Source organism: Thermobia domestica, chromosome 1 (genome assembly GCF_964235325.1).
Source record: "Thermobia domestica chromosome 1, izTheDome1.hap1.1, whole genome shotgun sequence".
Lineage (NCBI taxonomy): Eukaryota > Metazoa > Arthropoda > Insecta > Zygentoma > Lepismatidae > Thermobia > Thermobia domestica.
Window position 1 is genome coordinate 191,873,195 of NC_137454.1, and position 72,089 is coordinate 191,945,283.

At 36.0% G+C, this 72,089-nt stretch overlaps 2 protein-coding genes across 2 annotated transcripts in view; both read left to right on the forward strand.

The window, feature by feature from the left end:
• Positions 1-15,011: 15,011 nt before the first annotated feature.
• Positions 15,012-40,670, forward strand: Slu7 (Pre-mRNA-splicing factor Slu7). Its single transcript, XM_081767619.1, has 11 exons — positions 15,012-15,265; positions 17,321-17,475; positions 18,633-18,821; positions 23,230-23,341; positions 25,968-26,167; positions 26,998-27,224; positions 28,495-28,801; positions 30,258-30,386; positions 32,316-32,420; positions 35,522-35,701; positions 40,275-40,670. Exons 2-11 carry the CDS (start codon positions 17,350-17,352, stop codon positions 40,449-40,451), a joined length of 1,752 nt encoding a protein of 583 aa, XP_081623745.1. The 5' UTR covers positions 15,012-15,265; positions 17,321-17,349; the 3' UTR covers positions 40,452-40,670.
• Positions 40,671-70,609: 29,939 nt separating this feature from the next.
• The window catches only part of LOC145692325 (cytosol aminopeptidase-like), a gene marked incomplete in the record, with an annotated part of 77,431 nt that continues 75,951 nt past the window's right edge, over positions 70,610-72,089 (forward strand). The window contains 1 exon segment of the mRNA XM_081767626.1: positions 70,610-70,765. Coding sequence (XP_081623752.1) covers positions 70,664-70,765 — 102 coding nt within the window.

Here is a 72,089-nt window from a genome sequence, read left to right on the forward strand (position 1 = left end):
CAGTTTGCTTTCATTTGTTTTCATAGTTTGTCACTTGTTTCGGACTGCCTCCTATCAACAAGTATATAAAAGATATTCAATACCTCCATGATAGTGTAAAAGTTGTTTTAAGTTCATTCGAGACTATTGTTCAAGTGTCTTGAACAATACTTTTTTGAACGTGTAAGTTTGAGGTATTCAATGGTCTTATTCAAGCTTTCTTTGATCGTCTATAAACAGCATAAGGATTAAAGTTCGTTATATTTGATGGCGGAGTTGTTCAGCCGGGACAGGATTGGCATGTATGTACTTTATTTCTCGGTAACAAGTGGTTGGATTTGAATAAAATATTGTGGGCAAGTAGCCTATCGTCTAATTTGGTGGCCGAGTTCGGCCAGGGACAGGCTTGGCTAGACTTTTATGTGGTACTGTATATCTCCGCAACTATTGTCCGAATCTGAACGAATTTGGCGTAAAGGATAGTTGTATAAAGCGGAGACGGTGGTTCAAATGGGAACATGCTGTTTCGACATAATTGGGGTTGCTTACAGCGACAAGGCTATATACTATTGTTCAAGACCACAATTGAACCATTTTGAGCAGGAATATAAACATCACTGTACATTCAGTGTGGATGTTATTGTTTTGAAGTTTCTTGCGAAATATTTTTCGATGTGTTGCCTTACTATTATTTGACTTACTGCCTGATTACTAGTAGAAATAAATTTTTAAGTACACTAATGGATTCACTAGATTTAAGCCATTGTTTGCATGTTGCATTTGTTGGATTATCAAACACATGAGCATAGGGAAGCATGTTTTTCATGTATGTCACATTCCGCCAAAATGGGGACATAGAAGGTAGTACAAATTGGGGATGCCCCAATTTTAGACGATATGTAACATCATTATAGTTTACTTATAGTTCAAATATTACAGTCCGCTCGTGACCGAGTGCGCGGCACATTATAGGCCAGTGCTTAGGCAATGGCTGAAGAAGCAACCCGGTTAAAATTAACAACAAACGACAGTAGGACATAAATCCATAAAATGTCTTCCTTAATTAATGTCCTTTTGTTAGCTGTACCTGATTCTATAGTTTTCCTTGATGATAACCGAACCCAAGCCTAAACCTATTGCTTTCTTATATTCATGCACTTTTACACACACATTTCTTTACCGCATTTACTTATTATCTTATCTTCTATAAATTTCAACGAAGGCAAAAGTAGAGAAAATCGTAATATAGTATTCGCATAGTATATACCGTAAAAGTCAGATATGGTATATACTATAAAATATATAGTACAGACAGATACTTCTATTTTAAAACTATTCCGTATCTGTACATAATGTGTATGACTCATGGCTATGCCAGCGTTCGTTTCTGGTCTTATCGTTGCAGATTCCGAGGTGGGGTGGTATCAAAGGAAATCGAACAAAGTTGCTGAAGCAAACATGGTTGGAGCGATCAAAGCTGTTCTGTAAGGTGATTGAATTACAGAAGAGCTTCTGCAGCATTCAACGTCCATTAGAGGACACTAGAAAGAAAAGTAGAGAAGGCACGAGAGAAAGGCCTGTGTTCTGCAGAGGCTGCAGTGAAACGTCTAGGGAGATTTGAAAGCGTTTTCAGGAAGAATCAGGAACAAGAACTAGTCGTGCACATACTGACACTAGAAGAAAAACATTTTGGCCTGACACTAACCGATTTATGTTCAATTTGGCTGAAGCGAACCGTATTTCCCACTCGTGTAACAGGGACAAGAAGCTTGCTGGAAAAGACTGTCTGTATGGTGTTCTCTCTAGGTACCCTAACCTTTCTTTGCCTGATCCTGAGAAGACATCTATGGCTAGGGCAAAGGAGTTTAATCGTGAGGCTGTCAAAAAGTTTTTTGATCTATTGGAATCTCTTGATGAACAATATCATTTCTCTCCAAATGATATTTATAGTGTTGATGAGACAGACATCATGATGGTACCCAATAAGCCGTCTAAAGTGCTTGCTCTTCATGGAGGAAAAAGAAGTAGATGTTTTGACATAATCTGAAAAAGGGGTTTCAGTGATTGCAGAAATATGTATTAATACAGCTCGTAATTTTGTGCCTACCATGTTGTTTGTTTTTCCCAGGAAAAGGGAAAATCCTATTATGTTGATGGATGATGCACCTCTTGGTTTATTTCCTGTGTATCACGAGAGTGGCTGGATAAATAACGTTTTTTTTTTTTTTTAAAGTTTGGTTTAATAAATTTTTAGAGTTCGTAAACCCTAGTTCTGAGAAATCTGTACTTCTGTATTAGACGGTCACAATTCACATGTCAAGAGCTTAGAACTTCCCACTTAGAGCAAATAAAAAGAATGTAATTTTGCTTTGCTTTCCACCACACACAACCCACAGATTACAATCTCTGGATGTTAATTTCATGGTATCTCTAAATAACTACTATTTTGAAGAAGTGGGGAAATGGTTGATAAACCATCCTGACCGGATAGTAGCCATTTATCAAGTGGGAAAACTCTTCAATGCAGCTTTTGTTTAAGCAGCTTTAGTGCAAACTGAAGTAAGTGGCTTTAGGAAAAGGAATATACTCCTTGAACAGATATGTATTCGCTGATCATTTATTCACTCCATCTGAGACGTCCGATAGACCATGCGGATCGACAACTACTGCTGAGTTTCCTCAACTTTCAAATTCTGTGCCCACTTGTATCCCATCACCAGCTGCTGAGCCATCTCAATTCTCAGTATGTGTAGCTACAACTTCTCCAACAAATGCTGCTGAGATTTCTCAATCTTTAATATCTGTGCCACGTTATGTCCTGCCCCCAGCTGCTGAATCATCTCAACACCCCACATCTGCGGCTGTCACTTCTCCGATATCAAATGTTGAATCTTCTCAACCTTCAATATGTGGAATTAATTGGGAACCGGCGGAAACTTTTTCAGGTTTTCGCATTTCACCAAAATTGCTCATGTCTCCACCTAAAGAGTGGAGCAGGATTAAGAAAAATAAAAATGATAAAAAAAAGGTAGTTCTCACTTCCTCACCATACAATGCTGAATTAGACGCAGATGAAACACGAAAAGAAGAAAAGAAGAGAACATCTACAAAAAGGTTCTTTAATAAGGCTACTCCCGGAGAGGCAAATATTCAAAGATCTACTAGTAAAGAACGAAACGTGAGCAAACGTATTGAAATAAAAAAAAAAAAAAAGAGAGAGAGAGATTTCGTCTAATAAGGGTTGCACTCTTAGAGATCCAAAGTTTAAAAAAAAAGAAAAGAAAAGAAAGACGGAAACAATACTAACTTCATCCTTGAAAGAGGAAGATAATTCTGATGTTGCTTGCATTTATTGCAACGAACTCTATAGCAATTCGAAAACAAAAAAAGGATGGTTTAGGTGTTCTGGATGCAATGAGTGGGCACACGATGCCTACTCTAACGCGGTGAAGACGATGTTTGTGACGTTTGTAGCGCATAAAGTTTAAAATGTTGCCTATTAGATAAAATAATTTTATTTTTAATTAGTTTTGATTATTTAGTACGAAAAACTCATTTTTATTTCCTTTTTTTTATTAATTATAAACAAAATATTTGTAAACAAGATATGTGTATAAGGTAGAAACAAATTGCAAACAAGAATTTAAAAGTTTTAAGCAAGATATTTGTAAGTTTTGTAGGTATTTTGTTAAATTTTTAGAAGAAACCCCGTTTTACCCGACTAGTAGTATAAAACGGGGACTTTTGACTTTTGCTTTTATCAGTTCCCCTCATTCTTTGTTAAAATAAACATTCTTATGACACAAAAAGGCCTCTTTTATGGTAACCAACATTCCACTGAAGGTTTTGATTTACATCTAGCGATTTTATCATTAATAGTTTTGGTTTTATGTACTAAAAGATATAAGGGTCCCCATTTTGTACAACTTTCTCCTACAAGTGGCCCATCGTCTAAGGAATAAAGATCGCTACATTTGGTGGCCGAGCTCGGCCAGAGATAAGCTAGACTTGGCCTGTATGCAACACTTTATATATCGATAACTACTGGCCGGATCTGAATTAAATTTGGTGGGCAAGTAGACCATCGTTTGAGAGATAAAGCTTGTCATATTTGGTGGCCCAACTCGGTCAGGATAGGCTGTGGTCCACAGCTTTGCGCGCTGGAAGCTTCTGAATTCGGTTCAGCCCGGCTTCTTAAAATTATGAATTCAATGATAGTTGTAAATACTAACTTGGAAATTTACTATATAGGGGACAGGGGGGGCATTGGTACACGGGGCACATACGTACAAGGTAGATATTTTTCCTCTGTGAAGGGGTAAATGGACAACAGTTTGGTGTAGGCAACATTGGTGACAAACGAACATCGTGAGGCACAGTTGATAGATGGACGAAGCGTTCTTTTCTCGGGAGTTCTTAAGTTGACACAACCAGAGCAACAGGACATGACGTCACTTAATATCGTCACTACCCTGGAGCACTTCATGCGCAGTGTATCCATAAGCAAGGCAGCTCTGTTGACAGCATTAAGGCTGACATAATATGCCAAGGTGGATTATATATTAAGACATACCTGAAATTTGTTCGTGTACTGGTGGACAATAAAAAAAACATTATGTTGTTACAGCGGTTGTGTGAGTTGCGTTTTAAATTCAAAAAAACGAACAACACAAACAATGCACTGAATAATGCGTAAATGCGTAAATAATTGCGGCTCGTCCCATCAAAGGCGGGAAGAACGCCAGGATTTTTAAAAAAATCTCATTTCGTGCTGCGCACTGATACGTGTATCAAGATTGAAATTTCAGGTTTCCTCAGTTATGTTCTATTTTATAACTGTACTGGCATTGATGATTTATCAATTTCTTTTAGCACCAAATGAACTCTTGTAGGTTTAGTAAGTGTTTTGGAGTGGCAGCAATGGGATTAAGAATACGTGGACATTTTTAAAATTACAATTTACAGGTAAAAGGTGTTAATTCAGAACAAAAGACAAATGTTTAGGGAGTTTATTTATGAAGGCGCAGAATATGTAAGTCATGTGTGAACATAGATACAGCAATAAGATGTTGCTTTCATTTCTATGAAACTCTCCGTAAGGGCGTTATTCCAGGGCTGCAAACTAATGTACAAGGGACTTGTAATATGACTATTTCGCTGCCTGAGCCTACCCTAACCTAACCCGAACTACTGTTACTCTACTACTACTAGTATACTATTATTACTACTACTACTCAACTACTACCATTACTGCCTTACTATACTACTACTACTACTGCTACTAGCCTATTATTATACTATCATTGCTACTACCAGGGCCGAAACCAGCTACAAAGGTTTGGGAGGGTCGTGAATATGTTACGGGGAGCCAAGTCATTAAAATTATCTTATAAATATCTAAACTGTGTTTCTTGTATTAATAATAAAATTTTGTATTGAAGTCTGGAGGAGCCACAAAAAGTTTAGGGGAACCTTCCCCCTAGCCCCTCACTGGTTGCGGGCCTGGCTACTACTAAACTACTACCCTACTACTACTGCCTTACTACTACTATACTATATTACTACTATTACTACTACTAAGTGTGCACCCATAAATTTTTTAAAAAATGTAATTTTTGAACAATTATCTCTTGTAGCGCCCCTGAATTTTACCTGTTCCTGGTGGATCACTGACATGCGCCAACACATGTACAGTCTAGAAGGCGTGATGACACTATTTTCATCAAGAAATGTGAGTTTCAAAGTAATATGAATTTGTCCACGTATTGTTGATCTGAACTGCGGGAACTGCTCTATCCCAATTTAAGGATGCATATTAACACTGATGTAATAAAGTAATTATGCAGCCTATACCTAAGCTACACGAGGTTTACGTTTACGCACCCACTGCTCAACTTTTGAAGTATTTCGTTTTATTAGCTTATCGACGTCGACCATACCCTAGACGCCGCATGGACAAAGTCACACATAGTACGAACTATTCGCAAAATCAAAGTAGGCGAATCACTTATCGACAATTTTCGCATTTATTACTGCCTTAAAATGGGAAGGTCATTAAGTGACATGAATTCCCGCCTATATATGTGTTCCCGCCTATATCTGTGTGCGTTGTGGATTACACGTACAACATTTAATGGATTTATCAATAAATACTGAACCCACAGGTTCAGCACCCACATAACTGCATTACTTATGAACAAGGGGTCCCATCAGGGGAGGAAGGTTGGGCGTTCGCCCCCTAAGAGGAAATTGTACTTGGGAGTATTGAAAACCCAATAGAAATTTACATTACTTACAGCAAATTTTGAAACTATATTTGAAACGTCGCTTATACTTGCCCCCCCCCTTGGAAACCACAACATGGGCGCCCTTGCTTATGAACTGCACACTAAGAAAAATCCGTTCTCCGGACAGTGGTATATTGTACAAATATACGAAATCCTCTTGCTCACTACAGAAATCAGTATGGAGCATATGCTACATACGCACTGCCCTTAGATGTTACATCATGCCGTTGCAGGATGTCTGACATCTAACAGTTTTCCGTATATCACCTATGTTACATTCTGCAGCTATATTCTATTCTACTATGGACATTCTGCGTCGATTTGTATGTGAGATCCTGACCGCCTATATATTGTTTCATACGGAAAGTACGTATAGATGGAACACATACGGAAAGTATTATAAAACATGCGATTTCAGTTATACGTTTGCTGTACGTTAAGTCCAAAAACTAGAGGAATTACGCATATAACCTACCGTTTTAAGTACGCTACCTACAATTTTTTTCTCAGTATGTGCTTTGAAAACTAGCGATATGTCGGATTACGGGGAGAATGCATTTTTTGTTGAAAATCATTGCTGTTTTCTTAAAATGTTTTTGAGGTCAATCTACCTAAAGCCAAATATACCACTAACTAAAGAGTTTCAGACAGTATTGCTGAACAGGAGTAGTCGCTATTGCTCTCGCCTTTGGTCCGTGGCTCGATTTCCGGCAGGGTCAGTCGGTCGAAAAGGTGTAACAGTTTTTTCAGGCTAGCTATCCTAAATGAGGTTTTCTATGGGATTTCCTCATTCACACCAGGTAAATGCCGGGATGGTATCTAATTTACAGGCCTCAGACCGCTTCTTCCCTTACCCGTTCCTTATATCCCTCCCCCGTACCGTGATTGTATTCTCGCCGAGGATGTGATCCCTCCAACGTGACTTGTTTAAGGCCATAGATGCCGGTAATGGCCATGACTTGATCAATAAATAAATATTGACGAGCGAGCGCTAGCAAGCGAAGTCGGATTAGAACGCCGCAGTGCACGTTGTATTCGTCCATTCCTATTAATAGCAAATAGTAATTGCAAAATTTTCCATTCCGCACACGACATTTCCAGTCTACTGAGTTCACAAATTACTCACATATCAATAGCAATTATCTTTCCGCAACATGAACTCATTCCACCTATCAACATTGTGTTTTTACATAGTTTTGGTCCCCCGTAATCCTACAGAACCCGAGAAATACATTATATACTTCTTTCTTAAATTTTGCAAATTCAAACTCATAAAATAGGACTGCACCATCGTTTTCCACATACAGTAAACGTTATATAATTTTTAAAAATTAGTAGTACAGTTCTCTTTCACACGCAGTCATTCATTTTAATCATAAATTACTGTTTTATTTTCATGTATTCTACACCTGCATCAATTTATCCAGCGCCGTAACTTAATTTTTTTTTCTTGGGAGGGAGGTAAGCATTAATACGCGTATTTGATGCTCCTAGAAAAAAGTTGTTTCTCTAATTCTTGGGCTCCCTCTTTCCATCATTCTCTTACTCTTTATGGGCCCGGGTCGTTAGTTACACCTTTGGGCCCTTTCCATACATGACAAATGAATTAAGGGAACATGGGTCCCTAATAGTAAATTTTTTATTGAAATGGGCCTACGACTCATTTTTGTTTTATTTACCTTTTATGTGTTGTTTTGTTTATGTAATATAGTGGACATATTTGATGCTTCATTAATAATTTCATGTTCGTATCGTATACGGAGTAAGAAAATTTTGTCTTAAAATGGGTCCCTTCGAACGGCGGGGATCTTCCTTGGTGAAGCATTTGACCCCTCACTCCTTAAGTTACGGCCCTATCACTTATCACATACTAGGCTGGTAGCCAGCCCAAAAATCTAGGGGAAGCCCGGTAGAAGTTTGGGAGGGGGTCCCGATCCAAACGTATTATAGTTAATCATCATATTATAGCTCAGCGCACAAATTTTCCGGTCGCCAAGTCGCCATTGGCGACTAGAAATTTAGAGCTTGCAACCAGTGTTCAGTAGGAATGGTTTCTGCCTGAACTCACAGGGCAGCGCATTTTCTGTTTCGTAAGAAAATAATTGTCACTGAGTGAGAGAAAACACGAAATGTGAAGTCTTTCTTTGTCAAACCAAATTTCTTTGGGGGGGCATCTCAATTTGTACGTGAGAGATACTGGCGACCATTATTTTTGGATTGGCGAGTGCGTCTGACTTCGAAATTTTGCACCCTGTTATAGTTCATTTGCAAGCGTACTGTGAAAAGTTTAGGGGACCAGTAAAAATTTAGAGGAGGCCCGCCTCCTAGACCCCATGGATACGGGCCTGTCACATACTAATATGATGTAGACCTATCATTAATTTTTATGTCAATTGTATATTGTGGATCTCCAAATTTTTTGTGACAACAAATCTTTCGCGGAGCACATCATCAAATTTCGCGTGTGGAGATGCTATGTTTTCACACAAATAAACAAATACCTCTTTAAGTATATTACTTCATTAGCAGATAATCATTTTTAAACATATTTTCTTTACCGGTCTGTTACTCTAGTATGAAATTAATAAGTTGACACCAAATCAGTTGCAAACACTGCTCAACTTACTATCACATTTAGTGACGTCATATTGTGTGGTGCTCTGGTTTTGTCAACTTAAGATCTCCCTTCTTTTCTCTGTGCCTCACTTAGAAACAAACTTGATTTCTCAGAGTAAAAGTAAGTTTTCACTTATGTCTTTGTGAGTTTATATTTGTAATAAGCACAATTTTGAAAAACTTATGTATGTTGTATGAAAATGTAATACTTTACAAATAATTTCATTTGTGTTCAATTGTCCTACGTGGAGTAATTTTTCAGTTATAGGAATTAATGATCCTGAAGTTCGGTTGGGGCACATTAGTACACATGCATGTTGGGTGGATTGGTACTGACCAATGTGCCCCCACTGCTTTGTACAAAAACTACCCCTTCCGTTTGTAATTATCAGAGTAGACTACTCTTTGTGCACTTCCCATGTATCAGTTTTCATTGTGATTAACATGAAGTAAAAAAAAAAGTTACTAATAATATAGGCTATCTCTTGTCTGATCGCTTGATTTCCGTAATCAAAGCATAAAGATAACTTAACCAAAATAATATGGAAACCTTTCCTATTTTTATATTTCCGACTTTCCGGAACTATAGGTATAGACGATAGGTACAAACACTTTCGAATTGAAAATTGTTTAACCATTTAGGAGCCTTGATAGCAAAAATGTAAAGATTCTTTCCCCCAGGTCATAACATGCGAGTGATTTTAATATACACATATCTAAAAAAAAAAAAAAAAAAAAAAAAAAAAATCAACCTCAAATATATATTTGTACATGGACGCTAAAAGCCAGCGTCATATTTATTCGGCTTTCAGCAACTTATTTGAAGGTTATTCGGCGAAGTACTTGAAACTATAATATTATAAAGGTAACCAAGAAAGTTCTGTCGCTTTTTGTGGAGGTCTGTGTTCAAGTGGCCCTCACACCGTGGGTTGAATGCGAATGGAGATAAGGCGTAGGTCAGTTGTTGGTGTGTATATACCGAACATACTACCTGATTGTGGCAGATCAGTTACACAGTGAACTTGCGTAAGGACAGAGTAAACATGGGACCTCCACAGAGAGTCCTAAGGATGAGTTTGTTGTACGAGTTCAAACTGGGGTCAAACGCAAGGGAGAAGATATGCCAGGCCTTTGTGAGAATGTCGTGACTACGCGGACAGTGCAACGGCCGTTTAACAAGTTTAAAAACGGTAACGAAATACTGGAAGACGCACCGCGTGCCGGAAGACCAGCACATGTACAAAATTAAGATCTTCAGGCAGCAATTAAGTCGAACAGTGGTCAGAAAAGTGAGGAACTGAGATTACAATTCAGAATGGGTGAAGAAAACGTTCGGCAGCGCCTCCATCAACTTGGGAAGCACTACAAGTTTGGTCAATGATTGGATCCGAGCCAGAATGCAATGCGAGGAGATATCTGCGTTTCTTTACTGTCTTGTCTGAGGAAGGAGAAATTTCTGGAAGCGTGCTGACATATGATGAGAGGTGGGGCCTGTACGAAGCTCCACGGCACCGTCATCATTGGTTAGTATCCCATGAACCGGTTCAAAAACAGCCGAAACTAGCACTGCACTAAAAGAAGGTCCTCCTGTGTGTTTGATGGAGTACTCATGGCATTGTACATCGGGAACTGCTACCAGCTTCTGAGAGCATCAATGCAACTGTGTACTTTGAGCAGTTTGTTTGTATTCAAGAACAACTCAAAACTCTAGAGCCAACACATCTGAATCGCAAAGGGGTTCTCCTGTTACAGGACAACGCTAAGCCCCACGTGGCTAGAATGACCCGGGGCACCATTCTATGCCTTTCATGGGAAACGCTACTTCATCTGCCATACTCCCCGGACATTGCACCATCCAATTACCACCTGTTCTACCACGATGGAATCCATAGCCTTCCAGAGCGTTGACAGAAGATCGTCGATGCTAATGGGACTATTTTTGATCTTCCAGGTACGTCTTAGGTGACATATCGATGTTCAAAGGTTGTGGGTGAGAAAGCGACAGAACTTTCTTAGTTACCTTTATAATAACAAAACTCCGCCTCCTTTGGAGACAAGGGGACGCTCGAACATCTTTTCCAGTTAGTACTTGAGGTATGAAAGATTTCAAAATTGTGTAAACTGTAAGTATCCATTAGATTATTTACTTCTATTTTTTATAGAGACAGAACCTCATTTATAGTAAGTTTTTATCTTTGCAAATAACTTGCGGAACTTTTAAATTTTGATGAGAACACAGCAAGCATTGGACTTTTTATTTTATTTTATTTATTTTTTTGGTAACAGGTTGAACTAGATCTATTGAATCACTAAAGATTCTAACAAATCTTTTTTTACTTTCTTTTTATGAAAGATGTTTTTATTTTGCATTTTTGCTGCTGTACCTAGATCCTTAAATCTATTGTTAAAATACTTGAGTTTCTGGAGGTTTAATAGAATATTATATATCAAAATGTTTCATGGAAAATTAAAACAAAAAAATTACGTTATCTCTATTATTTAAAAAATCAGTGTGATATTTCACTTTGCTCGTACCAATCTGCTCCGACATGGGGAAGATTGGTACAGATTGCAGACCTTTCGTAAAATGTAATTTACTCCAGGTAGGACATTCGTAGAAACAATATTGTACATTGTAAATATAGCTAAAGAATCACAGTTTAAGTAGGAAAAAAATAATGTTTTTCAAGCTGACGATATGTTCTGAAATCTCGGATAAGTAAAAATCGTACCAATGTCCCCCCTCTCCCCTACAGGAATATCGGCGAGTGTGATACAGATATGAGCAGTAAGTCTAGTAGTAGAGTAAATTAATATTGTCATTGCTATCATATTCTTCACTTCGTTTCCTGTATTTTTTATACTTTCTCCTTTAAAATTGTTTTCGATGTTTTAGCATAAATAACATCAAAAGGCACTCACTCATTGCTTCATAATAATGAGCCACATTTTTTGGAAACTCTTCGAGAATTTTTTCTTGAATGTAATTCTGTTATCTGTCCGCCATAAGAAGAATACAATAAAATATCGGAGTACAAGAGACGATTTTATACCTAACTTGCACTACTCTTCTTAACCCACACTAACCTAACCTACATTCGATATACAATGGCCAAAGTACTTAGTGAAAATGTGTTGGCATATCTACAAAATTAATTGACACGAATTCTAAAACATTTAAGGGGACAAACTACTAAATATTTTTCAAAAGCTAACAATTTTTCTTTTGCCACTTTCTCGTGAGTGAAAAGAGATAATGAAATGTAACTTACCTCAGTAATAGATAATGTTATTCTACACCCGAAAATACGAATCGGAAGAATTTTGCAGTGTTGCCATTCATAGAAATTACAGTATGATCAGAATTTGAATTACCCAAAAATCTAGGTTATGGTAGCGACTAGAAAAATGAACTCAACGGCAAGTGGTTACTTATCATATTGTCTGTGTTCCTTGTTAATTACTTTTTAAATAATGTTTGTATTTTAATTCTACTGTTTATTAAGAAGTATTTATCTTGCACTCTTTATTACAAAATAGATACAAACATTATCTAAAAAGTAGTTAACAATTAACAGACAGCAATTGCCGTTGAGTTCATTTTTCTAGTCGCTGCCATAACCTAGATTTTGGGGTAATTCAAATTCTGGTCACACTGTAATTTCTATGGATGGCAAAATGAAAATTCTTCCGATTCGTATTTTAGGGTTAAAATAACATTATCTATTACTGAGGTAAGTTACATTTCATTATCTCTTTTCACTTACAAAAAACTGGTAACAGAAAATTTGTTAGCTTTTAAAAAAATATTTAGTAGTCTGCCTCCTTAAAATAATTTATTAAATTCAAAACATGTAGAAAGACGACAGAAACGCTAATATTGTAGTCCTATTCAACCAGGGCATTATATCATTAGAGTCGCAGTTAGAGAACTACGTATGTTGACTTTATCACTGAAATTGTTGTTGGATTATAATGGATTCAACAACTACAGTAGAAGCTGTAATCAAAATGGCCCGGCTATTAAACCGAATATCCTGTTGTAAGTTGCACTGTTTACCAGTGTCGGACTGGCCTAGTTGAGGGCCTTGGCGCGAGTCCTTAAAGCCCCCCATATATATGAAAACTTAACACGTCAGTGGTAAAACGTGATAAGTGCCAAAATAATATTTTCTGTATTGAATAAATATATAGTCAAAACAGATCGCAAAAAGTTACAACAATAGTGCACTGAGACAATCAAACGTAATCATGAACTTACTTAAGTTACCTTGACAGTTTATTACGCAGTTTTTCACTTGGCGAGGTAATCAAACCAATTACTTCTTCTTTGTCTACATCTTGAAATAAATCTTTTTCTGTAAACATAAAGAAGTAAATGAGACTAATAGTTTTGACTTATCGTAGATCTTAGTCTAGTTTTAACAATTTTCAATTTAGAAAATGCCCTCTCACATGTGACTTTAGTACATGGGAGGGGAAGAACAAATTAGAAAGCAGCGTACAAATTCCTAAGAGAAAGGAGGGCCGAGGGGGGCACGAGGTGTCTTTTTTCGGAAAGACGAACTTATGCTTCCACAACGCTTTTTCGTAGGAAGACTCTAGAAAGCATTTGCGATCGCTAAAATTTGACAAAGACCTACAGATCCTGGCCTCGTGATCCCTGGGGGGCCGGCCCATCGGGCCCTTGGCGATCGCCAAGTAATTAACGTGACTGGTCCGGCACTGCTGTTTACACTAAAATTCTAGTAAATAACACTTGTTAATGGCGCCAGGCATATTGTTCTAGGACACTTAAAGTTTTTAATACACTAAAAATTGTTAAAAATTTCAAAAAATAAAAAGTAAGAACTTAAAAATTCATCTGGCAGCCTTTGTAATCATGATTCCCCAGCTGCAATACTGTATTTCTTCGCACATGAATTTGAACAAAATCAATATACAGTTTAGATTTTACATGATTGCATTTAGTCTGTTTTGGACTATAACCTATCAACAAGTATATAAAGCACGATTAAATATTACTATGATCGTGTAAAGTTCTCTCATAAATATTTTCACCCCTGATCGCTACAACTCAATTGGGTCAATTCAATGGATGGCCAATGCATAAATTGAATTTTTTCCACAATTTACCTAGAGATTTCTGATATCTCATATAAACAATGGCGTTATAAACCAACACGAGAGTAAGAAGTGGTGCCCTCGCGAAGCGAGGGGTTTGTAAGGGATAGTTGGGAGGAACGATAAACATAAAAAGTTATTTACTTACGTTACGAAATATAGCTAAGCGACCGAAGGGGGTTAGAAGCCCCGCAGGGCTCCGCTTATTCCAACATTGCTTCTATGATAATACAACGTGTCATTACGTCACAGTTGGATGGTGCAAGTTCGATGTAAATCTAACCTCAGCCGTTTCCATGTGACCAACATACAAAGAGTTGGCTAGGGTAGCGCTGCGAACTGAACCGGAATTAGAATCGAGAAACAGTGATGCCAACCAGTGGGAAAAATCCCATATCGTGGGAGTTTTGACATTATTTTCTTGGAAAGGGATAAAAAAAAAAGGAGCATATATGGGATTTTCCGAGAAGATCGAAATTTACAGCTTATTCATTTAGATACTGTAAAAAGTGACTAACACAGAAAAAATTAATTTTTAATATTATAGCATACTTTTAATTACTATAACTTGGGGAATTCATACGTAAAATGGGATTTCATAATGTTTCAGGTTGGCTTCACTGCCAAGAAGCAGGATTTTGTCCCACAATTACTACGAAGTAGTTCTCATTTAGGTGCACATTCCTTAAAGCCTTTGCAAAATTTTACGGACTGCAAAGCAACGTAAAATTTGGTACAAGCTTTTCTATGTAAATCACAGCTTGTCGCTAACTAAAATATATTTTGCTTTGCGTTACGCTATTTAGTACCCAAGGAGGCCCTGGGAAGGTATTATGTACCAGCCTTCCCCAAAATTACGAAACGTAACACAATGGAATGCATAACATGCATAAATCAATCTCAAACGCAAAGTACTATGGAATTGTTCCTTAATCCTTAATTTTGAATCTTTTTTTTTTTTTTTTGTTGTTGTTGTTGTTGTTTACTTACATTCCCCCCTTTTCCAGATCTGCTCAAAGGCAAATTGTTTGTGTAGAGTAATCTTTGGGAGAAAGCTCCACAGAAGAAGAGAACAATAATAAAAATAAACAAGACGAGTAGTTGTAGAGTTAAGTTTATAATGTTGTGAAATTAATTTAACATGTGTACTATGTACTTGGATAGCAATTTGCTGTGTGTAAACTCAAGTGATTTATTTCGATTGATATTTTAGTGTGTGTGTTTAGCGTGTTGTCATGCACTAGGACTGAAGTTCAGACGTAAGTGTGTATATAATGTTTACTATTATTTATCTCATACGTTAGCCAACTAAAGCGGAGCGGATGTTGTGTGATATTTAGGTGTAGTTATGCCATTACATTTGTAAACTTTACAATACACGCTCCAGTTGCACATCGATAAGAAGGACCACGGATATATAGCAGAAGGGGTCCAGCAATTGTTTCAAAAAAACTATTAAAATTTCGATAATTTGTGGGCTTGTGTATAGCCCGCTCCTCGCAGTTTTTTGTCACTACTACTACTACTACTACTACTACTAAAGCTTCCTTACCGCAAGATTTACATCTTAAATCTTTATAACATGCGATTCCGATTCATTATGAACTAGTATGAATCGTTAAAATCACTATGATTCGTTAAAAATCACTGGGGGGGGGGGGGAGCGGGCTATACTCAATCCAATTTCTGTTCACATTAGGTTAGGTTAGGGTCCATGTTCCGTTAAGGGACTCCAAAACTAACATAACCTAATATAACGTTACATTATGTAGTCAAACGAAAATCAATGGAAAGAAGTAGAAAAATTGCAAATTTCGTGTGGTTAGATATGATTAAGCCTACTTTATTTTATCTTTTAGTACTTGCATCATCCATTTCTCCTGTAAATTTTGTATTTTTTATGTGCTTCTGGACCCCTTCTGCTGAACATAACCCCTTTTCCACTAGTTAATGTGAATTCACCCGTCTCTGACGCGCCTGTTCCCTACGGACGTACCCCCTTGCTGCCACTCGGGTTCTCCTACTGCGTTCCTATTCTGACTCGGTTAGATATCATTGGTGCTGTTTAGTGGCCTCCTAGCACTAGTTGGATCGTGTTTTATACACGATAATTTTTGCGCCATTCGTTCATACTATTTATACTGAGACCTCCTGAAGTCAATCTGCAAGTAATAATGGAGCTCATTATTTAATGCATGCTCTGCTAAAAGAAGTACCTTACCTGAAAATGTAAGAAATGTGTCTGCTCGAAGTGTTTGGTAGAACCGTCTGCTCGAGTAATGGGACTAGCTGAATCGGACATTACAAAATTGGGTGATAGTTTAGGAATGGAAGGGGGGGGGTCAATGTTAGCGAAAAACAGAAAAATGTAAAATAAGAACCAACTTGAACACACCAATGAACCTATGCTAGGTGGCCGCTAAAATATCTGACTCCTATCTAACAGAACTAGAGCAGGAGCGTAGTAGGGGGGCCCGTGTGGGGTGTGGCCCTAGAGAACAGGCACGTCAGCGGCGATGAGTATACACATAAATGAGGAGCGTGTATATGGCATAAAAACATAGTTTGCGTGTGGCACAGCTTTGCGACATTTCTATGATCACTTTTATAGTTCAGATACATAGCACTTCACTTACCATATTTTCATCATGGAGTACTGTGTGGTAAAGAGCACACTTTACAATTCATATTTCTACCTTATTATACATGTGAGAGGTAAGAGGCCGATATTGTTTGACTACTCCTATGTGCTACATATAGAGCATTGGACTGTATGGCTCAGAGTTTAAAATTATGGAAGTTAGAGTAAAAATATTTAGAGAGTTTCGAAATGTGGTGTTGGAAAAAGGTAGAGAAGACAAAATGGGCAGAGAGAGAGAGAGTAACAAACGATGATGTTTTAAAACGGATAGGAGAGAAAAGGACACTTTTAGCCAGCATCCTTCGTAGGAAAGCCAGTCGAATTGGACACATCTCACGAGAAATAAATAGATCAAAATGGAATGAAATAAGAAAAAATAAAGAGAATGAAAAATTGTGAAGTATTTGGAAAATTTAATGAACAGAAGTATGATAATTTAAACAAAACATAATACAGACCATTGTGGAAATCAAAAAAGTTGTAGACCATACAATTATTTGTGATGTGTCTTCACATTTTTCTTGCATAATCTTTGCCAAACAAATATAAACAAATATGTCAAATAAACCAGTTCGGCTTTTCTTTAAAAGTTATGTAACTTGTTATTTGTTATAGGAGTAGATTCAAATTTTGATTTACTAATATAATTATTATGCGAATGTATATATTGTAGGAAAGAGTGTTTTATGCAGCATTTGAAAGATGGCAGCAGTTCAGAACACCCCTGTGTCAGAGATAATAAGAAGCAAGGAGGCTTTGGAGGATGAACCGAAAAAGAAGTCTCGAGAAGATTGGAGGAAAGCAAAGGAGTTAGAAGAAGCACGGAAGGTATTAAGACTTTCTTTCTATTGTGCTTATAAGTTTACGTAAAATTATTTTTCCTACAATTCATAGTTTTTCTAGCATGTAATCCACAGAATAATAGATAAGATTAAGATTATCAAATATCATTTCAGAATTTCCATATTTATCTAGAATCGAATAAGTAGATTATCTTGTGGTTTTATTTTTTTGTAGTAACTTTTTGTTATAACGTACTATGAAGAATTCAGATTACGTCGAGGCAGTACAGCCGTGGATGCGCGAGCAATGGAATTTCAGCTGTATTTACTTATCAGGGTGACTTAAAATTTCTTCAAACAAAATAATAATAATACTTTAAAAGAAAAAAAAATAAACATGATGCTAGAAAAGCTTCATGTAAAATAGTTATTACCGTAGCTGACTTCACTCCGCCTTGAAAATTGAAAAAATGAAATCTTTAAGTTTTACGTCCCACGATTATGCCGGTTAGGCTAAAGGAGACGGTGATGATAAGAAATGAGTGAAATGGTGGAATGAAGAAAGTGGGAGGAAACGGGAGAACCTCGAGAGAAAACCCACGAGCACGGTGTTTGTCCACCACAAAGTCCACACAGCGCGAGCTCGGATCGAACCAGGGACCTCAAGCACCGGAGGAGAACGCTCTACCACTGAGCCACCGCGCCCCCCGCCTTGAGAATTGAGTTCGCTGCAGGTGGTTGATGTATAGGTCATCTTACAGGTATTTTTTTAAAAATTTACTTCCAAGAGAAGTGGATTACAAAGTATGGCAGAGGTCCCAGCAATAAACTTAAATCTATTAATTGTACGTATCATGTATGAATACTCAGGTTGCTTTTGTTGATAGAAGGATTTTGCTTTTTCATCCCTTTTGCGGGTACTATATCAAAACTTCGGTATTTCAACTTTTGACTATGATTATTGTATCATGGCGTGATCACATTGACTTCAAGATTATTTTAGTTTGTAATTATCAATCATTTTCAATAAATGCTACAATTAATAGTCTTGCAAAATGTTAGTACTAACATCTTTCTGTTTATATGTGCACTTAATGTTTTTCTTTCTTTCTTTTTTTCTTTTTGTTTTTAAATACCAATTCTAGTACCATATTTCTGTTTTATGCCAAATTGAACTAATCAAGTTTTTAATATATTGTTTAGGCCGGTACAGCTCCAGCAGCAGTTGATGAAGAAGGAAAAGATATAAATCCACATATTCCTCAATACATTGCCTCCGCACCATGGTACTTCGGAGCCAAAGGGCCGACGTTGAAACATCAGCGCCCTCAGCCAGAACGACAGAAACAATTCAACAGAATAGAGGAATGGTATAAGAGGGGAGTGAATGTTGTAAGTATTAATTATTTAAAAGAAACTTACATATTGGTTAATTATTTATATTTGGGATATTTCTTCCAGTTAATGCACTTGGACGTTTTCAAGCTATGTTTAGTACATATGTAGAGTGAGTTGTAGAAAAACAAAAGTCTTTTTCTGTCTTCTAGTTTGATTCCGTACAAGGTATATTCACTGTTGCTCACATATTTTGTTTCACAGATTAACAAATTTTCGAGTTATGTTCACATCATAACGAATCATCTGATTAAGAACTAAACGACAATTTTCTGTTATCCTTTTTATTAATGACAGTAGGATAACTTGTGAAAACGGAAGAAAACACTGTGTTGTTTGAAGATTTGTCATTTATTCTTAAACCTGATTGAAATTCAATCGTAAGAGTTCTCTATCTGTCGATTAAAAAGGAAACTTTATACTTAGCATTCAAGGTTTGCATTAAAATTATGTTACTACTGTCGCAGACAAACTTAGAGATCTCTTGCCCCAACCACTACAAATTTTTCCCCACACAACCCTCGGCTGGTCTTAGGCAGCACGCGCGCTGTCATTCTCTTCAATGTTGCCGTACTTCCGTAACACTTGTATAAGACCCTATCGAAAGAAACAAAATTCAGCATTAAAAAAAGTAATGAATGGAAGATAAAAGAAAGTGATAACAGAGGGATGTGGCAACGTTGATTTTTAGGTAACAAGGGTCATAAATCTCTAACAAATGTCACCAAGAACAGCAGGGACAGTTTTAAGGACTTTCCAGATTCCAGTATCTCTAATTATGTCTGCTAGTTTCCGTGTTAAGTGCAAAGAGACTAGTCTTCAGAAATATTGAGAGCAAAGTAAGTGAAGATAAAGGTAAAAATAACTTTATTAGCCTGACTTGTAAGCAGTCCAATGTGGTGACGACTCTTGGTAGAGGAGAGTGTAAACTTCAGCCAGTTTCTGCCTTTAAAATAAGTGTCATTGTACAGAAGCCACGTCCAAATAGACTTGGGTTATCTCCATGCTATCATAAGAAACAACGAGTTCCTATGTCTCAATCCTTATCTGGCCTTTTATGTTTCGAAAGAATACCTGTAATCGAGATACATTTTTTTGTGTAACTGACTTCTGTCCGAATATAATAATTAGTTCTTAGTTTTTATACATTAAGATAGAAAAGAAAGAAGAAAAATCATTATTATCAAACTAGTGCATTCATTGAAATACTTTAAAATTCATTTTAAATACAGGTAATTGTAATTTCTAAAAACAAATTACACTTGCAATTCCAAGCTTTCGGCTCTTTTGTGGACCGCTTTGGTGTCGGAGATTATAACAGGAAAAGAATAATAAAAATATCAGGAAAATAAAAGGAACAAACTCTCCAGGATGGAGCAGTGGAAAAAAAACTTGTCCAGGCTTCTGATCATCAAATTGTGGAGCTGTGGGTTGTAACATGCCTGGTTAGATTTATATATTCTTTAGTTTTCTGTGGAAGGTTGCCACTCATATTGATATTTTTTTTTTTTTTTATGCCAGTGTTGTTTGTATTTCTCAGTCACCGCCTCCAGTTCCTGACTCAGCTACCTCTTATCTAAATTCAGTTTTGGATTCCTTAAACTAATTTTCAGAAACAAGCCTCTCAGTTTCATTTTCAACCCCAAATAAAATTCTTGAATCATCAATATTGTGTTGTGTTTCTTTCGAATGTTTCCATAAACCCGGGACCGGATATTCTGCTTGGCATCCCTGAGATGTTTTTTAATACATATTTTGAGATTTCTTTTTGTTATACCTATATAACTCTGCTGGTAACTGTATTTTTATTTCATAACACATTACTCAATACATTCATTCCAACGCTTCTCTAACACTTGGATCACTTTCTTTGTAGATCGATTTATCTATCTTTTGCCTCAAAATACGGTGCAGCTTCGGCAATCACTTCTTGGTTGGAACCAGATCTCTTTCCCTGGAGTATTTTTTTAAGACTGTAAACAGGTGGTAATCGCTGGGAGCCAGATCCGGAAAATACAGTGGATAGGGGAGCAATTTAAAGTGTTATTCGTGCAATTTTACCATTGTTATAATCGACTTGTGACACGGTGGATTGTCTTGGTGAAAAAGCACTTTTTCTTAATTTAGAGTCGTTTTTCCGCAGTTTCTCCTTCAGACAAACCAATAACGCCATATAATATTCATGTACAAAAATTGTAGGACTTCCATTATTTATGTTTAATGCCTTAGAATCAGTGCTATCTGAATTTAGAGCTTACGATTTAATGTGAAATATCTAAACCAATACAACTCCCAACGGGGATAAGAACCACGGAAATTGACCGTGGATTGTCAGTAGTAATACATAGAATGAAAGTTTAGAAGATAAAAGAATAGAACATTTTGTTTGATTCCTACCGAACGAGGCTTTGATTAGTAACTGTTATGTAATATCCGAACATAAGTGGATGCGTAATTGTTTCTAAGGTGTTTGGTTTAACAAAACTCACCTGTATATATTACATGTCCGTCTGTCTGGGAGACAAAACATCTCGAGAAGTACTAGATCGATCATCATCAAATATGGACAGAATATAGAAGGTAAAAAATCTTAGAATCGAATGCGTTTTTGGACCCGATTCTCAAACCAGAAGTGGTAGAATTTAACCGTTTCCGGTTTTAACATTGATCACTGTAGAGCAGAAACTATAATAGGTAGAGAGATTGAGTTTTCTGCAGTCGATTAAGCGTCCCAAAAATACATTACATCTCCATTCGTAATTATACTAAGACCGGAAGTAGTTGAAATCCACACAACTTGAGGTTTCAATATTCATCTACATAAAAGAAACAGCAACAGATACCAAGAAGTGTTTTTTTTTTTTTTTTAAATCAATTAAGCATTCTGAGAATTTGTACCATCTCTCTTCATCCTCTGTTCAAACTGGAATTGACACAAATCCACCATTTCCGGTTGTAGTGTTGATCGTCTTAGAATAGAAACCGTAATAGCTAACGAGAAGTGATTTCTATCAGTAATTAGGCGTCCCAACAATATATTCCATTCCTATTCTAATCTCTCTATTAAAACCGAAAGTGACAGAAATCAACTACTACCGGTTTTAACAATCGGTATAGAGTGAAAATGGTAAGAGATAGAAAGAATATCCTAATCTCTTTACTAGAATCGGAAGTGATACAAACATACTACCACTTTAGATTTCAGTGATGATTGAAAACATATCTCACCATAAAAAATACTCATTTACGTGAAATACATGTAGCACTGCTACTTGTTTACATAGTATGCTTTTAAATTCTTGAGGAACTTTAAGGTAGAACGTATACTTCTCTAGGAAAAACTTGCATAGTGGAAGATAAATTCGTTGTTTCCTTTTCCTGCAGATTTTATATTTTACTTTCTGTGCATCTTTCTTTATTACATTTCCTAACTTCTGTTACCTCTCTCACTCACACATACAAAATAACTTTGATACAGAGGAAAAACAGTTTCAGTGATGGGCTTCGACGATGTGAACCCAGGACCTCTAGCAGGTAAACACGTTTCAACTGTTTCACAGTGGACTGCTGAATGGAAAATGCTATTGTTAAACTTTTATAGCCATTGTCTACGTGTTGCCATATTGTCACAAATTTATTAAGCCAAATAGGTTCCTGAGGACTATTTTTTGTTCGCTTGAGTATGTTTTAGAACACCTCACATATATTGTATACAACTCTCTAATGGGGCGTTTACACTTAGTCGATTTAGTCGCACGACTAAATCGACTCGCTGCATTTGTCACTAAATCGAAGCAACTAGGCCGAATCAGACTGATGGATGTGTTCAATTATTTCAACCACAGAAAATAGAACGTCTTTTAATTCAGTTGCCAGTCGATTAGTCGCCTTCGATCCACAAGCTATTAAGTTGAAGTCCCGTTTACACGGTCGATTAAGTTGAAAGTGACGTCAATTCAACTGAATCGAACGCAAATCGACTAAGTGTAAACGCCCCATAAGGATTAAGCACTTGTAGAAACCTGATTTTTATTCCTTAGCCTGTTGTTCATGTCAGTTTTACAGTCTTGGTTAACGAATGAAAGAACTTAAATACAATGTTTTTTTTTTTTTTTTTTTTACATGAAATTATTGTTTACACACTCATTTGCTTTGGTTTAGCAAAGCTATCAGTAAGATTTCTACTTGAAAAAACTATTTTATCCAGATAGATAAATATTTTGTTCATTTGATTATTCAGATATCATGTCAATATTTTGAGTAGTAATAGATGATCAATCTAGTGATCGTTCTTCAGTATTCCAGAAAGAAAAAGAGAGAGAGAGAGAGAAAATGAAGCATCAAAGTATATTTTCCTCAAATAATCGTATTTGTCCATGATTTCTTACATGTTTAATCTTTCTAGGCTCAGTTACCAACTAAATATAGAAAAGGAGCGTGTGAAAATTGTGGAGCCATGACTCACAAGAAAAAAGATTGTATGGAGCGTCCAAGGAAAGTTGGAGCTAAATATACAGGCAAGTATTGTGTCTCAGAATGGTTAAAACGAAAAGAATACCATGTTATTACTAATGTTGTTACCTTGTGTTATGTTTTTCACAGTCATCACCACTACTAGCATTATTAATTTGACATTTTTCTCCACTTTATCTGATCAGATGATATACGGGCCATCCAAGTACAGGTAATACGCCTGTAAAGGATAGTGAGCCTTTTACGCACGAGCTAGAGTTAGTGTCCCAAGTCTCACGGTAACAAAGTCCCAGTGGTTCAAGCCTAAGGTCATATGACACCTGACAGTCGAAGCTAGTAGATGTGCAAAAACTGTTGGAATTATTCTAATGAAACGTAAACCATTGCGCCATGAAAACGAGTGAACTATTCTCAAAACTGCACTACATTTTACAATTTTATTTCGATAAAGGCGCAAGTGCTGTGCAGGCCCGTGAAGAAATTTGTGCTATTTATGAACACAATACGTTATTAAAAGCATCAGCCGTCAGATGGTTTAGTAGCTTTCGTTCTGGAAGTTTCAATGTCTAAGATGTTCCTTCACCGACCAATCACAGCAAAGGTAGATGATGTTTTGACAAAAGTCGAGCAATTCCGGCATATAAGCAGTCATGACATCACCAATAACCTAAACATCCATCACCAACAGTTTTAAACCATTTGGAGATAGCTGGTTACAGAAAGAAGGTTAATCTTTTGAGTGCCACATGATCTGACTCCAAAACATGTACTCGATCGAATTGCTATTTACGAATCTCTGTTGAAATGTAATGAACTCGAGCCATTTCTGAGCTGGTTGATCACGAGTGATAAAAGTGAATAACATATGACAGCAGTGTGCGATAAAGGTCGTGATCGAAATGGAAAGAAGCTCCACAGTTTTTGGCAAAGTTCATACTGACGCTCAGGAAGATTATGCTGTGCGTTTGTTGGGATTGGAAGGGCATCGTGCATGACAAGCTACTGGCGCCAGTTGACAGTTAGTGCGAGTGCATGTAGCAATTCAAAAGAAACGGTGGGAACTGGTCTCCAGAAAGAGTTCGCATACCACGATGACATTACTAGACCGCATACATCTTGGACGACCCGTTAAAGAATTGAGAGAACTTAGCTGGGAGGTTTCAGTGCATCCTTCGTGTAACGCAGACCTAGCACATCAGACTATCATTTCCTTTATTCTCTGCAGAACTCCATGGATGGTGTTAAGTTAGTTTCAGAAAACCACATGTCACAATTTTTTTGACCAGAAACCACAGAAGTTTCATAGCGAGGGAATTATGGAATTTCCTGGAAAGTGGCAAATGGTAATCGAAGAAAATAGTACATGTGTGGTCATAAGGTGTCATTTTCATAATGTTACTCTGTTTTCAAATCACAATAAATGTATTTTGAATTTTGACCTCCAAAGGCTCAACACTTTTTAGACAACCTAATATAATACTGTTTCTCTGAGATTTTTCCTTTATTCTGGGGTTTGTAGCAAGTTTCTTACAATTCTGCATATGTCCAATATTATGCTTTTTTGATGATTTTTTCGTCAACTCCAGTTACGCACTTTTCAGCATCTTATGGACCACTCCGGTATCCAGTAATACTGTTGATATTTTTTTTCACATTTTTGATCTTACATATTCTTTTCATGTTTTGGGCTGTTGTTGGCATTTTTCTGTTTTTGTGCATGTGCTTTCTGCTGGTTTGTTGTGTCTCGTATTGTGATATTTATTCGGTGCATCTCTTCTTTCCCTTTGTTTATTATTATGATACTCGACCTCTTATTATTATGATGTTCTTCTTTATCAGTTAGTATTGGTCTGTCCCAGTCGTAAGTATAATATGTGCATCGGCGGCTTGTCTAGGCGGACTTGGACGCAATACAAGGCGACAAAATCCACAATTGTTTCCTCAGTGGTGAGATCGACAGTATTATCCTTTATCTCTCCGTAGATATTTTCACACTTTCTTTGCTGCTGTTTTCCGTAGCGGACAAACTGTTGGTTTCCGGACATGGGTTCCTATTCTAAATGTTCTCAAATAAGTACTCACTATGAGCCTTAGAAGTCCGCTAGTAAGGGAATTATCTAGCATTCTGTATTTTCTTCGATTGTTCATCACTTATTTGGTATACATCAAAATTTCGAGTGGATGCAATGTCATTTTTTTTTTTTTTTTCACAAGCTTGTAGCACATCTATAAACAGTCTCATCACAAGAGAAAGTTAACTACTTTTGTTTGCTAATCAGTTGTGTATATATAACAAGTGACGAAATAGTGGTAAATCTCTTTCATTCTGTATAAATATACGTTTGACACACAATTTCTGGGTTTAAAATATTATTGCAAATTACACATTTTCAGAATGTGTATTTGTATGCTCTTGCTTATTTATAGACATTTAATTATTTGAAATAGTCAACTATTATTATTTTTTTCCCGTTATTTTGCATTAATATATATCAAGCTTTCGTAGCACTTAACATTATTATAATTTAGTAGGTTTATCTACATTGTAAATGTTTAAGTAGTAAGTGCTAATTTATTTCTTTCCACTGGAGTACATGATAGTCGAAATTGTTATTATATATAATTGTAGCACTATTATCTAGTTGGGTAATTTCGTGAATGTTTTCGTAGGTGCTAACATTTCTCCGGATGAATTTATCCAGCCTGTTTTGGCGATGGACTATGATGGAAAACGAGATAGGTGGAATGGCTACGATCCATCAGAACATAAGGCGATCATTGAAGAATATCAGAAAATAGAAGAAGCTAAAAGGCAGTTGAAAGCGGAGAAACTGAAGGCTGGCATGATGTCTGGTGATGCGGAAGCTGTGGTAGGTCTTTCAGTTATTAGGCAGAAATTAAAACGATAAATTTTAGTGTTTGCCTGTCCTGTCCTCTTTGTATTTCTCCAACTATTAGATATCTTTGAAGTGTGATTTGCACTTTACTTATAAAAGAAATTTCATATATTTTGCCTCTTAAAACCTACTAGGTAGATTGTACGCAGTAGATTGTGGTTGTCCATATGGAAGCATGATGTGAGGACAGACAGTTTATAAGTAAAATAGTTATCTTTATTAAATGTGTAACTAACTTACTTCAGTTTAGAGGCATTCTTCTATTTATTTTGTTGTTATATTGTATTATATGTTTATTTATTTAGAACTATATCACCTCTTATATGCTGAGATAATAGTAGTCTGTACCCTCACCTTCACACAGCGTATAGGCCACATCTCTTGTCCCGAATAGGGATATAGACGTATGTATTTTGTTTTATTTTTTGTGATGGATTTCTGTGGATGAAGAGGGTGGAGTTATTATAAACAATCAATTTCAAAATTATGTACATCAAGGATTGATATTCTGTCTATTTGGCTAGTGGGTCTTCTGTGGCAAAAGTAAAAATAACAACAACTAATAATTTTTAAGACAATCATTTTAGAAGTTGGTTACACTTATAACAGCTCAATTCAGTTATACCTTGCTTCAAAAACGACATTTTCCTTGAAGGAATTCGGATCATTCGCTTTGTTCAGGTGTGACTTAAATCCAAAAGTATTATTAGGAAAACAATATTGTAATTAGTATTTTAGTGTTAAGAAGAATTATCATATAGCAGCATACACAAATGATAAATATGCTTATTTTTCTTTTGTAGTCGGAAGAAATTGATAATGATGACGATGAGGATAAGTACGTCGATGAGGTAGATATGCCAGGTACCAAAGTGGACAGCAAGCAAAGAATCACAGTGAGGAATCTTCGTATACGTGAAGACACAGCGAAATATTTAAGGAATTTGGATCCAAACTCGGCTTATTATGATCCCAAAACTAGATCGATGAGGGATAATCCATATAAAAATACTGGAGAAAACCCTCAGGAGTAAGTAATAACATAATGATATCCAAACTTTATACAGTAATCTTAATTTGGTTTCAAACTTGGCGAATAATCGACTGAAACAGTGTTTGTGTACGAAGATAGATCTAAGTGCGTGCGTATAGTTTTTCATTTGTATGTTTTTTTTAGCACAGTAGTACGAAAACCAGTTGTTTTGTGTAGTTGCAAATACAAAAAAAGACATAATCTCTAGTTTTATATAAGGATGCTTGCAAGTTAGTTGATTAAATTGAAGTTTAGCGTCCCTGTTAGCAACGAAGCCGTATGAGACGTGGACCTACAGTTTAAAGTGGAATACGAATCACCTTAATGCGTTCAGATTTTAAGCTTCTTCCACCGGGATTTGAACTCAGGATCCTGTGTGTCAAAGGCACACGCGCGCTTGGGACTAGACCAACAGGAAAAGCTAGGATGGTTTCCAGTTTTAAAATTGAATTTACCTAGATTGTCAAGATAGGCATTTGAAGCTATAACTCTTGTGCTCAAAAACTTTATCAGGATTTTGAACATTGATGTTGGAATGTACGGTAAAATATCTTTTAAATTTTCACGAATATATGCAACAGGAGACAACGACACATGTGACTGACTGATTACAAAACAAGTGCAGGAAGTGTGGGAGAATCCTGAGGAAACCTGTATATACACGATTTGTCCATTCCCAAGTTATGACACTGCCCACCAGAGTTGAGAACACTGGAACTGAGGTGTCATGGCTATAATGAAGTGCAGAATGAATTCTTTATATCTCTTACTAATAATTTACAAATTACTATAGTGCCTTTCTTATAATGGGACTACGAGAATAATAGATGGTATTGCTAGTTGCTATCAATTTGTTACTAGCCGGTTAGCCTGGTCGAGTGATCAAAGGCATGAGGCTGAGATAGCAAGAATATCTGTCGCGGGTTCGAATTCCACTCAAGACATTGATATGTACTGTTCATTAGTCTAAGGCAAAACGGTGGGATAAAATAATATATAAAGAACGGTGGTATGGAAAATACAAAATAAAAGTCATACGTTCAGAATCTTTTGCAACAATGTGAACAATTTAATTTGTGAGGCTACCAGGTAATATTAATTTACTGTTATTAGGGTAGTGTTCAGAGTTGACATTTTTATATAATAATTTATTGATTGCGTATTGTCCCAAGAAGAAATTAGACAAAACTAATTTAAAATGTAATATATATATATATATATATATATAGATGTATGATAATATTCGTAATAATGATGTTATTTGCAGTGTGGATTATGCTGGAGAGAACTTTGTCCGATTTACTGGTGACACACAAAAACATGCCAAAGCACAACTGTTTGCATGGGAAGCGTATGACAAGGGTGTAGATGTGCATCTGCTGGCAGAGCCAACCAAGCTGGAAATGCTACAGAAAGAATACGACAAGAAGAAAGAACAGTTTAAAAGCCAGGTTCAGGATAGCATTCTCAAGAGATACGGTGGAGATGAGCATTTGCAGGTTCCTCCTCGAAGCCTTCTTTTGGCACAAACTGAAGATTATGTAGAATATTCCAGATATGGAAAAGTGGTTAAGGTAAGAGGAACAGTTAATTGTTATGTATGTTGTTAAGTCTTTATTACGAACTTGTGTGTCATTTTTATGCATTAGTTTCCTTATATTTCCTTAATTATCTAAGACATTACTTTCGTCTACCAAATCTATGTCATTATGCCTTTCTGCAGAACAACGATAATTTCAGGTATATTTTTTTATTATCGTTCCCGCTTGACAGACTTTCCGAGCTCTTATTAATCAAAGCTTATGCAATTTACCACCGACTTCCTTGCATTATCTTCTGGTTTAATAGATTGTCATATATTTTTTTTCTGGATTTGTTTTACAGTTTAATATTCTGTTAACTTTGAAAATAAAATAAGTTTCAGATCGCCTGGCAAATAAAATCTGGCCCAGATGTCGCATTACCGTCCATATCATCTATACATATTTGAGTGCACAATCTTTATTTTCTAAAATTATCGAATGACTAGTGTCAAATTGATTAGAATGTTGCATTCGGAAGCTTACAAAATGTGGGTGTGTGGAGAAGAATGGAAATAATTAGCTGGATCGAACGGAAAACGAATGAGAGAGTATTAGGAATGGTGGGAGAGAAAAGAACACTTTTAGATATTATTAAGAAGAGGAAGAGAAACTGGTTGGGATATTGGGTAAGGAGGAATTGTATCGTGAGGGACGTGCTAGAGGGTATGGTGGGAGAAAAAAGAGAGAGAGAGGGCGAAGGAGACAGCAATTAATGGACGATATTAAAACAGAGAAATCGTACGTGAAGACGAAGAGGTTAGCGGAAGACCGTGGAGCATAAAAACTTCTCAGTTGCAGCAAATGACGTGCCAATAATGGCAGAATACCTATGATGATGATGATGATGATGATGATGATGAGTTTTGTTTTTAAACCTGTAACTTTCGATAATAATCGATTAATTTTCCTAAATACACAATTTTATCCATTAAATTTTACATCAATTTTCACAATTCAAGACAAGTGTCATTGCGTAGTTCTGAAATTGACATTTTTAATTTTAATTTTAATCAATTAATTTTGAGGTTATCTTTAATTTTAACTGTTAGCTTTTTCCGATATCAATTTTCAATTTAATCAATTACTTTTCCGTAGCTTTATATTTAATTTTAATCTGTTAAATTTTTAAATATTTTTCCAACTATGCTTATTTGATGTTGTTACTATAAGGTATCGTAAATAACACGCAAAGGCAAAGCATATTTTGAATCCTGTTTACCACGGAACAGAACAGAATAAAAGGAGTGCAAACAAAACAATCTAGGAAACGAAATTACATTGTTACTATATACATTGGTCTTATGCAAATGTAATATTAATACAAATTCATGAAATATGATATTATATGTTGTATTCTGTAATAAGAGCGGTTATTTCAAATTGTACTTCTTTTTATATATTATCATTTAAAAACAGAATTTTATAAAGTATTCTTTCATTTGTTTAGGGCCAGGAAAAGCAAATCGTTAGATCAAAATATGAGGAAGACATTTTTGTGAATAACCATACTTCAGTTTGGGGCTCGTATTGGAGAGATGGACAATGGGGATACAAGTGCTGTCATTCATTTATAAAGGTTTGTATACTGTGCAAACAATTAATTGTATCGTTTAGTTTTCTTTTCGCACTTTCGTTCTACCATGTATACAGTACTCTTGTGTAATGTGCAAACTGAGATTACTGTTCGAAGGTTTGTTATTTATGTATGTTAGGGAAATCGGAATCTGTGTAAAAATGTGTTCTTTTAGTTTTCTTTTTTGCTTTCTATCCCAAAGATAGATATAAACTTTGGCCAGAAATATATCAGCTAGTATGCTGTTCACTATTGTTCAAAAGCTAGTAAGGTACAATATTTTTTTTTAAATATTTTTAATTAAAATGAGCAAGATGCAGCTCATTATTATTCAAAGTGAAAGTCAACTGATCGCATAGTATTCAAAATTTTAGGTATTACAAGTAGTAAAATAAACACGAAAAGCTCCTACCTTGGCGTAGTAAATCTTCTGTCAATACAGAAACTTTAACAAAACTTGTAGTAGTACACAAACAGTGCATGACTGAAGCGGAACTCGAACCCGGGATCTTCGGCACGCTGTGCCGATGCGTTAACCACTACGCTACTTAGTCCGCTCCCAGAACAGCTGTTCACTCTCTGACTCTTCGGTAGTCTTTCACTCAGACCACACATGTGAATTCGCACCTACAGAGGATTTGGTGTGTAAAAATAAGTTTAAATCGGTTATTTCCTCCTTTCATTAGTATAAAACTTGTAGTAGTTTGACAGTAGTGTTTTTCTTCAGATTATTTGCAGTATCTGAACTGTCCTAACACACCCAATAATTAGGTCAGTAGAAGATAACAGCGGAAGTTATTGATATTAGCTGCATCTATAATATTGAACGTTGTAAGGTTAGTTGACGTGCACTGTAGAACATTATTTCATTCTATTTAATTTGTTGTACATATCATGAAGCTTACTTAATATAAATGAGGACGTTGGGATTTTTTTTAAATATATATATATAACGATGGAATAATTCATTGAATAATGAAATTAAGTACTCCGAGGAATTCTACATCTGTTATCAAGACTATACATGAGTTCTATAATATCTTGCAGCGTGATTACATCAATTTAATTTGGAGAAGTTTGGGGATAGAATTTTACCCCTCTCCTTCATACGTAAATGATCTTAATTCGTAGTGATAATAGCAGTAGTAAATATTCATATGTAAATATTCAGATGTGATGTTACCTGAATGTTACCCATATTATAATAATGTCATTCATATTATTAACGGTATTGAAAAAGTTAGTCGTTGCTGTAGAATTTATTTTCAAATATGAAGTTTTTAACAGTTTTAATTTCAATGTGTAGGTATTTTTCTTTTATGGTTTAAACTCCAATTATTCTAGATTTATTGCTCATGTTTGTGAAGGATCTGGTTTCGTGACAGTATTAAAGAGAAAAGCGGACATATTGGAGGGAATAATAATTGACTGTTAAGGTAATGAGTATAATTAAGTTCTAATTTCTTAGTTCTTGTTCCCGTTCCATCCGTAATCCTAATTCTTAATTTATTTCTTCTCTTAATTTTTAGTTTTCTAGGTACACTTAAACCTAGGACAAAGAAGGTAACTGCTCTACCTCTCTCTAGAGTCATAGTGACATTGTTGGATACATGGACTAGAACTTGTCTTAGGTCAGAACCTTCAAACAAAGTGTTACTATAAGGCAGATGTAAACTTTATGTATATACGTAAGCTCTCAATAGAGATAAATATATATATAATAGCTTAACCGTAAAATGTAAAACAGAAACATAAGTATTTATTTTCCGTTTAAGTAATATATTGAAAAGCACAGCATATAATATGAAGTGAGTTTTGTCATTCCGAGCAGGAAAAAAAAAGTTGTGAGTGGGCGTTATGAGGATTGGTGATAATCTTTAAAACTTACTTTCGGGGCAGTTTGTGAAATACATCTGATTTCATTCTTTACAGAACTCATATTGTACGGGCGAGGCCGGCAAAGTAGCAGCTTCTGAATCTGTTCCACAGCTGAGACCAAATAGGGAAGAAACGAAAGTCAGTGATATACCAGAAAGGGTAAGAATTTTCATTGCACAAGTTTTATTTATTTATTTATTTATGTGATTATATATATATATATATATATATAAAATATTAACTCTTTGTTAATGTTCTGTCGGTTATTACAAGAATCCACTTTTAGTAAATGTGTGAATGAACCTTCCATGAGGCCAGTAAAAGCTCTAGCAAAACTATTATTGCGATCAATATGTCGCTCCATATTAAAATAAATAATATAGAAGATGTATTTACGTTTCTAAGTATGAATACCAATTGTGTTTGCATCTACTAGTATTATCATCACCAAAAGAATACACAGAACACACTCACCACAAACTGTGCAGTATTATACATATTACTCGGTATAGTATTCAACCATCTATGGAAATTAATGCCTGAGTATACTTATCTGTCAGTGCAGTAACAGGCTGCCTACTACAGAGAGAGAGAGAGAGAGAGAGAGAGAGAGAATGTACTCAAAATGCTCCAATCTTAACACATTATATTTATTATTTACAGAATTATTGTACAAGCAGAAAGCACAAAAGATCTGGGTAGCTAGTATTGCTTCTTTCAATTCAAGGACTTCCGAATATCACCTTTGGACCAGGCCTATCCTGGTTGTACTAAAAAAGTTAATTGTGAATCCAAATTATTTTTATTCTCTATTTCGTAACTTCTCTATTTCTGTTTCGTAGTAATTCCTTCTGTGTAGCATATGTATATGTATATTACTTGTACATATATGCATCTCCTTTCAGTGAATTAATAATGATACATTGTATGGATAAATTTTGTAAAAATGAAGTAACTTACCATTCCCTCCATCTAAGAAGAATATGCAGTAGTAATACGTAATCATATAAATTAACATAAGCTTAGAACTTAAATTTATATTTCTTATAACTTCCTCATGCAGTAAAAATAAAATGTAAAAAGGTTACTACTACCAAGAGATATGAATCATACTGCAGTTAAATTTGAGAATTCTGCTTGCTTTTGTTAGTTACTGCACATTTTTCTCAACTGTTTTTCTGGTAGGTTACTAACAAAAAACAGCTTTTCTCTGTTTTTAGTAGACACCCTGAGAAATTGATTCATAGCTTGATAAAATTGCATATTAAATTGATTATTTAATGATATTTAAATACATAGAAGAACCTTAGAAGTGCTTTCAAAAGCGCTCCACTGTTTCATAATAGTAAATTCAACATCGTAATTTACTATTTAGAATTTTAAAAAATCTGAATTCAATTCCTTAACCCGGAAATGGTTGACAGGTGAGCGCAGCCCTCACCCTTAGTTATATTTTCTTTCGAAAGCCGCCCTCATCAGGTCATAGACCTGAGGCGCCCTGTAGCTGTCTTTTGATGTGTCTAGTGTGTGTTAGTCAAGTGTCACCTTTCCATACTCTTCAATTGGAGTAGCACTGGCGTTATGAATGGACTATGCACAATTTGTGAGCCCCACGCTCACCTGTCGATCGATCGCGTGAATAATTTTTCCGAGATCATGCGCAACAAGGAGCAGATTTAGCTGTGACTTGCGAAAAAGCATTAAAAAAAAAAAAAAAAAAAAAAAAAAAAAAACTGTGTGATGTGCTCTCTGTGAAGTGCCAATGTGTGGGAAACACACTGTCTGAATCTGCTAGGTGTGTAATGGGTGACTTGAAGACAGTCATGAGACATGGAGTAGAACGGTGTCTTATTGAAATACTTAGGTATCGAAAGACATAAGTAGAGTGTTTACACTAAGATATTTATATCTTTCATTTCATTAGAAATTTCAATCTTATAATAAGAAATGGCTTTATATAAACGCATTATAATTGTATTTGCGAAAATAATAATAATAATAATAGTAAGTCACAAAATGTCAACATATAGAAATATGTTAACAGCTGTAGAAACAATTATACTGCAAGTGAGCGCCACGCTCACCTGTCGACCTCTCGCGTCACAAATCAACACTCGACCGTTCCCGGGGTAAATGAAACTACATCACTTAACGTCAAAGCTATGTCTTCAATACTCGTGATAAAAGCACTTATTAGTCAGTAAATCCCTTTAGGCAGGAAATTTAAACCTATTCAATTTTTATAATTATTTCAAGATTATCAGTATATTCACTATCACTCGCAGGCTTCTATTTAAGCAAGTAAAATTAAATTTTAGCTTTGAAGGAACAAAACTTATTTAAATAGACACGGCTTTAACACAAAACATAGTCATTTTAGGTCCCAGTTGATTTACAAGATTCAGGTTAACACATGGAAACTTCCATTCTTAAAGCTTATGTAAGTAGCTTGAGGTAATTAGGATTTTAAAATTTACTGAAGGTGTAAGTTCGATGGCTAGAAAGAAAAATTCACTCGAGCATTAAATTCACGTTCGAAGTTTTATTTATTTATAAAATTAATTAATTAATTACTGCTATAAAATACATTATCAACCGATTTCTTTTTAAATTCAAGTTTAAATTATTTTCTGAAAGTTTATAAAATAAACTATCATTTTCAATGCTTTAAAAAGACTCTTTAGTAATTCTTCACTCAGGAAAATACAGAATCCCAAACCGAGAGTGAAATATCTAAAATTCTGAAAAGTATTTATTGTTAGTCTTCTATTTAGTCTTCTGAAAAATAAACAATTATAAGAGACCAGTAATCACAGAACCAGTAAACTATTAATACATTGCAAGAAATGTCTAGTTTCAAGTTGAAGTATGAAAATAGAATAAGCGGTGACAGGAGAAGCATGTCAAATGATGTCTGATTGTAACTGCAATATCGTACACTGGTGTTTAATTTTCTTGAACCTCATTTCTTTTTGCGTGAAGTTGCTTATATCGTGGATCGTCAGTGCTTCGCCATCATTCTCGGTTTTCGCGAAATATTTCTAAGAGAAAAGAGTAAATATAAGGGGGACTAAGTGATACGTGAAGTAAAGATAGATTATTTTCTTTCCATATTTGCTTTCTGAGTTAGTCTGAGAGGCAAAAGCTTATTTTATTTTCCGTTGTCTGTAGCCCACAAAATCAAATATTTGCTTCTTATGTTACTAATTTCATTAAATTAATCTTGATTGTCTACTTATCATTCGTAATTTTTATATAAGGAGGAAAGAGTTTCGGAGGAGGAAGAAACACCAGCAGCGGTGTCAGATAAATCAGAGCCGGAATCAACATCACAACATAAATCCCATAAAAAGAAAAAGAAAAAGGAAAAGAAGAAGAAGAAACTGAGGGAGAAATCATCTGATGATGAAGACATTGATAAAGAGGAAAAGCTTAAGAAGGTAAGCAAATGCCTTTTATACTTGTAGTTAAGTATCTGAATCCTATTTTGTTTGTACTCTTCATGATGCAAGTCAGAAATAGCGGAGACAACAGTTTTCTGTACATTGTTGTTGGGTATTACCCTCTATTTATAATTTTCCTCGTTTTGTATCCAATTTTTGTTAGATATTGGAATTGATGTTGCACCGACAAATAAGATATCTATAAAGATGAACAAATATTTGATTAGATTGAGAAAATAAATCCAACACAAAATTAACTGAAAAAGAACTTGGATGTGTACTTAATACAATACAATACCATGTGGTGTGCGGGTATTGTATAAGATTGTTTCTAGATAATTATTAATTTGGATTTTAGCGTCTCGTACAGCATCGAGGCTATATGAGACGTCAAGCTGCAGGTTAACGTGGGATCTAAACCACCCCACCGGGAATCGACCCTGGTCTCCCGCACCGTTTGGTTATTTTTGATATTACAAGCACTGTAACAGGTGTGTTCATACTTCCACCTAGCAATTCTATGAACAGAGCTGGCAATTCTAATTTGCAGCAGCAGTTGTGTTTCTTAACTCTTTCTTCATGTCATTAATTACATTGTAATTATAGTGAAAATACAACCTACACTAAATTGTCTTATCATCAATACAACTATCAAAAGGACATTGACGCCCATACTGTTGATGAGGAGAATGTTGCAACCGCTTCAGAGAATTAGCCACTTTCCACTGTCGTCGGAACGAACAAGGAGGGCTGACCTCCCGTGAATAGTGTTCAGTGCTTTAAACCAATAAACAAAAACTTTATAGGAATGAAATACAATTGACTCAAAGAAGTAGTTTTCTCTTATATTACTTTATTATTACTATTGCCCGGATTTTTTAAAAAAATGCATATGCCTATATGCAAATCATAGTTTGATAGAAATACTTTTTTTAAGATGCCCTTCAAATACAAAACTCTCGTCATGATCACAGGTTTTCACCACCCCTATATGCAAACTGAGCATTATCACCAATGACGAAAGACCACACCAGTGAAGTCTATTCAAAGTCAGTTTAGCAGGTGCTTGTAACTATGTACTAGTTCGTGTTTTATATGGAATTAGGATTAAGAATTAGGTTCTGGGTTTAAGACATCAATGGCCATGGTAGTACGTCACGTACGAGGAATGACGTTCCTCGGCGATCACACTACCCGGGTAATTGAGGAGGAAGAAAAGAAAGAGAAGGAAAGAAGTGGCCTGGGACCATTATGTCAGGTATCATCCCAGCATTTGCCTGGTGTGTATGAGGAAAATCCAGGGAAACCTCACTCATCATGACTGGCCTAAAAAAAACTTTTACATTTTTTAGACCGACTGTCCTCACCGGGAATCTAACCTGGGATCACTTACACGAAAGGTGAAAGCATTAGCGACTACGCTATTTGGGGCCACTTATGTTTTATATAGTTCCAGAATTCGTACTGTATAAAGTATTTTGTGAAATTCATTGTGAACGTAATAAATATTGTAAACAAGTCGATCTGAATGAATGAGCTTCTTCTTAAGTGTATATCACACGTTTTACGTATGGTGCATATTTTCTAACTTTTAGTGCATATTTGCCAGCATATTTTCAGTTTTTAGTGCGTACAAACATGGGTTATAATTATTATTGTTATTACTAGTTGTTGCCACTAAGCCTTCGATTTGCTGTTCACTATAGGTTAAAATTATTATTAATTAAGACTAATTGTTTACATTCATTCTTTTTCTTTAGTTTGCCCACTAACTAATTACAAAGATACTAATGCTCATATTCAACAGAGGAAGATCTAGAAGGTAAAAACTGGGGGGAGGGGGCAACCAGAACCCAGACTATGATAGGTATATCATGAGTTCACTATAAACTTTCAAAAATATATAAATAATCACTTCAATTATTATTGTCACTCAAAAGACGAGGGGGGGGGGAGCCTTCCCCGGCCCGGGGGTAGATCCGCCACTGATATCTAAATATGTTTGCAGCCTTGTCTTAATAATTGAATACGTTCGTGTTTAGCATCATCATTATCCATTTTGAAATAATTAAATTGAAACAATACAGTTTTAGTGACAGTTAAATCAGGGCGCAAAATTTCAAAATCAGATGCACTTGCCAATCCAAAAATAATGGTCGCCAGTATCTGTCAACGTACAAATTGAGAGTCCCCCCCCCCCAACACACACGCACACACGACCTTTGGTTTGACAAAGAGAGATATTATATCAGGGCATAAAATTTCAAAAACACAATTAGATTCAGGATAATCAATTTTGAATTGGACAATTCATATGCATATTTAAAATTATCTTATATCTTTCGATTGACGGATGGGAAAGGAAGAGCGAATTACAACGTTGTGAAGACTTTCTTTCCATGTCAGTTGTGAAAACTTCACATTTCGTATTTTCTCTCATTCAGTGACAATTATTTTCGTGCGAAACAGAAACTGCGCAGTCCTGAGAGTTCAGGCAGAAACCATTCCTACTGAACACTGGTCGCCAGCTCTAAATTTCTAGTCGCCAGTGGCGACCTTCGGACCGGAAATTTTACGCCTTGGCTAAACCATCACAACATATTCCTGTAGAACTACTCAAAGATTAATGCTCAAATCTAAATACCATTAGGGTCCTTCCTATCTTGAAATAATTGAATTAAAACAATGTAATTTTTAAGGTTATTGTATACATAAGTCTTTTTTTATGACGAAACAAGTACGCTTTTCTGGCCACCAGATGCTGCTTTTTAAACTCTTTGCCATTACTAATGTCTCCAGCGAGTATAAAAGAAAGCTTGTAGCGATCACCTCGAAACTGGAGGAAAACGAAGGGCTTACAAAGAAATGTATGTATGGAGATAGAGGAGGAATTGAGGAAGGGAGGAAATTTCAAAGAGCGAGTGAGTTATTGTGTATTACTTTCAGAATGTTGACTATAGATGCAATAAAATATCATCTTTTGACGCGTAACAAAAAAGAACTATTCTCTTTCTGGCTGTTCAGGACTGTTCCCAGCTGCAATAATTCTAGTCATCACAAAATACGATTGATTATTCGTAAAGGTGTATTAGTAACAAAAAGCGATCCATTTATTAAAAAGAGTTTAAGCAGACTTCTACGGCATTTGCTTGTCTGTCTGCTCTAGAAATATCTTCACAAAATGTGTCTGATTTTGATGCAGTATGGCCTGTGTCTGTGTGTGTGCTTGACTTCAAAATCGCCGCCTCGCGACTTAAAATCAGTCGAAAGTGGGGAAATGAAGATATTTGAAGTTACCCTCAGAATTATATAAAAATCGATTTTAATAAATATAGTATTCCTATTTATTTTCCTTCTAGAGGCTTTCTTGTAATCCCTACTTGCTTTGAGCTGAAGTCAGTCAAAAATATTTTCCCCAAAAATTTGTGTTAAGGCACTTTTATTATTGGCACGAGCGGTATTTCCTTAACTTACTGTTGGAGTGACTAACGCTGTAAAACGGTTTTTAGTTAAAAGTGTAGCTTCTTGCCATGTTGCACCAAAATGAAAAAGAACCGTTTTACGGCGTTAGTCACTCCAACAGTAAGTTAAGGAAATGCCTTTCGTGTCAATAATAAAAGTGCCAACTTCGATAAATGTCCAATTGTGCTCTTTTATATTAATTGGAGGACGTTGAATGAAATTGCGTCCATGGGATCAAGAGAAAAATTACTTCAAAATTGAGATATAAATAGATATTCCAACTTCTCAATTTTTATATATAAAAATGACTACTAGCACGACTTTTTTACTGATAGAAATTAGTGTTACGCACATTTACGTACTGAGATGTTTGTCTTTTATAATAAGTATTATTCATTCTCAGTCCTTCGTGCAAATTGAAATTAATCTCTCATAAAGATTAATTTCATACGTGCAAATTAATACATTAATTTCATGTGCAAATTAATATCATACTTAGAAATTATCATTGAGTATATTATCAAAACAACTGCATTCTATTGAAATTATCACTGAATATATTATTATCAAAACAATTGCATCCTACCAGTTCTACACTTTACAGCAGGTCTTCACTTTCGCTTTCTAATCGGAATTGGTCCATATCAGTGACAACATGATCATTATTGTCAAATTCATTGTGCAAGACACGTTAACTTGTTCGATGTCTGCGACATGTTTTATGTAATTCTCCACTTTTCAGCAGTAACAGAGAACACGATTTTTTATTGCCATCTTGGTATCAATGTTGTCAATACCCAGTTCTGTTGAGGTACTTACTTTATGTATGGAGTATTCCCTATTTTGAATGTTGCAGTGGATTTATATATTTTATGTCCAATAGTTTATAATGTAATTCCATAGAAGAGATTTTCCGTCTCTGTTTAATTTAGGTTCCTTAGTTCTAATAAAATAAGTTTTCGTAAATTTACGTTTTAATTTGTAAAGAAGCCGTATGTAAGATAGTTATTTTGTTTACGGTGTGTTTCCATAAAATGTTTAGGTGATCATTGAATTTTAATATTATTGTTAACATGATTAAATTTTCTTCGTATTTGTTTCTCCATAGGCTTTGATTCAAGAAGAATTCCGTCAGGCACAAGCTGATAGATTGCTGGCCATGGATGAGCGAAAGAGACCTTACAATAGTATGTGTGAGATAAAGAAACCGACAGATGAAGAAATGGAAGCTTATTACATGAAGAAGAGAAGAGATGATGACCCAATGGCGCAGTTTCTGGGTTAAGTGTTTATTTATGTACTAAGTTACATCCTGCTGATTAGTGGACTAATGACTTATATTCTATGGAAGTTGCAATTGATCAGATAAATTTCTTACATGGCAATGAATGTAAGTTAAATTACTTCGAATGTATTTGCCCCATAACGGATGAGAACTGTAAATATTTCTAACGTTAGAAAGTGTATAATTTGAATACACTCAAGATATATGAATATATATATATATATATATATATATATATGTACATTTTTGTAAAGAAAAGTTGTAGTCAAATAAAGAACAATGTGTACATCAGGAATTATGAATTTATCATCAGAATCTTGAAACCTGAAATCTTCCAATTAATATAAATGTATACCTAGGTATATTACTATATGCGAGTTTTGTGTAAAGTGACTTTCTCGAACAAGAAAGAAGAAGAAAAAAAAACCTTTATGATATGGCAAAAGCCACTAAACGTTTCTGATCCTGCTTCAGGGATTTTTTTAAAATTTGGTTGTTGTGTGAACATTTTCATCATATAATAAAGGGGAAATAGTATGGATTCTCATATATTTTTTCCTCTAATTGTCTGAAGACTGGTACGCTGTTTCTCTGGTAGTAAATGTTTGATTTTTGTTTGTTTCACATTAATTCAGTTGGTGTAAGAGATTATTAAATATGTCAGAAAAGTACAGTTCATAAATTAAGATAAATAATAATAATATTGTGAGGTGTAGCAGATGATTTATATAATTGTATATAATATTAGCAACAACAACACAAAGGTTCAGTTAAAAGGGAAAATGCAGTCTTATTAAGTAACAAATACAGTGGAAGCAATGGGTATGTCCTGTCCAAGAGTTACCCGTGTAAGAATGGGTATATATATATATATATATATGGTGTCAAATGGGATGATAAATGCTAAATCGAATATAATGGACGTAGTTGATATGGTCATGGTCTTGTTGGAAAGTAGGATGTAATGTAAAAAGGTGGTAGTGTATCATGAGTTGCATCAAAATGTAATCTCTAGAAGCATAGGATTGAATAATCATTACATATACAAGATATTTACATCGAATTTGTTCGAAGTAGTAAAGAGTATAAGGAAAGTTCATGAGATTACATAGTGAGCGTGTGGAACAATGCAACCAAAAATCGTTTCTTAATAAACTATTCTAATAGCATCACGCGTTTACATAAAATATCTGATGCAGAAAACCATATTGTGTGTTCTGGGTAAAACTGGTTGGATAAATTCTTAGTATGTATGACTGCATTTACTTTTAATCCATTGAGCTACTTTCTGATGGATTGCATTTAAATGTGCTTTCTAGGTTAAATGAGGGTCCAAGGTTACTAATATATATTAGATTTCTTCCACGTTGATGAAATATTTTGCGTTTCTATTAAAGTCTAGTCAATAGTGCTTTTGGAGATTACGGTTATCCATGAATGTTAATAGTTTTCTTGGCTGGTCTTTCTGTTTAGCTTCAAAAGGTTGTTGGTTTTTTTTTTTTTTTTTTTAACGCTTTTATGCATCTTGTCTGGTGTGGAAAAGGAAACTAACTGGAACATTCTTGATCATGAAGAAGTGAGAGAGTTGTAAAGCATACCGATATTTTCAGAATATATGTGTGCTCCGTTAACATGGGTGCTGATTGAAAATACCCCGATTTTTATAAATTAATTCTTTTTATTTTCGAGGATATTTTCAGATTCGTAAATTGATATGTGACATAATGCATTTTAAAGTACACCAAAATTAGCATTTGATAGTACATTTTAAAGAAAAGTAGTAAATGTAATCGTGCAGAATTCTCAAAATGATCTTACAGAAAAAGGAGTGAAAACTGCTTAAGATAAAGAAGCATTTATATGCTGACAACACATCCATAGAGAGATTTGTAAAGTCGGTCCTTAGTTTTTCCCCACGCTATCAAAAATTTTATTCCTACGTTTCCACCTGCATCACATCCAATTGTACATTAATGGGATATACCATTAAAAATACAACAGGTTGATCGGTTTATATGCGACCGATTTTGAAACACTACTGCCATCTGTATAGTTGCGCCATAACTATGAAATGAGATCGTTATTAATGTGGTGTCTCAGCTTGCAGGTGCCGGAGTTGTTGGTGCTAGTGAAACACCTCAGAAAGTAAAAACTTATTGGGAAGAGTATACGTCATGGATGTTTCTTCATGCGCAGTTAAAAATAGAGGCCAGGTATACACAAATGGAGTCCATGCTGAAGAATTAGCGAATAAAGACGTCTGATTGAGGTTATTAGCAAATATGTCGCGTTACTTCACGGAATTATTTACTGCCTGGCAGGAAAATTAAACCCCAAGTAACGTGACTCATTGATTAAATGTGGTGCAGTCTGGTTCAGCAACATCATATTTCGCCATCTTGGCCTGCAATGCATACATAAGGATCGGGTCCATAACTTCCTTTCACGCCACATTGCTGAACGCAAGACAAACTGTCTCAAACTATACGTAAAATACTTGGAGATGAAAATGAAAGACGGTTGTTACGTTGAATGAGACCTATATTACCTCACGCATAATGGTAACATTCCTGTAATTACGTACCGTGACACCTATGGCAAGGAACGTACCGAAATTTACTGCCAATGCAGAGAGATTCTCGAAGGGAAACGTGATTGTTCCACGATACAATTACAAAGGGAGCCTTGACATCAGCCCAGTGGATATCTGAACATTTGGACTGTTAAAATACGTTTACAACGTTGCCGTCACTGGACTATAGGAATCATGCTGGGAGTAATGAGATAATATTCCTTGCTTGTGTTCCAAAGTAGTACTGGTAGTCCGATAGAACACAGTCGGTGGTAGTGGCAAGTTCAGTTTCAAAATCCGTCAGATATGTTTTCTTGGTAACAGTATAATTAATTTGCTTTAGCCTATTAGATACAATCATACTCACGAGCGTCTTTTGGGGAAGCGGTTTTAAACAGGGTGAACATGTCCTCCTAAAAATATTACGTGTAAAACATGATAGATCAAAATTGAATGTGCTTCGACAGATTTGGTAAGTATCATGTTTACTGACGATTCACATTTTTATTTTCTTTTGAGGAAAAAATGGTTACTCCATACTTGCATACTTAAGAAAAACACAACATGATGTTTTTAGCAAGGAAACTTTTGTGCCTGATAGTGTGGCGGCATTTACTGACCCACTTTTTTGCGCAACGAGAATGATATAGCACACCGTAAAGAAACAAGAGACTCAAACAGTACAGAATTGGGAAATTAAAATATCCAAAATCTCTATATTGGTGTATTAGATTTATTTTCACACATGTGCAAACAATTTGTTTCACATTGTAGAATTACGACAGACTTCCAAATTATATGGGTTCAATATTCTAACAGAAGTGGTAGATTTATCAGTTTCGGTTTCAATAGGCAAATAAAAGGAAGATCGAGCGTACCCTTGGAATGCTGAATCTGTATCAAAAGACAATTTCTCGCTTTTTCTTGCAAGTTTTGCTCTATAGAAATCCAATATAAAGCCGGAAGTTACAGATTTGTACCACTTCCAGTTTGAACAGAGAGAAACTGAGATAAATCCTATTCCAGAGATCAAATTCTTATCTAAGAAGTCGTTTCTCACCATATATTTGTATTTTTGCTCTCAATAGGAATCAATATTGAGACCGAAATCGAACCAATATTTGTAGTATTTCTGGTTTCAATAGAGGCATTGAACTCGAGATTCAACATGGTCTTGGGCAGTATATTCAATATCAAGAAACCGTTCTAGTTGCGATTTTCTTTCTATGGGGTTCACTATTGAAAGAAGAGGTTGTACATTTGGACTATTTCCGGCTTAGTAAAGGTTTAAGGTCGGAAATTACATCTAATGCTTATCAACTACTTCCGGTTATTGTTAAGTGATTAGAACAAAGGAGTCTGTTTATGAGATACTGAATCCATGTCTTAAACAAGTTTCTTGCTTTCTTTTACCGTTTATTTATTACGATTAACAAGAAATCGGAAATGCTAGAATTATACCACATCCGTTCGAATAGCGGGAGAACAACAGAAATAAAACATATTATGGGATCCGAAATTCATATATATATATATTATACCCATTTACAAAGGGACATAGCCATTTTATAAGGCTATGCTACTCATTCCAGCCTTGGAGCTACGTACAAGTTGAATAAAAATAAAATCTGACCGAAGGAAACACTTATAACATTGTCGAAACTGTGACACAGATTAGTATTAAAAGTGTTTGTTTTGCTCAGATTTTCTTTTTATTCAAATTCTATTACTTATGCACAGCATAACATGAAGGTTGAAAAGTGCGACTTATACCTCAAATATGGTACATAGGTAGACGAAATTAAAGTTACATCTCGTGTAAAGCATTACTATATGTTACATTGTGTAGCTACATGAAGTATGCTATATTTTAAGAAGAATAAGGATAAAAGAAATATGTCATCCCCCTAACATCACAACTCCAGATTTGTTCTTTTGGGACATAATTCTTTTGTCATTTTATCACCCTCTAATGTAACACAATACAGACACTTAGATCTGCTGTCTTTCATCATTATGAATCAATCATTTTTATGGATTTTACATTGAATTTATTATATCACGAAATAATTTTTAATAGCAATTCTTAGTGCTAAAGGTGACTAGGTCTGAAGATGTAAAACCTCAGTTGAGCTTATAAAAGAAAAGAACTACGGTAATAATGCAATATGCACTAGCCTTAACGATATCTATATTTATTTATTCTTTCTCACTAGTTTCTCGTTATGTATATGCACTTTGAACCTTAATCTATTTTATTTTCTACATATTGTAATTAATAATTTATTTTATCGTACTGTAAGAACTCGTACAAGAAATTGTAGCTAGAGATCAAGGAGGGCATACGTAATTTGGGTTGGTGATGGTGTTCTGAAGGCTCATAACGTTGGGGAAAGAGGGGACGTTAATGGCTTAATGGCCGAATGGTTAAGTATGATGTACCGAATAACGAGATGCAATATCAGATAGTTTATTTGCAGTAAGATCATCCCTGGTTCGATCCTCAATTAAGCCTTTTGAAGCATTTTCCGCTTGCCTACGGTTATGCCAGGCCCGTATTCAGGTAAATGCTATTCTGTGCTGTAGCACAGGGCGGCAAAATTTTGCAATTTTTTTAATATTCACATTAAAGTAATATTTAAAACTAGCAACCCGCAGAGTTCCACGCGAGAAAATATGTGAATGAGTTTTAATTCGCTCTAATTACAGTAGTTATTAATTAGCTAGCGTATCTCATAATTTTTAAAGTCATCCTCTCCCACCCCCACCCCAAGGGGTGAGGATGAACTTGAACTTCATGGAAACAGATACCGTTAAATTCAGCGATCTAGAAAACTATGAATTCAACACTAATATCTCGTTTTCGATTACTTTTAAAATCTCGCCCTTCTCTGGCCTAACCTAAACATACGAGAAAATGTATACAGGAGAAGAACACTTTCTTTCCAAATACTTTGGGAGGAGCTTTATTTATTTATTTTTGGTAATGTAATATGAGAAAACGCATACAGGAGAAAAACTTTCTTTTTTTGCAAATATTTTGGGATTGTTTTTATTATTATTATTATTATTATTATTATTATTATTATTATTATTATTATTATTATTATTATTATTATTCAAGTAACCTAAACCATGAGAAAAGAAAATGCATACAAGAGAAAAAAAGTATTTGCAAATACTTTGCAAAGAGTTTCTCTTATTCGTTTGAGTAGCTTAAAAAACATATGAAGCAATCTACACTCATTATGTAAACGAATATATTTTTTTCCATATAAAGTTTTATAAAATACTTTTTTCCAAACTCACTACAATCTTTAATTATGTAATAAGTTCAAAATAAGCAAGGTCAAAAGCACAGCCTACTTTTTTTAATTCCATATTTTACTATTACAATGATAAGAATAAATATTTAAGAAATTCAATTATAATTCAAATGAAATTATGAAATATAAAAATGACATAACTGTTGATTAAGAATTAAAAGAATGCGTTTTCTCTGGACACTAAATTACAACGTACACGAATAAATTACATGTCAGTATTGAGAGTATGTGTCCCCAATGGATGAGTGGTTGAGCTCGTCATTGTAATCAAGGGGTTCCCGGTGGGACACAAGTGGTTCGGATCCCAAGTTAAGCTGTAGGTCCCGTCCTCAGTACATCATCATCATCCCACGGAAGGCACAGGGACCTTTGGGTCAAACACCTTCGGGCAGAACACTACATCATAATCATCATTGAGAGAATTAAGCCATTTAAAATTTGTAACTTGTAATGCCTAAACTGTTACTAAGCAATTCCTAGTGCAAAATCACGGCTTGTTTCCTTGTTTGAGACTCAAGTTTGTGCCAGGAGGGGAGAAGGTAAATTATTTAGAGCACAAGGGCGCGCAATATATAAATACGGGCCTGGGTTACGCAAATGGTCTTGTATCTTATTCCTTCAATAATAAACAACTTTAGATTACAGAATGAGTTGTCAAATATTTATTATATACATTTACATACATATGGCAACACACTTTTCTTCACACCAGTATAGTTTCTTTTTTTTTTTTTTTAATTTTTGAATAAGAATTTTACACGATAGTTCTTAACAGAATAATTAATTTATTTATATTTGAAAAAATGCTACTAAAAAGAAAATATTTTAAGTATACATATTTAGAGTGGCTTTTACATAAAAAAATCACATTTGAATTGCTTACTCGATAAAAAGTTTACAAAAACCTTGCAAATTTGAAGTTTGTAGCAAATTAAATTTGACGTCGTTCGATTTTGCGATTTGTAATTAATTTCTAGAAGACGTTGCTAATGTACAAATATTAATACGTCTACATCAAGAGTAGGTAAAAATTCAAGGATGACAACTATTTTTAATTTAGTATAAACTTGTAATTAGTAAAATATCCTCATCATTTACTGCCGACATATGATATTTTTACAAGAATAAACATCGTGTCTCTCATATTTGAATACGCAGTAAAAAAAAAAGAAAAAAAGTTAGTTAGTTTTCTCTCATATAAAAATTACAATAAACTACGATAGCAATAAAGTATCTTTTGTGTGAAATTGTGTTTACTTTTAGCTCGTATATTCTGTAAGTTAATAGTAACATTAATATACTTCTAATAGCAAACATGAATTTCGCATTGTACATTTGTAGCGAGGGAAGTGTTCTTAGTTGAATACACATTCATTCAAATTCTTGATTCAAACAAAGATTTACGTATTACACGCTTTAACAAATTTAGTTTTTGTTGAAGTTCAATAATCAACCAAAGTTCAAGTTGAAAATATCTGGATACAGCATTGTTTAAAGTTATGCCCATCTGTGAATAATCTGACTTCTATCAAGACTACAATATTCTTCTCGGTACACAGTATCAAAAGAGAATTAGTCAGTTGTCCGTCATTTTCGTACCTATGCAACTTTTAACTTGCTTTAATTTGCTGAACGCTTTTTCATTAGATGTAGCTTCACTGGGGTTGTAAGTCAATGCCAAATGGAGTGGGTCGTGGGTCAACAGGACGTGACTCACTGCGTCCCATCACCCATCGTGACTCACTCTGCTCAGTGCATTGAATACATCTTCTGAACATTGGTGAATTTGTCTACGTTTTACTTTCAAGGCCTCCTTTTTCTTCCTTTTTCATTTGTTTCTATTTACTTACCTGAGATGAGTGTATCTAACACGTAAGAAAAAAGAAATCAAAAATAGAACTTCAGGCACTTTTGGATATTGATATTTATAATTGTAATAATAGCAATACGACTTACTACTTGGCTTTCGAAACATAGCCCGTACGTTTTACAATTTTTTTTTTTTTCGTTGGCCTACATTACCTTGAGTTGAGATTTTCAAATTTCATTCTATTTCCCAGTGAAAAATAACTGTAATTCAACAAGAATATAATTATATATGGTAATTAAGTTGAAATTCATCGTAATATGGCCCATAACAAACACTTTACTATTGTATATCGTAAAAGTCAAATCTACCGGTACAGAGCGGTGCTTGAGCGATTTATCATAGAAATTCAAACTCCGATTAGTCATAATTTAACAGCATTGTTTTATTACAAGTGTAAACTCTTTAGTCAATGGAGAGGAGAACGTGGATCATGGGTCAGAGTTGATGACGATGAGTTATGGTGGGTGGTGGGTCGGAGTGGATCATGGGTCAAGTTTTCATTGACCCACACCATCTCTGTCAAGGCGACAAAAGTGTTTGCCAGTGGAAGTACACTTTTTGTTATTTTGAATTTTAAGCTTTACGCCTGATAACGATACTTCACTCATATATTGATTATTGAGTATTTCCAACTTCGATAGCACTGCAATAGAATCACACTTTAAATCTGTTGAGTATATAGAAACTGCTCCTTCAACACGGCTAATACTAATAGTTTTTTTTCTCCATGGGTGTACTGAAAATTCAGAAAAGAGGTTTGACTATTTCTATGCATTTCTTCGGATTTTCCGTGGAGAGCGTATCTAACTGCTATAAACTCCTTTGAATAGAAATACTCCAGCGCACGATGAGCTTGCGACTCAGCATTGGTACCCAGATGTTTAGGCGCAACACGGTGACGTTGATGATTGAAGTGATTTTCAGCATCAATACCCAAAGTCTGCGTGCTTAATAAACTTTAGCATTTTTATGTCTGGTACATTTACATGCGTCATGTTTTCAGTACCTTTATATTAGATAAACACGTTGATTGCAATCCCAGAGACATCCTACGCACCGGTACTTGACGAATGTAAACAAAAGTGTTTGATTCGTGTTTAACTCTAGAATATAGTTTATTTTATGGTCTTCTATTACGGAAATAATCTTAAATGGTCCTAATAAATCTCGACAAGTATGTGGATTTGCTGAATTGACAATAAATTTGAGAAATAACATTTGATTAATATCAATTTGATTCTGATTAAACGTGAAAATGTAGTGTTCATTTACATCCAATTTTCCAAAGTTTCAATGTAAAATTCCTCAGAAACCCGAATTTGTTGAACGAATTTTGAGTGAGGAGTGTTACACTTCCCACACACACCCTTTCCATTTACCCTTGGTAATATGAATACTTTTGTGAAGAATGAACAGGAAAGTAATATACAGTATAACCTCGTTAACCCGAACTCGCTTAAGCCTAACATTCGGTTAGGACGAACAAAATTTCGGTCCCGGCATCGCTGTACGTTATCTTATAGGAAGTTTTATCGGTTAACACGAATTTCGGTTAGCACGAATTACGAACTAATTTTTAGTCCCTTGAGTCAGTAAAGGTTTTGATTTAACACGAACTTTCAATCCTTTGTTGTTTGTTTGTTTGTTTTTCAGATCATTTTTCTTATTTCAGATTTCACTCCAGATCAGTTTTTGTCATACAGTATTTATACAGACAAAAATTGCCTTATAAATAAGAGAAAAACCAGAAACAGGTATCTTTCCTCTCTTATGAGGTGTTGATTCTGTCCTCCGTCAAGCGCTGAACATGAAGGTGCTTGGCAGACGAGCTGGCGACAGCTCAAGACAAAACACCTTCTCTCCCCTGTAACTCCAAACTGGTGACAGCAATCATAAATACCTTTCCGTTACTAGCGGTACTCACCCTGCTAGCGGAGTTATCAATTTTATAACTTGACCTGGATTTTCTGCGTGGAAACTTTTTTTTTTAATCTTCGAAGATAGGATAATAAACTTACTATAATGTTTTCACTTTTCAAAGGATGGTACCGAGACCGAAACTAGTCTCGATCTTGATCTTAACTCGAACTTCAGACCGAGGAGTGCTTTTCGAAATGGAGACGAGACCGAAACTCTCAGTCTCGTCTCGATACAATTCTGTGGATGGTATCAAGACGGAGAATAGTCTTGATCTCGACTCGAATTTGGAACCGAGACGAGACCGAGACTACTCAGTCTCGTCTCGATACCATCTCTAGTGTTTTCTATGACATACATAATATACTGTAGTGGTATGTATAGTCTGTATACTGTAGTGCGTATGTATGGAGAAAATGTATTCGAATAATAAAATTTGGGTCCCCGTTTAACACGAATTCTTTTAACACAAACTCCTGATTTTTCAGTCCCTTGGAAATCGTGTTAACGAGGATTTACTGTAGTAAGTAAATACAGTTAAAGGGAAATAAGTTAAGGAATCGGATGAATTTTTGTCAACGACGATAGAAACATTTGATTCAGTCAACAGAAGAGAAATAGATAGTAAATACAGTTAAAGGGAAATAAGTTAAGGAATCGGATGAATTTTTGTCAACGACCATAGATATATTTGATTCAGTCAACAGATGAGAAAGAGATAGTAAATACAGTTAAAGGGAAATAAGTTAAGGAATCGGATGAATTTTTGTCAACGACGATAGAAACATTTGATGTAATCAACAGAAGAGAAAGAGATAGACCTTCAATTCTTCATGTGAAGAAATATGCCAAATAGATTAAAACACATGTAAATACAGGCACTTCTTTGTATGAAGTGATATCATCATTTGAAGCTTTAGAAGTGTCACATATTGGTATTATATCATGAAATATCTAAAAGAAAATAATAAAAAAGATCTTGAATGAAGCATAATAAAACAGTTTTTTTTTTTTTTTTAATTTTCTATATAAACTTCATTGTAGTAATTTCGTGATCATACCATTCAGAAAAAGTACTAGTTAGCAATAGTTATTATGAAAATGTCTTTTCATTACATTTCTTACCAATGACCAGTGGCGTATTTACGATTTTGTTTCGGGAGGGGCTTTGCTAACTTTCGGGGGGGGGGGCTTTGCCTGAAAATGTGAAAATTCTGCAAGATATTTCATACACTTTACTATAGTAAGTAAGATTTCGGGGGGGGCTTAAGCCCGGAAGCCACCCCCCTAAATACGCCACTGCCAATGACATAAATTCATATCACTGTGTTTTAATGTTGAATTTTACAAAGGAAAGCGTTGATCTCTGACAGTATCGGTCACGGGCTGAGACGCTAAGATTCAGTGAATGAACTGACATTGCCTATGTACACATTGTACGCTTTGTAGCAATGGATTCAGCTAATTCACGAAACACATGGGCAACACAAAACGTGTACTGAAAGATAAAATTAATCCGTCTAAAACGCAACAATTTCTTTAAATGATTAATTTATAGTTTTATGTTTCTTTCATCATCGAGATTGTAGGAGATATGAACTGATATCTTAACGTAAGAGCCAAATGAAAAGCTACCACCAAATTTAAACCAGGATTTGTCAAAACCAACACTTAGGAATCGAACTCAGGGATCTTTTATTGTTTAACACTCAAATACCTTGCATTATTTGTTATTTATATGACGAAATATTATTTAGCATCAATGTAGGGGTCTATACGTACCTCAAATTATTTTACGAGACCTTGATTTCATTAAAGAAGATAAATTATTTTTAACTATGAAAGGAAACAAGACGAGCCGACTAAACTTACAAACGTACATACAATGGTCCTTACCTACCAAATTTTTAATTTTAGGGAATTCCACTCGGATGGAAGAAGTGAAAAAGACGTAAATTTCAGAATAGCGCACTCTAAACAAACATTCAATAGGAAAACAGGATTGCTAACATCAAGAAATGTGTCGTTGGAGGTTCGAAAACGATTTATTAAGATTCTGGTATGGAGCGTGGCGCTTTACGAATCAGAGACTTGAACATTAAGAAAAGCTGAAATATCCACGCTGGAAGCATTTGAAATGTGGTGCTGGCGCAGAATGCGCGCATATCATGGACCGAAAGGAAATGGAATGAAGACGTACTAAAGGAAGCTAATGAAGGATGATATATCATGAATATTATAGGAAAAAGAAGAAACAGATGCTTAGCCATCTTATTCGGCACTCTGATTGGATCACCGTGCTGATAGAGGGAAAGGCAGAGGGAAAAACAGGAAGAGGAAGACCAAGGATAGAATATCTAGATGCAGTTACCAAGGATAGAGGCCTTATCAAAGTATAAAACAGCTCTCCCAAGGGAGAGAAAAGTTTAAATTTCCATGTTGTCCACCAACCTATGGTTCAGGAGCTCCGTGGCTAAGCGGTTAGCGTCCGCGCCTTTGGCGTGAGGTACTCGGGTTCAGTTCCTGGCGGGAGCTCACGTGGTTTGGATTCCACGTTAATCAGTAGGTCCCGTCTCATATAGCCTAGAGATATTAAACTCAAAATCAACTCAACCTATGGTTCAGGTGAGGAAGAAGAAGAAAATCCCAAAATTTAAGTAAAGGTAAACAGAGCCTCCCTAAAATTTGATAGGAGTGTAGCGTGGACGACCCATAAGTATTATTTTTTTTTTCGAGATTCCTTTTTGCTTTTCTTGTGACTTTAACATCGTAATTTGTATTTAAAAACCATTCAATTACTCTATTGTCATCAAACCAATTCAGGTCTTGTTCATTGTTTAAACTGCTTCTTTATAGTTTTATTCCTTCTGTGGAGTTATCTTTGTCAGAACGAAAAATCTAAAGTTATATGTTTGTTTCAAAAGAGGAAGAAATGGGGTCGTCTCATATATTTTTCCCCTTTTGCTCTATCTAAAAAGAAATGAGTTTGTAACCTTATAACCTCTGAATTACTGCATGTCCAAGGGATATCCAACCCTTGTGTCTTATCTGAAAGTCTTGTGTCACTTCTGAATTCTCTTATTGTTCTCTGTATAAACCTAGATGTTCACTAGAAATTTGTTGACTTGTTGCCACTCTTGACGTTTCCAGGTGCTAAAACTGTCCACGTTTGACACTATATAATTTAAGCGTCTAGTGCACGTTTGTGTTATTGGTATCATTGTGAAACTGGTAAAATCCTGATAAAGCATGATTTTCTCTATCAACGGTTTATCAAATTAACCGTTAACTTTTAATTGGAATATTATGTGACAGATGACGCGCGTCTTATACTATTTATATTAGGGCGCATGCGTAAATCCTTTAGTTAACACCAGGGACGGCGCTAAGGGTGGGCGGGGGTGGGCAACCGCCCACCCGATGGATGGCCTCGCCCACCCCAACAGAACAGGGGTGTTATTAAAGGGGGACAGGAGGGGGCAATTGCCCCCCGCAAGATTTTGAGGAATACATATACTTTATCGATTGTCTACTAATATACTAGTGCAAACTGTGAAAGTCTTATGTTGTTAGTGTTCTTGCCCCCTCAAGCGAAGTCTGAAATGACACCCCTGCAACAGAAGAAGAAGAATAAAGGTGACCAGTGCCGGATTTCGGTTTGATGGGGCCCTAAGCTATTGAAGATAATGGGGACAATTTATTTCTAGCATTCTTTTTCAGCGACAAAATTTCGCCTTTTCTGTTTGAATATATGCTATATGGTAATTTATGGATCTAATACATATATATTAAGTAAATACGTTTTCGTGTATATTTCGTTAACTTAACTTACTGTTTTGAATACATTACAGAAAAACTGTAAAATTTGTAAAATTAGCGGTAGTTTAATTTGGTACCAATAAAGTCCCTTGCCGATCTTTTTGCACCAACTATGATCCACGCTCCACGCCATGCTTCTACAATATGTGGAGACCGCATCATTTCTCATTTCAAGTTGTTTCTATTCAGTTTGGTAAAGTTTGAAACGTTTCCAGGGATCCGTGTAAGTAAATACAGTCTAAATATCATCCAGGGTTGGTAATTACTGCCTGAAGCTCAACTAATCGTGTGAGCTTTTTCCAGGTCAGGTTACTGGAGTAACTCAAAATGGAATGCAACCCTCGAAGATTACACAAGGTGTAATACGACACAAATTCACTGGAACCAGAGGCGAACTTAGAAGGTTTAAACTGGAGAAGGGGCAACTAAAACCCAGATTATGATAGATATATCCTGAGTTTACTCTAAACTTTCAAAAATATGTAAGTAATGGCTTCAATTATTTTTGTCACTCAAAAAACTGGGATCGTAGACCTCTCCGCACCTGGATCCGCCCCTGCCTTTAGTGATCCATTATCGCACTCTATAGATCACAATATGAGCTCCTCCGTGGCTAAGCGGTTAGCGTACGCACCTTTGGCGTGGGAGACCCGGGTTCGATTCCCGGTGAGAGCTCATGTGGTTTGGATTCCACGTTAATCAGTAGGTCCCGTCTCATGTAGCCTCGCTGCTGAAAGGGACGTTAAACTCAAAATCAACTCAACTCTATAGATCACTATGAAAATCAGTGCCAAGTTCTGAAAGTTATGAAAATACTTCTGCAAACTACTTTTCACACTTACGTACAGCGAAATAAAATAGCTATAATTTCGCGATGTAAAGATTATTGCCGCTTAGGGCTGTAATTCCTTTATATTTTACTATTATTTCGCGAGCTTGTCGTTTTATGCCTTCTTCTTAAGCATCCACTGTTACCAGACTCAATTTCTTGTCGAATTCCAAATAGTACAAGAAAGGGTAGCACTAGAGTTCTATCCGCATACAAGATACTGTATCACTTATGCTGTGAAGTCTTATTAAAGTAGCTAAGTGTAATGGCTGGAAAACAGGGTCCCGATTACAAATGGGGCTCTGAAACAAAATCCCCATTACAAGCGGAGCTGGGAAACGAGGGTTCCATTATAAGCGGGACTGGGCAACAGAAATCCCATTGCAGGCGCGTTGGAAAACAGGGCCCTATTACTTGCTTCATGAGAGCTTAATACATAACAGTACAGAACACCGTTGTTGTATGTGCGTTTTATCTTATTTGCTTTTTCTTATTATTTGGAAATGACATTACAGCCACTTTTTCTTTAAAATTTTTGGAGCCCCCAAGAGAGCTATAGCTTGTTTAGCTTATACGCAAATCCGGCACTGAAGGTGACATCCTGTACTTCACAAGCAATAGGTATTACTTTCGATTGTAATGTAATAGGTTCTATGACTCTGTTTAACTCTGCAATGGACAATGATTTTAAGACAGATACTTGTAGTAATATAATAGATGCCAAAAGTCGTGATTAATGAATTGAAGTTTAACACACACGCACAATCGTGCTATTGAAACGCCAGTGTTTGTATGTGCTGCACTGAAAAAAAAAAAAAAGTGCTTTCTAAAAAGCCAACTAAATAATGGACAGAGCTGGCCAGTATTATCTATTGTCTCATTTTGAGAAAGAGAGGGAGGACAGTAGTGCTTTGTGTCAAGGGCGCCGATCCTGGGGGCCCAAGGGGGCCCGGGCTCCCCCAAAGCCCATGTGCGCCCCCGCATTTTATTTATGAATATACAATATTTGGCATAATTTGAATTCAATTTGTCTTAAAATCCTCATGCATGCCTTCTGCATCTGAATGCCCCCCCCCCCAAATTTACAGAGAAATCGGCGCCCTTGTTTTGTGTTGGCGCGATAGCTTCTTATAAGAGGGTTCCAACTTGCAATTGTTTACAGCAATGTACCACATGTCTTACCCGTGTGGCATTAAACAGATTTGTAAAAACCCTTATTATAGCATTGTTGAGTTGATCTCTGTTGCGTTCAGAAGTCTTGGCGGTCGGTGCTTGTTCAGCTAATATGTCGAAAAAATTTAGCGATTTCTTCTCAGGCTCGGTGTCTTTCTTGTGTTCAAAGAAGCGCGGTTTTCAATCCGTTGATGTTAGTGATAATCCTTCTTCTTCAATGGGAAAAAAAGACAAAAAATACAAATACATGTGACAACCAGGATTCGCAATTTGAAGTGTTCGATTTCGAGGAAAGTGAAAATGAACTAGATGTTGGAGAGAGCGAAGACGACAGCATTGCTTCTGAAGTTACTTATTTATATTTTTTGCCTCTTGCTTTCTTGTAATAAATACTTCAAAGATAAAAATGTTTGCAGCAGCCTATTTTATCCTTGTTTTACTTTACCTACTTATTGTGTATTTTATGTTATTAACGAAAAGTAGAGTATTATCTGTTAGTCTACGTTGTTTGAACCTTCTTTTATTTCTATGCATTCATGTGCATTCTTGGAGGGAGAGGAGTTAAAGCAGTCTTGAACTTCTTCGACTACACAGAACACACCGTTATTATTATTTAAAAAGCTGAAAGTAGAGGTAGTATGTGTGCCACGCGGAATTCGGTAGGTCGAGCATATTGCCACGAACTCCCGCAGCCCATCCTAAGTCCTGCATTTCTTCAGTCTTACCAGGTGAATGCTGGAATGGCACCTTCTATAAGGCCAACACAGATGTTCCACATCCTTGTTTCTCCCCTATTTCGGTCTGAGCCTTAGCTAACTAAAGAGTATAAAAATTGAAATTTAATTATTGTCAAAAAATGTCTACATTGCCCAGTTCTCATTTTCGTTGTCCGCCCACCCAGCAACTAGGTCCGCCTCTTTCCGCCCACCCCATCAAGCGTTCCTGGCGCCGTCCCTGGTTAACACCCCAAATAGTGGTTTAGATAATTTTTGCATCCAATCTAAAAGCGTCGAATAATTTTATTGCACACGAGTGTCCTTCTCTCGGAAAAACACCTCTTTAGTATACGCCTATGTGAGTGGCGTATCGCCAAATTTTCCTAAATACAAAACGGCTCCACAAGCCTGTTTAGTGGGAGAATTATCAAGCTGTTGCCAAGGCACAAGCTTCGTGCTCGTTGCCCTTCGGGGAAAATACTAATTAACTTCAGGCGGCACAGGTTGCTGCTTGTCGCCTCTCCGAGGGAGCTTCGGCCCACTCTCTCTCTCTGGGCCAGGACTTTGTCTCTCCCCTGTTGGACTTCTCATATCTTTCTCCGGCTTTGTCATAGAAAGGGAGAAAGAACATATTCATTTGCCAGTGTGTGTGTTATTTACACTGCTTCTGTGGAGAACTCCTTCATCTCCGTTCTCCTTTAAGAGACCATACCAACTTCCGTCGTGTGTGTGCTAGCACGAACTCTCATATTGTGCTGAACTTTGCTATTAGTGAAATCACTGATACGTCATGCAGGCAGTTAAATTTCTATCCTTTCATTGAACTGCCGAATATATTTCTCTTTCAAGATTGATTACATTCTTGACCCTACAGATTTCACGCGTACGCCACTGCAAACTTAGGCGTCATCTAATATTGACTCTGCTGTACGAAATATTTAGTTATTCAAAAACTCCTCTGTGCTGTACACCAGCAACAGCTAATAAAATCATACTACTTCTAATCCGGTGTTCCAGTCATTTTTAACACCTGACAAAACCTCTTTAGTTATTACCTCACCTACCATAAAATTATCTCCGAAGAAGCCGTTTGTCGACGCCGTTCTATTACGAAAATCTGTCTTGTTATTTTTATCTCCTTGTGAACCACTACTCTTTTCACGCCTGCTAAGGATTTAGTGCTTCACTACTTTAGTGTTTGAGAAACTGTGTGGACGACTACCATCTTGTGTACCCTGCGACTCTAGTTCCAACTCAACATCCGCCCATTGGAAATTCCGGTTGGAGAAAGGACTTCGATCTCCGAAGGAATTGGCAGCGTCTTCCAGGTTTTACCGCTTGAACCTCTTCAGGTACATTTTGGGAACTTTGGCTTGCAGTGGAACATCTCTTATTGCCATGCCACGCTCGACTTGGACTTGGACATCCAGAACGACGAGACGAAAGAAGCCACTTGAAATTGTTCTCCAATCTCCGTATGTGTTTATTTGTGAGGTGAGTGATTTGATTTGTTTATGTGAATTTAACTGTGCGCCTTGACTCTTCGCACTAACTCTTAGAATCGTGCACTCCTTTTGCGCACCCAATGCCTGATTTCAATAATTGCCCTCATATAAAGTGATTCTAGCAATTTGGGTTGTTAGCGATAAATATCTCCTCCGTTCTATTGCTTTAATCTAACAAATTATTATTAGGCTAATTTATTTAAGCCGCCAATTAAATGAGCATTTCTTTTGATTGACTAAGCATAACCAAAGACTCTCTTGTCAATTACATTTTTGAGATTTGAATAACTGTATTATAAATTTAATTTTACATTGTATTAGTTTGACACAATTAGACTAATATTTGAGGTGTAGAAAATGCCTGATCGTTTGTTAAGCCAAGTGGTCGTCCCGCTACTAATGTTTAATTCTTTGCACGAGTCTTACCTATTAATTGGTCTTAGTACTCAAATTAATCTCCTCCTTGTGGGTTTCACGTCAATTGGTGAATCCCTGTGAGCCTCCACTGCGACATTGCGCTTTGACATACAGTGCATATCTGCGGGACACTCGTAAATCAATGCTAATTTTTATTCTCATTAAACTCGTGCCATGATCTTAGTGATCAATGATTTTTGTATTGTCATAAGTAGGCACTTCTACCCGACTGCCTCCCCTTTGTTGTCGGCACGAACAGGACTGATCTCCTCTTCATTTTAAGGACTTAATTGTTGAGCTGCAAGACAGCTCGTATCCATTACACTTAACCATCAGGTGAACATTAAAGTAAACGGTATTCAAACGACATTTCCCACGGTTATTTCTTAATTACACTCTCAGTTAAATTTAGGAAACATACGGTAGAGATACGCGTCGCTATCTAATCCTATATGTTCGTGACCTATGGTGAGAAAGTTTCACAAGTGGCCGCAACAGTTTTTAGCATCCTGTCACCGGCCACGACAGGAGATTATTAATTTTTTTTTTTTGGAAAAGAATGAGTCCCTATACTTATCCTTAACCTAATGAAACATCATTCAAAAGAATAAAATAGGTCAAAAACCTCCCAAATTTGAATTTCTTGGCTTTTTTTTACGCATAAACAGAAACGAGATGAACCAACAAAACCTAGTCCTTTACTACCCTACCAAAATTTTAAATTTGCGAATTTCCAAAATTTAAGTAGTAGTTCTATGCACCACTCCAAAAATTTAAGTGGGTCGTATAATGTACCTATGTACTTTGAAAGAGAATGGATATCCGTACTCATCCATAACATAATAAAGCCTCATCGAAGAGGATACATTAGGTTAAAAATCTCCCAAATTTGCTTTTTCTTTTGGTATTTTTCTTTTTACCCAAAAAAGTGATCGAGGTGGATCACCCAAACTCACAGAGATACATACTATACTCCTATACTATTCTACTATATTTCTAAATTTGACAATTTCCAAAATGTAAGGGTAGTCTTATGCACCCTTCCCAAAACTGAAGGATGGACCAAGTAACTCACTGCCAAAATTTAGAGGGAGTGGTCCTAGGTTCATCGGCGCAAATCTATCTTCAACATTGGGGGGGACGGGTAAGACCGTTCCCATATATATATATATATATATATATATATATATATATATATATATATATATATATATATATATATATATAAAAGCGATGTTCAAAATAAAGTTGAAAAACAATGCTGTGAAGGATCAGGGGTAATTTGCTAGTTTTTCGCATTCCACGTATAACAAAATTCCTTCTTACCATTTGTAAGAATGTCATTGACTTTCCATTTTCTTATGCTCTTTGTTCAGAAATAATACTGTATTTGTCAATTTTCATTCCATGTAAGAACTACGTCCTTTTGTTCTTTCTTTCGTCCTTTCTACTTTTCTGTTTCATTTTCTTGACGTTACTTTCTTTCATTTCGCCTATCATACTTTATCGACCGTTGTCAGTTGTGATTCAAGTCGGCCGTCATCAGTAACATCAACACTAAGAGGAGTTGATAAGCGAAACTGGTGTTCCACACCAACTTGCGCGGATATCAACATGACAGGACTTTAGTTATTATAACAAAGGAAAAATTATATCGTTAATTATTTTTGAAAGAAGGAAATGTTTGAATTAAAGAAAATCAAAAAGGGCGAATAATTAGCCCGGGAAATTAGGAAGGCCAAGAGGATGCTTTCTTTTTCTTGTATGAATAGAATAACGGGTTAAATTCACTCCTAAATTTTTGTACCACATCATATAGGATTTATCGGTCTGCAATTCTTCCCATTATAACTTCAATTTATACATAAATTAAAATATATTTAATTCTCAAACTCAGGTGGGCAATTGCCCACTTCCTTCCTTATGTTGGGCATAGCCCCTCAAAACAAAATCCTAAATACGAAATTGGTTGTCTTCAACATTGGGAAGTGGGCAGATTTGAGGCTTATTCTAGAGAAGAGAGATGAAACTCATATTACGGTAGATGAATCTGATCAGCTGTTGTAGAGTATATTATATATTAGGCGATGTAGATGAAGTAGTAGTACATATCAGTATTACAAATCACTGCCGAGAACACAATCTCATATCTGAATATTATAATTGGGTATGTTTCTAACTGCCGAGAACATATTTATAATTGGGTATGTTTCTAATTAGGCTTCAACAAAGATCCACGTTAAAATTGTTTTATAATAATATACATAATGACTTCCTCGAACTATGAAGAAAGAATATCAATTATGTATGACGAAACAATACTCTTTGTGCAAAATGATGATAATCTCAATAACATTACAGGAATCGTTATAGAAATCTGACGCATGTCATATACTCTTTAGTTAACAGATGTAACCTTAAGATTATAGAGAAAAATATTCCAGCAATTGAATTCTTTTCTTTGCTTACGAAGCATTCTCTCTCTCAAAAGAAAAATTGGGACACGCGGAAATACGTAGGAACAAACCATGGTTAGAACTAGCAGAGAAGAGAAAACAGGCAAAATTATGTTGGCTACAAAATCCGAATGAAATAACTACACAAAATTTCGTAGACATCAGGTGGGAAACTTCCAAACCTTTTAGAACAAAGAAACGCGTTTTTTTGAAAGCTAAAATTTAGGAACTTAAAGATAATAGTAAAAATAAAAACATTTGGGACATGTATAAAGGAATCAACGAATTTAAGAAAGGTTATCAACCTCGTGCTTATATTAAAGAAAGCTAATGGAACAGTTCTCACTGATACACATAGCATTTTAAATAGATGGAAAGATTTCTTTGACGATTTCCTTAATACGAAGCAAAAACTAATGTGCGTGAAGAAAGGGAGATATGCACCGCAGAACCGTATATTTCAGAACTCAACTGAATACAAGTAGAAATCGCTATAAAGAAATTGAAAAAAAAAAAACACAAATCTCCGAATGTAAATGAAATTCCGGCTGAGTTAATTTTAGCTGGAGGCGAAAAATTGTGGAACAAGATACTCAAACTCATTCTCCTTATCTGGAACAAGAAAGAATTGCCACAAGATTGGAAAGAATTAATCCTTGTTCCAATCCACAAGAAAGGCGACAAAACTGACTGTAATAATTATCGAGGCATATCTCTTCTGTCAACATCCTATAAAATCCTTTCAAACATTCTATTAGCAAGATTGACCCCATACGCAGATGAAATTATTGGAGATTATCAGTGTAAATTTAGACAAAATCGATTCCCCATCGACATATATTTACCATTCGCCAAATACTCGAAAAGAAGTGGGAACACAGTTATGCGCACGCTGATGATGTAAATTTAGTAGGGGATGATAGAACAATAGAAAGAAATGCAGGGGTCTTATTAAATGCTTGCAGGGACAAGGGTTTAAGAGTAAATGCAGAGAAAACTAAATACATGGAAGTGCATCGGGACCTTAATACAGCAAATTATAAATCCGTTAAAATATTAAATAATACTTTTGATAAAGTGGATAGTTTCAAATATCTAGGATCAATATTAACAGACGAAAATCATATTAACGAAGAAATTAAATGTCGACTAACAGGAAACTCGTGTTATTATTCTGTTCAAAATATCTTGTCGTTGCGAATTCTGTCGAGGAATTTGAAACTTGAAATATATAAAACGATAATCATACCTGTTGTTTTGTATGGTTTCGAAACCTGGTTGCTTACTCTGAGGGAAGAACATAGACCGAAAGTATTTGAGAACAAGATGCTCAGACGAATATTCGGACCCAAGAGGAACGTTAATGGGGAATGGTGGAAACTTCATATCGAGGAACTACGTAAATTTTTACGGCTTACCAAACATTGTTAGGGTCATCAAATCTAGGAGGCTTAGGTGGGCAGGATATATAGCCAGGATGGAAAAAAGTAGGAACGCTTTCAAAAATTTAGCGGTAAGAAGAAAAGGAAAACTACCATTAGGAAGACCTAGGAGCGGATGGGAAGACAATATTAAGATGGATCTCGCAAAAATAGGAATACAAAGTAGAAACTGGATTCAGTTGGCTAAGGATAGAAGTCAGTGTAGTGCTTTTGTGAATTGGGCATTGAACCTCCGGGTTCCATAGACTAGAACCTCCGGGTTAGTTAGCTTACGAAGCATGAGTAGATGCCTAGGCTGATACTGCAAATAGATTAAATGCGCATTTACTGAAAAGATGGGTTCTACTGAAATTGGATAGTCTGTGTACTGTTCGTGTGCTATGGTGTAAGGGAGAGGGGGAGATAAGATTTCATATCAGGTTACGTCACGCAAAGTCGCACGCCTTCATTTTCATTAAATATGGAAAAGCCAAGAGAAACAAATTTCATCTCACTTTCCTTTGTGGCAGTCGGACACAAATCATCACACTTACCTGCAGAAAGCATTTTTCAAATCGGATTATTGGGAGAGCATCCTGTTCCAATGTTGCGGGGACATGTCCCCCCCATTTCCCCGGAATTTGTGCCTGTACCTACAGCTGAGACAACTTTCCAGCATGAGGAGAGAGGTAGCATTTATTGCAATTTGTGCCCAAGTAGCGGAAGTGGAATTAATACATATTGATGAGACTACTAAACTCAGTACAGCACGAAGTTCAGTTTGAAATACTACAGAATACGATTCTTTTCAAAAAGTGGAAAAGCCAAGATAAATCAATTTCATCTTACATTCCTTTGTGGCAGTCGGACACAAATAATCATACTTATCCCAAAAAGCATTTTTATCCCCAGGTCCAAGATTGGGGGGACATGTCCCCCTCGTCCCCCCGGGATTTGCGCCAGTGCCTAGGTTATCCTTGAGCGAGGGATGTAGGGGCACTGATCCTCATGCTACTGGAACGTGTATTTTCACGTTTAGGCCTATACTTTGTGTCCTTTTCAAAGCCAGGTTTATGATGCTAAGGGTCAAATTGTAACATTTTCTTATTTGCTTTCGACAATATGTAAATGGCTAACTAGTGGAAAGGGAATGGCTAGTGGCTCATTCACCCGATATGGCTTTAGTTTCCTTTTTTTCAAATTTTCACTTTTTAACCAATTTTACTTTTAGACATCTTTTAGTTTGATATAATCTTTAAGTTGCTTAGAATAATTTATACATGTCTGGTGCCACTACCAATTGTTATTTCTTAGAATTTTTAGTGTTAGCAGTTTTACATAGAATCGATTCTTTCACCGCATGACCGGGCCATTTTGATCGCAGTTCATAACTTCATCAATTGGTTTCGTTTCATTCCTCTGGCGAGGATTCTTCATTTACGGTACCGTACACATCTTATATCCTTGGTTGCCTGCAATATCCAATATCGTAATATTTTAGTGACAACTATAGCTAAGATAATAACAATAAAAACCCCAAAGGTTTGAATAGAATAGAATAGAATAGTTCATTTAAACAAAGTGGAAATTCTTTTCACAACAGAAAAGAAAATAGATGCAGAAACAGGGGCGTCATTTCAGATTTCGTTTGGGGGGGGGCAAAAGCACTACCAACAAAAGACTTCCATGTTTTGTACTAGTATATTAGTAGGGAATCGATTAATTTATATGCATTCCTCAAACTCTTGGGGGGGGGCAATTGCCCCCTCCTGCCCTCCCTAAATGACGCCCCTGTGCAGAAAGTATATAAAATAGAATAATAATTTTATAACTAACATATCATTTACGTTTTACGTCCCACAGTTATACCGGTTAGGCTAAAGGAGACGGTGATTATGAGTAGAACCCGGATTTCCATGCACAAACCAACCCCGAGATATGTATGCAAATATGCACGAAAAATATAAAAAATATGCATTAAAAATTTTAACATATGCGCTGAAATATACACTAAGAAAATAAAATCTCAATTTCGTACAAAAGTATCTAACCTTAATTACCTCTATTGCAATGAACTATAAATGTCTTCCTTACGTTTTAATCGTAAACCCCCTGAGATTATCAATGAGAAACGTTTTGTAGATCGGAAAGTTCATTTCTACAATAGCAACAGTCGCTGGTGCATGTAAGAAACACCAAATGTCTTCCTGTGTTAGGCCCCCTTCCAATTCCTTATTTTCAAGATTAAGCACATTTGAAATGTCACAGATAGTTTTTTACCCAGACATTTTACCTAGTATTTGGCAAAGTTTATCTGACACTATTTTCGCAGCATCGTGAGTTTCACTGGACAAACTCTGCGATAATTCATCCAACAAGGAGAGTGAATGGTGCAAAGGATTGTTATGGGATTCCAACTGTCTGATAATTTCAGGTATTCTTGAGAAGTTGTTGTGTTACCTTTTGTACAGAAACATTTTTATGACACATAAATAGAAGCTGCATAATCGGGATTTAGTGAGTCTACAATTGTGTAATGGAAATGGAAAAGGCTGAAAGTGCCACAAAGTAAAATTTCCAGTATTCAATAAAAACTTCCTAAAACTGTACTTTATCCTTTAAGGTGCTGCTCCTTGCGAGTGCTCTAGAAACTAGTAGGAATTTTTCTGGCACTTTGGACCTTCTCTAGGTTATTGGCGATGTCGTTTACAACACATTCCATGCAAAAATCGATTTTTTATTTTTTGGCACTTTCAGCCTTTTCCATTTCCACTACACAATTGTCTTCACTTGATTTAAGTTATTTGCATAATACGCCAGAGCTTCGAGCCACGAGCTCCATCGTATTAAAACTGGTAGCGGAACATTTTTCGCAACTTCGTGAAAGATACGTACACGCGATGGAGCTTTCACAAATACTTTCTTTACATTTGGTACAAGCGCGTCTACGTCCGGGTATTGGCATCTGATTGTTGCTGCTACGCGATGAAGACCGTTAGACAAGTCAGGTGGAGTGATTTAGGATACAACATGTTGTTCTATTATTCCATACAACTTACAAGGTGATTCAGTTCACCTTAAATATAACCACCTTTCTTGTGATATATTCTGAAATATACTAGTATGCAGCAAAATAATTCGGAAGTATGCAGTATTCTGCAAAATTTACGAAATATGCATGTACATCGAAATTCACTCAAAATATGCACTTATATGCGCTATCACATGTGTCTCAAACGAATCGTTATAAGTCCATGGGAAAGAAACATATACTTTCCATACGTTTCTGCATTTTACCATAAATATTCATTTTGCATATAAATCCGGGCTGTAATGATGAGAAATGAATGAAATGGTACAATGCAGAAAGTGAGAGGAAACGGGAGAACTCCGAGAAAACCCACGCACACGGTGTTTGTCCACCACAAAGATCACTTGGCGCAAGCTGGTATCGAACCAAGGACCCCATGCACCACAGGTGAACGCTCTACCACTGAACCACCGCGACCCTATAACAAACATTACGCTCCAAACCAAGGACGTTGTAAAATATAGAATTTGCTCATAGCTATTTATCTTCGTAACTTGGTGAAGCCGAAAAACAAGTGAGCATCACTAAACCTGATTGGTATCTACAGTGTGTCCGTAAAGTCGCGCAACCCAAACTTTGATAAACTTTTTATTTTGAACCAAGAACGATAAAGATATGAGACTTGAAACAAATGTACTATGTAGATATTTTTGAGATCATGATCAATGTTGGAATTTCTAACATTTTTATGTAGTGAGGAAAGAAAATACCGAAAGTGTAAAATAAAAAATGTACAAAATGAAGAAAATCAATATTCAGTTGCAGAAAACTGATTTCCTGCGGGTGTATTCTGATTGATACTGATTTCCTGATCTCTGTGTATATGTACAGCATGCATCAACATTTATCCATTGGTGGGAAATTGTGAGAGTTGATACAGTGTTGCCATACAAAAGACAATTTAATGCAAATCCGTAAAATGGGTATTTTCTTTCTGGCAGAAACGCGGCCCCTGGTAACACTGTTTTTGTAAATTTACTGCAACAGGTTAATTAATGATAAGCAATGAAAATTTGCACATAATCGATAACCTTAGTTTTCATGCCAGCTGCCAGATGGGTATTTTTTTATCGCAAATTTTTGAATAAAAACTCAAGTTATGAATTATGTACAAATTCTCATAAAACACACCTGTTGCAGTAATTTTACGACAACAGTGTTGGCAGGGGCAGCGTTTCTGACAAAAAAAAAAAAAAAACACCCATTTTACGGATGCATTAAATTGTCTTTTTGCAGGCCAACACTGTATCAACTTTGTCACAGTTTCCCACCAATGGATGAATGTTGATGCAAACTGCACATATACACAGGGATTCACCCGCTGGAAATCAGTTTTCTGCGATTGAATATTGATTTTCTTCATTTTGTACATTTTTTAAATTTTATACTTTCGGTATTTTCTTTCCTCACTACATAAAAATGTTATAAATTCCGACATTGAACATGATCCCGAAAATATCTACATAGAACACGCTTACATTTGTTTCAAGTCTCATGTGTTTATCGTTCTTGATTCAAAAGATATACGCAATCAAACTTTGGGTTGCGCGACTTTACGGACACACTGTATGTTTTTCGGCATTAATGTTTGTTCAAAACGTTAAGTTCTTCGTGTCTGAATATGTAGGGCCTTATGCAGAGTCGTTCTGATGCTGAATAGTACCATACTAAAGAGTTCGACTAACATATGTTTTCTGCAGTAGTCAGAAGTCAGGCCTTTAGTATGACGCTAATTATACGTTAAAACGTCTCTGCATAAGCCCCGTAATGTTTACTGCGTTTACTTTTATTTAAATCTTCATTTTATCGTTCAAAATTGTTACATGTGCTGCTTTCGGGCTCGTTCCGTTACTTTCAATGGAGCTCGCGTTCTTATTCCCTTATTGGGTACTTATATCCTCCAAGGAGGATCTGATTCATTAGCTTCCTTGGTGATCGCGTTCACTGCTTTCATTGAAGCACGTGTTTACTTGGGCTTCAGCTCACTAAAATCAATAAGGCTCGAGATCACTAATCTCAATTGGGCTTAGGCTCACTACCATCAATAGGCTCGTGCTCAATGATGCGGGGTTTGCATTTATTTGTACTGGAGTTCATTACGTTCAGTGGAGCAAGCACTCACTATTCTCGTTGAAACTCGCACTTACTCGGGCTCGGCACCACATTTCTCAATGAGACTAACATTCCTTTGAGCTAGTACTCACTAATCCCTTTCGGGCACGCGCTTATTTGGGCTCAAGCTTCTATACCTAATGGGACTTGAGCTCAGTGACGTCAGTGGGGCTTGTACTCATTGTGCTCGGGCTCGGGATTGAAATTGAGATTCGTTCTTACTCGGACTCGGGTTCAGATTCTTCAACAAAGCTCACATCCACTAGGCTCTTTGGAGCTCGCGCTGTCCAATCTCTTTCGGGCGTGCGCTTAATTGGTCTCGGGCTCCCTAATCTTAATTGAACTTGTGCTAAATCGCGCAGGCTCACTTCCATCAACTGAACTCGAGCTCAGTGAGACTTACACTAATATGTTTCGGTTCATTACCTTTAATGGGGCTCGCGCGCCCTATTGTCGCTGAGGCTCGCGCTTACACTACTTAGGGTCACATTCTTCAACGATGCGCATTCTCATACTCACATTCTTCAATGAGAGTCGCACTCAATAACCTAATTGAGATCACTCTCTCTACTGGGGTTGGGCTCACAATCATCAATGGGGCTTGAGCTCACCTAGGCCTACGTCAGTAAGGTTTCCTCTCATTTGGGATCAGGTTCATTATCTTCAGTGCGACTCGCACTCACTATTCGCGTTGAGGCTAGCGTTTACTCTGACTCAGGCTCATATCCTTTAATGGGATTTGGCAATATCTAGCCACCTGGCACTCGCGCTTTCTAGTTTTGTTCAGGTACATGCTCATTTGGAGTCGAGCTTACTAGCCCTCAGTGGGGCTCGCCTTCACTAATCTCAATTGCATTCGCACTCGAGCTCACAACCCTGAATGGGGCTTGCATTCACTTGGGTTCATGCTCAATTTTGCGCGAACCTCTTAATTGGACTTTTGCTAACTCGTGCGGGTTCACTTCCATCAACTGGGCTTAAGCTTAGTGGGACTTACACTCATATGGCTTGGGTTCATTACCTTCAATGGCTTATTTCTTTTAGTGGGACTCGGGTTGGCTTTGGATGATCTTCATTAATTTCATTTCTTCTCACGATCACTCAGGCTCGGGCTATGGCTTACTTCCCTTAACCGAACTGGGGCTCACTACCTTAACTGATGCTTCCGTTCTAACGCGGGCATGAAAATCCGCCTTTAACAATACTCGCGCTCACTATCCTCAGATTTTCTCTCACTTCGCTCGCGAGCAATTATTTCGTCCGGCCTTGGAATCATTAGCTACTTTTAATGGAGCTTGATTTATATTTTTCTGTGAAACTCACGGTTACTCGGGCTCGGATTCACTATTGTTTAATTAATTTTCGAGAAATTAGCAAGTAAGATATCGCAGTTTCTAACTTTAACTTATGGGTCATTGATTATAAGTTGAGCCAACAAAAATGGCGTAGCGAAGCTGTGACGCATGGCTTTATGATTTTGCAGTGTGGGCTCATCCTCTTATTCTTTTTAGCATCCTTGCTCCAGTCATTACAATTTATCATTCAAGTAAACAATTCTCAAATATTAATTACTGATATTATTCATTTGCTATTGCATTAAAGTTGTTTTGAATGTTTAATAGCACAAAGTATTTATCTACCTATATCTACGTTTTTCAATGATTTAGGCCTATTTAGTAGGGACATGGCCACTACTGTGAAAGGAGCCACTCCATGGCAAAGTTCTACAGTAAAGGTGCGTGGTCTCCTTCCCCTGTAGCTCCGCCACTGTTATACGCAAAACTATCTTATATATAAAAGAGAACGCACAAATCCTTTGTTCCCTCATCACGCTAATACGGCTGAACCAATTTCTTTCATTTTTGGGGGGTTATTAGGATTTGGACCCTAGATGGTTTTTATCATATCACTTTAATTTTTAATTACCAGTGTCTTGAGATAATTGACCATTCAAGTGTCCATAACGTACAAATCCTTTGTTAGTTCATCATAGGTAAAAATAAACGTATTTATATGCAACCCGCATGACCGTGTCACTCGGCGGGTTAACATAAATGACAGGCGATATAATGTTAACATTTACTGCAATCTACTATGGTTTTTATCATATCACTTGAAAGCGAAAAAGTAAAAATTATCTAAGTAATAAAGTTTATTGCGTTCCGGGGTGACCGCAGCGAAGCGGGGCGGGTTAACATAAATGACAGGCGATATAATGTTAACATTTACTGCAATCTTCTATGGTTTTTATCATATCACTTGAAAGCGAAAAAGTAAAAATTATCTAAGTAACAAAGTTTATTGCGTTCCGGGGTGACCGCAGCGAAGCGGGGTGAACGCTGCTAGTTATTTATACTAAGAAAAAACAAGCGAGAATAAATGCAAGTAACAACTGTATTAGTAGCGTTTAATGATACTTGACTATTGATTTGCAAGTACGTTAATGTGGTTTTCGCGCAGTTTATGACATTTGGAAATGGTGCAGATTAAGAATAGTCCTTCAAATTAAAAATAAGCATTTTTCTTTAACTTTATTTGCTTTAAATAATTTCTTAAGACGGTGTGTTTTAAGTCCACACCCCAAAAATTATTATTTATACCAAAGAGAGTAGATTTACTGAAAAACAAATATCTATGCAATCAATTTATATATGAATATGTGCAATATATCTGCATCAAAATTAATATCTTATGCATTCCGTTGCATAGACAGTCTCATCTTAAGTATAAATATATTATTTTTTTATGATTACCTATTCTAAATCTGCACCATTGTTGCTTTATGAATGAATGTGCTTTACTCGTAAAATTCCATTTTTACACTAACCTATTCTCAGTCTTCATGTATTTCATTTCTTACTAATTTCGCTGCTACTTACAAGAAAGTATATCTTAGTATAAATTTAGAAAATGTTCAGTTTAACATGGTGTGTGTTTCATGCTTATTAGTAATGTTTTGGATTCTGTGGTATTGTGACGGTAATCCTGATGATGGCTGCTAGAGTGTGGAAAGTTGGTAAAGAGCTTAAGAAACTTGTTATTATTCCAAGGAGATTTGTTGGTCATGGATTGAATTCAAGTGACAATAAGGTATGAAACCTACACTTGAAGCTAAAATCATTACAGAAGCAACAACATAAAGTAACACGTATTGCATCATTTACTACGGCTATTTTAGAGACAAAAAGTACATGTGTTTCTTAATTGTGACTGAGTCTAGTATGCAATAACAATTTTTTATGTGTCAGTATGTAATTTACTATATGATATTTAGACCCAATGTGATATACAGCAATTGAGTACCTCTTAAAAAAATTAAAAATGCATAATCAGTATTTATAAACTTGCCGCATTAAGTATTATGCATGACCACTCTTACTTGTAACAAGAACCAGTTTTTATGATTGTTTCCGATATTTGTATGACAGCATAAGAGATTGTAACACCTCTCACCCTATAATTTTCCACTAACGCTTTTGTTTATTGTATGTTTACTACGCTTAATAACCGAGCTAATCTTCCGTAGATGGCGGACACGATAAGGCCCCATGAACTTATTTCTAATGTTCGATTACTATTTATTTGTTCTATTAATATACCTTACCTAGAGTCACTAATGGTTCTTTTCCGCCTGAGCTCCTTCGTGGCTAAGCGGTTAGCATACGCGTCTTTGGCGTGGGAGTCCCTGGTTCGATACCCGGCGGGAGCTTATGTGGTTCGGATTCCACGTTAATCAGTAGGTCCACGTCTCATATAGCCTCGCTGCTGAACGGGACGTTAAACTCAAAATCAACTCAACTCAATGGTTCTTTTTCGCCGTTCACTCTAAATTGTTAATCAGAATTATTATTTTCATTCATTTTTTTTGCCCTTCACTAGATTCATATTCATCAATATTGTATTACTACGCAAAATTAGTACCTTATCTTTCAACTGTTAAGTGTTGCAAACTATGCAATACTCAAACATAACGAAGACTTCATGTTAGCAACCAGCACTATAAAGTTCACCGTACTACAGTATTATGTAAATAAACTTTTAAAAGGTAGCTTGGGGCGGAGCCCCTTACAGAATATATGCCCCTTGGGCAGCAAAAATTACAAAATACACAGTAGATTAGTTAATTTGACGGTAGGTTTGAAACACTACCATATTATGCTCTATTGTCTGTCTGTTTAGTATTGTTTCAATACGCGAATTCATATAGTCCAGAATTTAATTTTGTTATTCTTCGTAATTAATCATACTACACTGACGATCTTCTTATCTTTTTTTCTCTCATGCTAATAATTCGTCTGACTCCGGTCATTTCTCCATAAATGTTGTATTTCGTGGCCGACAGCTGCGCCAATTAACTCAGTAACTATCCAGCGCTGATCCTTGCCTGGGTCATTAAATATGTAAAATTGATTGT

Excerpts from the sequence above, each read along its gene's own strand:
- Slu7 (XM_081767619.1), top strand. The coding sequence starts at position 17,350 with ATGGCAGCAGTTCAGAACACCCCTGTGTCAGAGATAATAAGAAGCAAG. Across the intron at positions 18,822-23,229 it reads ATAAGAGGGGAGTGAATGTT|GCTCAGTTACCAACTAAATA; the intron begins GTAAGTATTAAT and ends TAATCTTTCTAG. Across the intron at positions 30,387-32,315 it reads GCTGTCATTCATTTATAAAG|AACTCATATTGTACGGGCGA; the intron begins GTTTGTATACTG and ends CATTCTTTACAG.